Below are 70,897 nucleotides of genomic sequence, written 5' to 3' on the forward strand. Positions count from 1 at the left end.
TTTTAAGGCAAATAATATTGTGATTATTGCAACTGGAAACTGCAAATGAAGTTAATTGAAAATATGACCCCTGTTGGTCAATACATCATTTTTTAAGTAAATTGTTTGACATTTAGAGAAATTACCTGCTTGATGACAGGCCTCACACCACTCTCACGTTTGAACTGTGAATCTCAACCAACACATTTAGTGAGAGTCAATAGGAGAACACTGGGGTGGATAGAGTGAATACAACTGTCACACTGGGGTCGTGTCTCTGTTTAGGTTTAGGCGACAAATGAGCTTTGGTTGAGTTTAAGAGAGAGATTGTGATAAAGTTGAATAAACTTCACAGCCATAGGGCAGTCTTGCCCCATTTGTGTCAGGCTGCTTGACACAACTTTCAACCATTGCTTTCTACAAAGTCTGAAAACAAGTGTGAGTGAGTGACACTCACAACATGCTATTTTTTACACTTTGATTTCTGTATAACTAAAGATCACCTCCTTAAGTATCCCTATCATCCACTGCATTTGAGTATGTAATGATCATCACATAACCTGCATCTTCTTTATGTTTTCTGCTTTACATCTTTGTTTAGTCAGTGTGTATCTGTGTGTGTGTGTCTGACAACGAGTGATGTACAGCTTTTTCATATAAAGGACGATCCCAGTGAGCTGTCAGTGTGGTGGGTGGACTTGTGAAAGTCATGAAAGCTAAATATATAGAAAACACAATCCCTCATTCAGATGAGAAAAGCTATGCAATGAAATGGGTAGATACTCTCATAAAGGTGTAAAAATGTTTTAATGTGACTATACAGCACTGACATGCATGTAACCTATCACATCCCTGGGTCTCATATGGTAAAAACACACCTATAGTTTATGACGCATCCAGTTATATTTTAACTTTAAATCGACTTTCACTCGCACATACTCCTTCAGGTGTCAGTGAGACATCTGTTTGTCATTCACTTCTTGCCTGCCCTTCATCTGAGTCGCACCATTGTGAATGCATCCAGCACAGCGGCCCGTCAGCACTGGTGAACAGGTAAGAGACGGCCCGCTGAGCATTGCTCTTTTATGTCAGAGCTGCGGTGTTGAAACAAGAATAATCACAGGTTAATGTAGCAACACCGCTCATCTGTGATGGCAATCGTTCTCCCTCTCTGACCTGTTTCTCTTGGACTCAAACATAACACCAGGTTGCACAAAGCCATCACAGGTTTTTACTCACTGCTCATGTGCTAAAGTTGAGCAGATTCTCCCGGTGAGCGAGTGTAGAGAAGCATGCCAGGGATTTTCAAATGGACTTTTACACCAGGGACAAGGGCCTGGACCTGACTACACTTAACCCCAAAATTCTGTACTGTCCCCACATTAAGGAAGTGTATTCATGTACGGTTTGCATCAGGTTGCTGATGCAGTATTTTGTTGCAGCATCTAAGAATATGTTTGGACCACATACAGAATTTTAGGGTGAATGATTAAACAAAAGGTTTTATCTATAAGAAAGCAGAGACTGTCCAACTGAACTGATGCTATAAAGTCTTTGTTTTGGTGGCAAATGTAGAAGAACTTTGATGTGACGTGTGCCCTCTTGTTTCAGAGTTGGGATGTGCTCCATCTTTGAAGCAGTACTGGAATTTATATAACTCTAACCAAAGACAATGGTGAAAAAAATGTGTTTGATTTGAGCATGTGTTCGTTTTGAAGTTGACATGCAAAGTTTTGGTAACATTGTGGTGGAGAAAAAAATGTAGGAGGGTAAAATCTAATTTGACTTCATCAAGCTTAATTAGATCCTGTTAGGTTCGATTTCTAATTGTGCTGTAATTGTGAAAAATGATTGTGTTGAATTATGTTTCACAGTTTGGAAAAAAATATAACATCAAACCAAATTTTAGAACAGACCTATTTTTTTCCTCTCTGCTGGTCCTGTTGTCATCTGTTTCTGTCTGTGTGTCACTGAGGTGATGATCATAGGGACAGAAAAGCAATTGGACCATATGACATAGCTGAAGGCTGTTTTTGCTAAAGCGTCTTGAGGCAATACACCATCGGCTCGAGGAAAGCTGTTTTTAACTTCAGTGTGCTTATTTGCCTTCTTGGATAGAGTTAAACAAGGAGACCGAGGAACAGCACACCAAATGCTCAGTAATTGCATGCTACATCATGTTTGTTAAGTCTGTTCAGTGACTTCAGCATAAAAACGACAGGTTGTGGTTTTATGGGTGTAATATTGGCGAACTATTTCTTGTTTTGTTTTTTTCTTGAGGTTGCCAGATTATTAATCCGTCAGTGATTTTAAGAGGTGCCAAAGGCAGAACATTTTTATTAATATTATTTTAGTTTAATCTTATGACACAACATGGTTAGTTATTTCCCCTTCCACAAATGTTATCTTAGTCCAAGATAAACATAGAGCAAGATAAAGGGAAAAAAAAAAATAAACAATGGAAATCATTAGTAAAACTAATGAATCTATAACTATAAATGTTAATGTGATATTCATGTTGTTGATCTCATTGCTATGATGAAAGGTTTCCCTGGAATTACAAAGATGCATGTGGGTCATTATGCTTAATAACACAATGGTGTAGCGTAGCATAGTATATCATGATGATATTTACAAAAGTACATTGCAAATGCGTATTGCAAACAATACAGTAAGGGAGCATATTGATTAATAAATTGGTGAGAAACTGATCAGTCTCACAAGTTTTACGATCATCTCCAATCTGTGCTCCTAAACGGTGTAAAATGATACATAATTATCTCATAAACAGCATTAAAGCAGAAGTGAGTGATATATTTGTGTTAATATAAGTCTTAAATAGTTATATCTTCCGACAGCAATCACTTACATAGAGTGTTTGGACTGAAACACGGGTCTCTCAGTCCCTCTGCTCTGCTCTGAGCCGAAGAGAAAACATTTATCGTATCCTACAGTTTTTATCCAATGAGGAGAGAGAACGGCATTCAGGGCTGTGTGTGCAGCCAAGGAACGCCGTGAATGTGGTGACGTAGCGACGAGGACTGTTATGGTGCGTTCAAGGAAACTCGTATTTTTCCGACCGTGAAGTGGTACCAGTTCGATCTGGTACGAGTTCACCGGTCGGAGGTTACGAGTGGCCGTTATAGTAACTTTCACCGGTAAAACAGGTCGGAAAAACACGAGTGGGTTGCCTGGCCCGCTACAAAGTCGTAAGTTGTGACTTGAAGCTGTAATTTACGATTTCAAAAGCCTGCCTGGAACGCAGCATTAGCGAAAACGACCGGATCACTCACTTCTGCTTTAACAACAACTGTGGCAGCTACTTCATTGGAATATTCATCCACCATAGTGTGTTTCACTAAAATATTATTTCCTTGGGACATTGCAATGCATGAGAAATCAACCCTCCTGTTAGATTTAGCATTGCATGTACGTATAGCAAAGGGAATCTATTTCACCCCTGCTCAGGAGGTTGAATGGCATGCCTTAATATTTCTCTTAGGGTTATTCCATCTCTCACCTCAGAGAGAGGCAGATGGAGGCATTCAGTGGGTGGTCCTAAATTATAGTAATTAAAAAGACACAGACAGCCCTGCAAAGCCAGCCCAATGTGAGAGCAGGGCTGTGCCCAGACAGCCTAGCAGACTCAGAGAGACCACATCAGATACTGAAGAGCCTTTATCAATTATTTTCACCCTCTTTTCTCTCCTACTTTTTCTCTCTGAGGTCAGCCAGAGGCTACCGGTCTTTTAAAAAAAAGAAGTGCTTAATTTTTTTCCCTCTTCACACTGGAAATTTGGCCGAGGCTGATAAGACTCTGCTCCATTGACCAAGCTCATTTGAAGCCTTGACCCCCCCCCCCCCCTCCTTTTTTTCTCCTCCTTTGGTGACCAGTAATTCAGATGGATGGTGACTGGATGACATAGGGAGGGCGTCTGGAAAACTTGTACACAGTGTCCACAGCAGTATCTACCTTAGTATGCACATGAGTGCATACACATATCACACACCTGCATAAACAGGAACAGTGTTGACTCTGTGATGTCAGTGGTGTATAATAGGAAACAACCTCTAATCCAGCTGTGATTACTTATTTTCTTTTTGAAGATGTGTGTTCACCTGTGCTGTATGGAATTTATTTTTCATTATTCCCATTGTTCTCTTCTTTCTATTATTTGCTTTAGATTGCATTCCTCAGATGTAGATCAACATGGCAGAAATGCTTTACATTACAGTGTAATTATTTGCATGAGGTACCAGTGAAATTGGGTGCCAAGAGTTGCACTATGGGTCTTGGAGATTGGTTTCCTTTATTGTTGCTAGTGAACCATTACTTACCTTACTGAGAGTTTGGAGTGTTGTCAGGAATTTACATTGCATTTATGATTTAGATATGGTTTGTGTAAGAAAGAGACTGCTTGCCGGAAAACTGTCCTGACAGGAATGGCATTGGCAGCTTTTTATAAATTTACCTTGAAAACAACTCTGCGCTTGGATAGGGGCCCACTGACATTAAGAATTTGGTGCTATGCCCCTGGTTACAGGGCGGTAACCTGTGGTATCGCTGAGACAAGCGCTGGGACACCGGGTCGGCAGCACTGATCTCGCAAGGTTGGTTTTCAGCCATGGCAGAGAGCCTGCATTCTCCCAACAAGTTACAGTACAAGTCATTTATTAAACCATCACAATAACTCTGAAGCTGTTTAATTAAGGTAGAAATGTACAGTAGCATAGCTAAGGTGAAATTCCTGCATAGTTCCTCTTGTGTTAGCTGTATGTGAGGTTTTACAGTTTACAGATGTTACAACACTGTAATTACTGTGAGTAGCTCCTTTTTCTGTGTTTTCCAAGGCTGTGGTTAAAGTGATAGTTCAGGCTATGTGACTGAACTGTGTTTCTGTGTGAAGTTCTTATCTGTAGTAATTGTTTTACTTGCAGTATAGATTTCGATCAGCTCATATCCCAGTTTGGAGAAGCAGCCGGGAGCACCAGGGCAGGTGCTGAGTGATATGCTGCTGTGAACTGGGCCGTTCACAAAAAAAAAAGAAAAAGATTTAACCACTTTAAAACGTGCCCCACAGATAAAAGCTAATATCAATTTAAGTGCACGTTTTATTTTGAACATTTTCACTGCTTCGTCTTCTTCAAACAGCCTTTTCTCTCAAGTCAGGCAGAACCAAGCGTAGGTGTGCTTGTGAGTAGGAATACAGCAATTCAGCACTTGAAAAAAATGTTATTCCAAAAGGGATGTTTGATGGTGAGATAAAGATTCCTTTGTTCAACAAGAGCTATCTCCAGCAGTGTCTCTATCATTGAAGTAACCAGATAGCTATGTACTAGAGGGCGTTTTATATTCTCTTGTCTTGTTAATGCAACGATGACCTCCTCAAGCAACAATCACCACCACCTGCTCCCAGCCTGCAACAGATAGCTAAACAAATGGATACAAATAGCTCCTTGTGGTGAAGTCAATGGATTTAATTCCCTCACTGTGATGATCCCATGATATGACAGGACATGTGGAGGTTATTGCAGCATGTAATAAATATTTACAATGACTTTGACGAATGCAATCTAAAGCTTGATCAAGACGGTTTGCAGAGGTGGTGCTTATTCCCTTGGTAACACACACACAAAGCAACACTCACGCATGCTGAGGTTAGCCCGGGTCTCGCCAGACAAGGTCATTGTTGTTGACGTAGGAGTGTCTCAAGGGTCGGTGTTGGGTGTCCACAAAGGAACGCAAACCACAGGTCCACAATAACGGCTCAATCAGAGCTGCCCACCACCTAATCTCCTCTGTCGAGGCGACATTAAAGTTGCATTGTAGAGAGGGAGAGCTCATGTGCCACCCAGCCCTGGCTGTACTGGTGTAACCTGGAGGAGGTGGTGGCTCTCTGTTCGTCAGCGACATTGATACTGCTTCTATTCTCATTTCAGTAAACGCTTATTATGCTTATTCATGAGTCTAAACTTAGCTTTCATTCTGTAGCTTTGTAGCTTTCTTAGAAATTGCATAGTTATCGAATGTTTTTTCTTTGTGCAGCAAATTGCTTGACACAGCAAAACCCTGTGCTTCTGATTGTCTGAGAGCTGCAAACAATCCAGTCTTCTCTAAAAGCGAGCTCCGCAGCAGGGACCTGTAAATCCGCTGAAACAGTACAAAGTATTGGCAAATCATTATGTCAGAAAGGGGTTGTTGCTTGGGGCCAGTGGGAGACAGAGAAAAGGAAGAAGAAGAAGAGGAAAAAGAAGAGAGAGAAAAAATGAATAGCCAGGCGCGACGGCAGATAAACATTTGTTGCACATCAAAGCCCTGAAGAGAGAAGGACAGCAGAGCAGTCGATTTTTTCAGCCGGCATGGAGCGACAGTGTGCCAGGGATCAACTAGATTAAAGAAGGCTCCAAAGTGAGCCATTGATCGTGTCAGCAACGTAATTCTGCTTGATCTGTATCATTTATAGAGGTGGGAGTTAATCTCTAATTTAGCTAATACAAAAAAAAAAAATCTAGCACACAAAGAGAATGTCAGACCAGTGTTCAACTAATTAAAGCTCCTTTAAGTTTTAGTTGAGGAGCAGTGTTTAACACTGAACACAGAGCACTTTCAGATTGGGGGAGTAGAAAAAAAAAAGAATTAGAAAAGATATTAGAATAGCACCATGCAGAGGCTGATCTTTTTTTTTTTTTTTTTTTTTTTTTTAAAGTATATTTTTTTTCGGCTTTTTGCTTTTATTTGATAGTGATGACAGTAGAGATAGACAGGAAATGGGGAGGCAGAGAGAGGGGGAATGACACGCAGGAAAGGTCCGCCCGACGCGGGATTCGAACCGGGGACGCCTGCGGCGAGGACCGCAGCCTCAACATGGGACGGCCGCTCCACCCACTGCGCCACGCACCGCCAGGCTGATCTTTTTTTGCCCAGCATATGGGTGCACAATTGGGTCAGGAGATGAGCAAGCCCCGTGGACTGTGGACAGATGCAATCCATCTCCGGCTGTGTTGATGTCCGCCCTCATCTTGTCTCTCTCGCAGGCACACAGCGATCAGACAGTGACCTGTGGAAAAACAGACATGCCTTTAGGATGCAGATGAACAGAGACGAGGATGCCTGGATGATAGTGGACTCCCGTGCTCTCCTGACATCTGCTATTATTAGCTATCATTAGTAGGAATACCGTTCTGCAGAGGATGAGCTAGAAATGATCAAATCAAAGTGATGGAGGGAAAAAAATGCTTTGAAAAAAAACATTGTTTTGTGGCTTTTCCTGTTAAAGGTCATATGCCTCATTTCAGTTATTGATCTATAACCAATTTTCAATCACACACCTAATTAGAAAGTTAATTATGCATCAGCCTGTCTTTGTTTCTAATAGATTTTTTTTATGATTTTATCAATAAGACATGTATGAATGAGTTTGAAAGGTAACATGTTTGTGGGGGTGCACAGCGGAGCTTTTGTGTGTGTGTTTGTGCGTGTGTGTTAATGTGTGAATGTATCACATAAAAAATACGACTACCCTATAAACTTTGTGCAGGTCAGCAATTCAATGGTAATGATGAGCCAGGTGTCTGTCTTTTGGCCAGCTGCCTGGAAATGGCATTAGATCAGACTGTCAAGCAGTGAGGAAGGTGGAGGGGCTGTATGACGTATGGCATGGTATATACGGTGTATATATAAATATATATATGATGTCCTGTGTAACAGACGTGGTGGGACTTTCATGAAAGGAATCAATCATATCATCGGCGTATAGGTCTGACCTAGTAGCAAAATCATTTCAGTTTTAGAGCTGCATCATGACAAATGTCAGTATGAAGTATAGGAGGGAGTGTCTGTCTATTATCTACTTACCAGCTTCTTCTTTGTGTGTGTGTGTGTGTGTGTGTGTGTGTGTGTGTGTGTGTGTGTGTGTGTGTGTGTGTGTGTGTGTGTGTGTGTGTGTGTGTGTGTGTGTGTGTGTGTGTGTGTGTGTGTGTGTTTGTGTGTGTGTGCTATCTATTCTTATTTTTTCAAATGTGCAAATGTGCAAATGTGTCACTAATAAATCAAACCTTCTGTGGTGCTTTTTGGACTGTGACCTTTCAAAGTAAAAATATTAGCAATAGTTGAAATGTAACCGAACATTTGATTAATCCTTCAGTTCCCTGGAGGCGTGCTCAGGCCAGAAATCACTTTACTTGACTATACAATAAGGCAAATACATTTACCGTATACTGTATAATCAGAGCTTAGAAACAGAGTGTGATTTGATAATTCTCTGAAATGAATACTGTAAGCACCAGATAAACAGGCGGTTTTGTCCTCTGACCTTGTGAATATGAGTCTGTGCCATAAATTGAATGGAGAGTGGTGTTGGGGTGGGGGGATGGCGGGGGGTGAAAATACCTTCAGTATATTCTATAATACAAAATGCTGTGTTGGAAACAGCTGGATTTATTAGTGTATCTCTCTGGTGATTTGATGGAAGCTCATGGCACAGACCAGCCCCCATCATCCAGATTAAAACATATAAGGACTTTACACCCATCCAGGGCAGTTGCCAAGCAAATAATTCCCCAATCAGCACAATGACATGCACGCTGTATACACACACATGCACGCACACACTCGCACTCTCATACACACAAAGGTCCTGGTGAAAAAACATCTGTCACTTCAGTTGTCTGCTTATCTGGCCCAGCCATGTCAGTGCTCTCCCATGTGAGCACAAAGGCAGCAGTGGTGTTTTATGCTGTGCAGATCAGTTTGCTGATAGCCACACTGCTTTAATGTTCCCTCAGTGTTGTTCAAACACTGAGGGAGCCGGCACCGGTGATAACGAGGGTCACTGTCTCTTCTTGCTCCTCAGAAAAAAAAGACACACAAAAGACATGCCAATGGAGGTAATTAATGGTTTGTGTGACACCAGCATGCAACCGCTCAAAGACGCGGTTTGACTTGACTTGTCTGACTAAACACCATCCTCTCCACCACCATCACACACATTCCCTCCCTCCCACACTTTCCCTCCCACCCTGACACCTTCCAAAATGAAAACCCTTGAAGCCACCCAGCCACTTCCTTTTTCCCCCACCTCTCCCTTCTCTCTCTCTCTCCTTCTCTTTCTCTCTCTCACACACACACTCTGTGGTCAGGGCTGCATGCTCACTGTCCCGAAACATGATGAACCATTCAGCCCTATGGGAATTTCTCCTCCCAGCTAGCTAGCGTCAGCTACATCTGCGTCTGTCAGCCAGAGAGTAGATGAAACGGCAGAGGCAGCAGCGGCAGCAGTGTGGCAGTAGCAGTGACTTGGCTCAGGCGTCAGGCAGCTTCACTCTGACATTCTGCCTCAACTTAAGTGAGAGGCAGCACACTTCATCCAGCGCAGCTCAGACTGGGAGGAAAAAAGTTCTCCACACCTCTTTCTATGGCTCCTGAAGAGGTTCTACAGAATTTATGAATGACTGAGGAAGGATGCGTTGCAACTTGAGGATACTTTTCCCATCTGGACACACAGCGGCTGTGACGGGTGGCTGATGGAGAGGTGATGCTGTGCTCTGTGCCTCTTGAGCAGGGATGACTGAAGCCTCCTGGTGTTCACCCTCCTCCTGCTCTTCGTCCTCTTTCTCCTCTGCCTCGTTGCTCACACATTCCCCCCGAACCCCTCAGGCATGTGAGGGTCAAGTCAGCAGGATTTCTCAACCACCTCAATCCTTTCTCCAACTGTGTTGTGATCCTGTTCCTCCGTGCCACACTTGACCTGCAGGCTTCCCAGGCAAAACAAAGGGATTAACCATGAACTTTTCTCTTGCCAGGGGACCCAATCTGCCCTTACACAGCAGACTGTGACATGTGATGAAACTCAATTGTGAGTATATGTCTTCTTTTTTTTTTACTTACTTGTATCAGTAAAGAAGCATGACCTACTGAAAATCCCCTCTTTTTTTTTTATTGATGCTCAAAGGAATGACCTGGATTTAAGGGGAAATTGCATCATGTGTGCTCAAGTGCATGTCTGAGAGGTCTGAGCATGTATTTTTAATGTAGCCTTTTACCTTAATGAAAGCAACAGAAGATGTGCTCCCGGAAAGGTGTGTGTGCATCTAGAGGACTTAATGTACAGAATAAGAAAGGATACATCAGGAACATTTTAGCTTAAAAGTTATTGCTGAATAAGTTGAAGAAATGTGTGTTAAAATAAATTACAGTTTAAAGCACAATCCTATTTTCTTCCACTCCCTGTCTCCCCTTTTATCTCCCCGTCTCCTTTCAGACTTATCTGAAATTTCAGTTCATGAAATGAACTGAAATGTAATATTGTTCCTCTCAACCCCAAATAACAATCATTATCTTTCTTCAAAGGCTTAAGCACAAGTCTTTCCCCTCCTCTTTTTTTGATTAAGTAGAAATGACAAAACAGGGGAGGATCAGGCAGTGAAGCGTGATTTTAACGAGTCCACTCAGTCCCCACAAGATCTTGTGAGGTGTTACAATAAATGTAGAAAGATAGTGGAAGTCTTGAAAGAAAGACTGGAAAGAGCTGCCACAGAAAAGTCATTGTTTGCTTGATTGTAAACCAGTTTAATCTCTTTTTTGGTAGCATTTTGTCTTCGAATAAATTGCATTTTCTGGGGGGAGTTGTCCAGCTGCCCATCAGACCTGGACTCATTCTGTGTTGACATAGCTAAATTCCTACTAGTATATTGACACACTGATAGCTTGAAAGAGATGCACACAGGTATCTTTCTCTATTTCTGAGTGGCCCCCTTAACTGAGCATATGCTTCCACCTTTCACTGAAAATTATCATTTGAATTATGTTAGTCAAACAACCAGCTTTGTCTTTTCAGATAAATTTAACATCAGCCTACAGAAAACTGGTTTGCAATGAATTAGGAACAGATGACCGACAAACTAGATGCACTGGCAGCAACAAAGACTCAGAGAGCTCTTCACACAGATGAGTTTATAGTCAAATCATTATCGAATTGATGGAGCAATTAATGAAATGTGGTAGTTGCTCATAAAATGGAACTCCTTGAGGCTTCAAGTGTTATCATTTATTTCCCTTCAGCAGCTGCCAAAGCCACTGTGGTGTCGATCAGCAGATCATCATCTAATGATCATATTCATCACTTCTCATCAAAGCAGAGAGATTGAAGTTTGATTTAGAATCAGGGAGGAGAGAATGTAAGGCAATGAATAAAACACTCACTTTGCATTAATCCCACACCTGACTTTTTATACTGTACCCTACATATGTTTCTTAAGTCTGTAATGGCTGCATTCTATCTTGGACGACCAACACTAAAACGCTCATAAATATTTCAGTTTGCATTTTTTGAAGCAGCTCTTAGTGTGAACATTTGATGCCTGATACTCAGGATGATTCAAGCATTTCTTAGGACCTCTTCCAGATCACCACGTATGCAGGAATCTTAACCATGGGTCAGTGGACTGACTACAGCCTGCACGAACCATTGTGCCAAAGAGCTGTGGGCTGATTTGCACATCATACCACGCAGACACACATGGTGTCCTTTACCTTCGCTTTGACTCACCTCTCTTTTGCTCCATGCTTTCTTTCTTTCTTTCTTTCTTTCTTTCTTTCTTTCTTTCTTTCTTTCTTTCTTTCTTTCTTTCTTTCTTTCTTTCACTTTCATCTTCTTTCTCTTTCTTTCATAAATGCCATACACACAAAGACACATGCTTTATACTTTCTTGTTTTTGCTGTCCAGAGCAGTTGTGCTGCAGCCACAGGAGAGTGTAGAAAAAGGTTACGTATGACTGGGAGCATGGAGCTACAGCACAGGAGCACTGATGGCCAGGTGCCAGTATAGGACCCGCAGGAAGCCGCTGTTCAACATGTCCGCCTCTGCAATCAGTGTGGAGGCAGTATCTAGGCTTGTGTTACCTACAGTAGCGTGCCCTCACACACATACTGGGCACTGTTAATCACTGGATCAATGACCATTATTTATGCACACTGTGCTTGCACAATATTTCAGAGGACAGTCTGATACTCTTTGGATGCATATGTACTAAGGAAGACTTGGTTTCTTGGCACTGGTATAACAGTAGGGTTTCTGTACACCACTTGCACTGATTCACTCTAATGACCTCTGGGTATTATATTTTATTCTCAAACACTACGTAAAATGTAGGCTGTACCAGAAATTCAGCAGCAATATCTTTTGTTTTTCAACCCCCCTGTGTTTTTCCTCTGACCAGACAGCGTCACAAAGCTCTTCCACACTGTGCGTCACATCTGACACCAAACTGCATCCATAAAAAGGCCAAAAACAGGCCAGAACAGACCATATTCAGTATTTATAGTGATGCAGAGTCCATGTTTACCCCACTCTCTGAGCCCTGAGTGTACCATTAAAATGCTTCCTCCTTCGATTTAGAAGCTATTAGCAAGCTTGACTAGTTCTACCTCTTGAGGTCAAGAGGCAGAACAAGTCTGATGTTTGTGTGTGTGTGCACATGCGCATGCATGTCTGTAAGCAATACAACAGTCATCAATGAGTCAGGAATATCCTTGTTTCTCAAACACAGTACCCGTCATCATTAATTAATTATTTTTGGAGCATCATACATAATCACGGATGGATGAGCCAATCCACTCTATGTTCTGAAAAATTAAACAAAAAGGGGGAACAAAACACCCTTTTAAACTAACGGATGGGCTACTCCATAGAGTTCCAAAGAGTAAAAATAGCCATAACTTTATAAAGTTAGAATTAAGGCTACAGCCACATGCATATACTTGGTGACTAGGAATTAACACACTGACGAATGGCTAACACCTAAAATATTTTATTGTTATTTCCTTGCTGCTGCTGGTCTAAAGAAGACAACCACGCAGCTGATGGACATGTTAGCAGCTCTGTAAGGATGGCAGTGCTCCGGGCCAAGTGCTAAAGTCACCATGCTAACATGCTCACAATGACAGCACTAATATGCTGATGTTTACTGTGTGTACCTACTTATCCATTAGCATGTTAACATTTTCGTGGGGTCATCCCTATGTTCCCACAGCCCTATGTTCCCTCATTTCTAACTTTTGTTGTCACTGAAAATTAGGCCCTATTCCCACAGCCCTTTGGTCCCACCATTGGTTGGGTTTAGGCAATGAAGAAAGGAGTTGGTTAAGTTTAGTAAAAAGACCAGGTAGAGGCTAGACAGGCCAGATAGACAGAGTCCAGATAGGTAGAGAGAGTCCAGAGGGAACATAGGGCTGAGGGAACATAGGCACGCTCCCCATTTTGCAAATGAGGTGTAGCCTACAGCAGAGGCTGTTGGTCATTAGCTACTAGTTCAATGTAAAATGTAGGATATAAATATATAAATTATTGCAATTCAGACATGAAAATCTCAACCACATATTGACAGTCCATCCAGTATTGACATATTCAGTTAGACCAAAGTTGGTGATGCTGCAATTGAGGTTAAAATGTTATTGAGGTTTGAGTTGGTAAGAACATTATGAGGAAAATTGAATATTTCACTTTGGAGTGTGCCAACACTCAATTAAAAAGAAGAGGGTAGTACTACATTTGTAAAAAAAAAACAAGAAATAGCAGTAAATTCTGTGGACAGATTCATGGCGCCCCTTATGGTAAACAATGTACTCATGTGGGGATTTGAGTGATGTGATGCGAAATGCCGTTATATAACAAGACGAGGGACAATCCAAGTCCTGCAGGAGGACCCCCACAGTGACTGGAATTTTATTTGTGTGGGCCTCAGGCTGCCACCGGCACTCCTGCTAATCTGGCACCGTCCAAAGAATGCCAATTAAGTGAGGAAGTCATTCTCAAGTTTGACTTATTATCATGTTCAAAACATTACATGGCTTGAATTATGATACATCTCTAGCTGCAAGGGAGATCAGGATACACTTCCATTTTGAGTTAATAAGCCTACTATTAAATTTAGTAACATGACATTATTTGTTTGGTATTTCAGCCTGTCAGAAAATACCTTCTTGCATTGAGTTTTCTTTTTACTGTAAGCAAATGTAGCTACCGTAATTTCCTATTGCAGTGTTTTTACCACAGCACACCTACGCTCCTGCCCAGGATTGGTCAGATCTGACAGTCTACATACATTTTACAGTACAAAAAGTCTGTTTCCCTTGGTTTTCTGTGACCATGTTTCAAGGGATTAGACTGGCTCAATTGCTTCTACACACATGGAGGATTTTCTCTGCAGAGTTGATCTGCCCCTGAGTTCATCGATGCTCCACACTGAGTCTGTGCCTCCCTGATGGTGGATTTATGCTCGGTGGTTGCACTGGTCATTATCAATTGGAAGTAATGATTCTGGAGAATCTGACCATACCATTTTAGAGCTTGGAAGGTCATACTCAGGACACAGATGCTGGGCTGTTACATGGTGCTAAAATTCCCTAATTTTAAGCAGAGCAATTGGCGTGACTAGAAATGCAGATGCTCATTTGGCTGAGGTGTTTCCTTAGAGAGGACTGTCCTTTCTGCAAAACTGGAATGAGCAAGTAAGACATTATAAGCTCAACACACACTGTGGACAACTACTGTACAACACACTGTAACTTCACACTCAAATACTGTGATCGGTAGATCTATGTTTACCATCATTGGCATATGAAAGTGTACTGAAACTGGGGGGACTTAATGCTGCTTCAGTACATTCACGGCAAGAGCAAAACCACATGGCACAGTCATGCATTTGTAGGTCATTAAGGGAGAAGGCATCAAACCATAGAAATTTCCCATGTGCTTATTTTAAAAATACAAGTCCAGGTTGTCAAGGATCGCCCCTCACCCACTATTAGTGTCCGGCACCCAGGGATGAAATGTGCACACACACCACTGCTCCAAGTTGAGAGTGGATGTGGGTTACCAGCTTTCTCATGTGGAGGGTGTTTACTGCCCTCTACTGGTATAGGACGGGTGCTGTGCTCCGTCACTAGTGCCTCATACATGACTTATTTATTCAGAACAACAATGCATAAACTCTGTGTTGACAAGTAATTTTTTCTGACATGAAGGTCATTCACCAGTGCTGGGCCGTTTCTTTTAAGTGCTTTGGAAACATGTTAGCACGGTGAATAAAAATGTGAAATGTGAATGTCAAAACCTTCTTGAAAAATAACCTGAAATGTACAGTTGTGACCTTCTTGCTTGGTTGGCTGTGGAGACAGAAAGTTACTTGAAAGAGAGGCCCCTCTGTTTCTGTGAATGATCCCTGCACAAGTGCTGCAGAGAAGGGGGTGTACTACAGGAAACAAACCCTCCACACAGCAAATGTTCTCCTTATTTGATTATTTTAGTGCAGTTCTCTTCGAAGTGAGGTACAAACTGCGGTAATAAGTATTTGATGCATGGCTGGTCGTGAGTTTGAAAGGTAGGCAGAAGTTTGGGTGTTTCAGCAAACTCATAGCTGAGCACATTTTTTATTTGCTGTGGTATATACTTTTCACACATTTCATGATAGTATTAAATCCCTCACCTAAGATGACTTTCTCTAATTCAGGGGTTGTATCAAGGTTTCATACCCATCTTGTTTTATCATAGTATTTCATTCATGCAATTTTTGAAATTGTTGCCACATTCAAATGATAAACAACTAGTATTACTGTAATTGTTCCATTTGATTAGAAAGTGTCATTTTTATATACAATATAAGGTGGACTGGGGATGGTTGTTATGGATGAGGTGTTAACACCCCTACTTTGTTCCATCAGAAACAAGTCATGAATCAGCTAATTCAATCTGTACATGCTTAATTAGTCTTTATTCCACATTAAAAAAAATAAAAAGATATACAGTATAGCACCCTGTGGCAGATACTTTTGAAAGGAAGAGAAAATAAAGTATGTTTGTTTTATTAATTATTTTTGTAGCTCACTCACTTACACCAATAGTCCTTATGTCACAATGTTCATGTTCAAACCAGTGTATGTGGCAACTAACCCGAATGATAAGGTGAACTCTAACACATACACCATTTCATAGCAGATGTGTGTGAAAAGTTTTTATTAGATTTTGACTTGAGCGCTGACTTAAGGGACAGACAGACAGAAATGTCAAACAAAGTGTCACAACGTGCCCCAGTCCCCTGATGCAGTCTGTTGGGGGTGATGTAAACTTTAAGGTAGGCAGCAACAGGCAGCAGTACCAAAGGGCCAAATTCATTCTTAACATTTTAATGAACTGAGTTTATACACTATTAACTGCATAGATTTAGAACAAAGAGAGATAATTTTGTATTGACCTGGATTTTTGAAATGTGTCACAGATGGTTGCAGAAATTGCCTTAACTGCTCCATATGGGTATATTCATATGAGCCTGATCTTAGTCTGGAAACTGTGAAGGTTTAGGTACAACTGACAAACAACAGGAAGTAAAACAGTAAAATATATTTAAAAAAAGGGAATTTGAAACATATAGTTTGCTGAAATGTTAAATACAAGAGCTGCATAGCGTGCAAACATTTACTTTTTAAAAGCAAATCATGTCAAGCCTGTGTTTGACTCCTCAATGTGAATATGACTATTTGATGAAGTGCTGAAATTATGCCATCTAATGGCCATAAATTGAATTTGCAGAAGTGTGAGCTTTTATTTTTTGCTTTCTTCCCAGAAGATCTTCATGAAGATGACCAATCACAACACACTTGCCATGGTTGGATGCCAATAAACACAAAACCATGGACGGAGAGAACATGCTGAACACCACTGTAAATACCAGTACAATGGATATTCATCTAGTGACACACAGTCTCTGGGAGGTGATCACCATTGCAACGGTGTCAGCTATAGTAAGTCTCATCACCATCGTGGGGAATGTTCTGGTGATGCTCTCCTTTAAAGTCAACAGCCAACTAAAGACAGTGAACAATTACTACCTGCTGAGTCTGGCAGCTGCGGACCTCATCATAGGCGTCTTCTCCATGAATCTGTATACCTCTTACATACTGATGGGCTACTGGGCCTTAGGAAACCTTGCCTGTGACCTGTGGTTGGCGGTTGACTATGTGGCCAGTAATGCATCAGTCATGAACCTGTTGGTGATCAGTTTCGACAGATATTTCTCCATCACCAGGCCTCTGACCTACAGGGCCAAACGGACGCCCAAACGAGCTGGGATTATGATAGGTTTAGCCTGGCTGGTGTCACTCGTTCTGTGGGCTCCACCAATACTCTGCTGGCAATATTTTGTAGGAAAACGGACTGTCCCTGAGAGGCAATGCCAGATCCAGTTTTTCTCTGAGCCAGTAATAACCTTTGGGACAGCGATTGCAGCCTTTTATATCCCTGTGTCAGTCATGACAATCCTCTACTGTCGAATCTACAAAGAGACTGAGAAAAGGACCAAGGATCTGGCTGAGCTCCAGGGGATTAACTATGCCACAGACTCTGGGGTCGCTCAGCCTCAGAAGACCATTATCAGATCCTGTTTTAGCTGTAAACTAAGATCAGCTTCTCATGACAGGAACCAAGCCTCCTGGTCTTCTTCCAGCAGGAGTAATGCTGCCAAATCAGCAGCCACCACCAATGATGAGTGGTCCAAAGCTGGGCAGCTGACCACCTTCAATAGTTATGCCTCCTCTGAAGATGAGGAGCGTCCTGTATCCCCAGCAGGCTTCCAGCCCTCATTCAGGAACCAGGCTTGCGAGGCCACCAAGAGTGGGGTGGGCAGTGAGAACGAGCAGCTCAGCAGCTATGATGAGGACAGCTTCTTCCAGACGCCACCGAAAAGCAACTCTCAGAGGAGCAGCAAGTGTGTGTCCTACAAGTTCAAACCTATGGCCAAAGACACCCACGTGGAGCACCAGAGCAAAAACGGAGATACCAAAATGGCGTCGTCGACGTTTTCCTCGGCTGAGTCCATGAGCGTCCCGTCCACCTCCTCGACATCTAAACCCATCGACGCCACGTTGAAGAACCAGATCACCAAGAGGAAGAGGATGGTGTTGATCAAGGAGAGGAAGGCAGCTCAGACTCTCAGCGCTATCTTGCTGGCCTTCATCCTAACATGGACGCCTTATAACATCATGGTGCTGATTTCCACCTTCTGCTCAGACTGCATCCCCCTCTCCCTCTGGCACCTGGGCTACTGGCTGTGCTACGTCAACAGCACCGTCAATCCAATGTGCTATGCTCTGTGTAACAAGACTTTTCAGAAGACCTTCCGCATGCTTTTACTCTGCCAGTGGAAGAAGAAACGGATTGAGGAGAAACTATACTGGTATGGGCAGAACCCTGTGGTCAGCTCCAAACTGACATGAACTTTTTTTTTTCTGTTTTTTTTTTTTTTAAAGATCGTGTATGACGACAGCTGTAAATCATGTTTGTACTGAATCTTGGCTTTGTGAACTTGAACTCTACATAGGTGAAAAGCAAAAATGGTATATAAAAAGCTGGTACAATTTATAAAGTTGCTGATTAATCAGTAGGTCTATTATAGTGTATGTTATTAGCCTACTGCTCAAACTATGGAGATAGAAGAGCATTACAAAATTGTTCCAATATAAAATAATCAGTGGCACTGTACATATATTCAAAAATATTAAACATACCAGTATTTCCCCAAAATCGATACACAAAATGTCATTGGTCATAACACACAGATTATTTCCTATTGTCCTTAAAGTATCCAAGCTGCACTGCTGGATAATTGGAGACCATAATTACATTGTTCTAGTCTAATCACTGTTGGTTTTAAGGGCTGGAATTGCCAGTTTCCCCCTGAAGTTGAAACTTTATACACAAAATCTGTTTAATATTGTAGGTATTGTGTTTGTATTGAGGATGCACATGTTGGAGTTGCTATTTTATTTTCAAGGGCTAATACGTGTTGTTCCTGATGTCGGAGTCTGCTTGCTAAGTCAAGATTGTAACTTGATGATAATCAAAGCCTTTTCACATGTGCCATTGTCATTTGTAAGAAGTGTGAATACAGATTCAAATCCATTGTTTTCACATTACACATTCAGCATTTTCTTCCATAAATTGAATAACATAAAAACTTTTAAATAACACCAAAGGAAACCTTAGTGGTCTATCCTGTGACTTTCTAGTCATTTTACACAAACTACATGGCAAACTTGTTAAACAATGTCAGTGTTTACATAGAGAATGGTAAGGAGGATTTAAGAGCACACATTGTTTATTATAACCTGTTTATTACTTTTCATCCTCAGGATCTTTTCTTTTTTCTTTGAGCATTGAAATACAGTGTTTGTCTTCTCTGAATAACTGTAGCTAAATCAATGTCATATCCTCATATCTTCATCGTATTTCTGGCAAAATTGTAATGTACTGTGGCAAAAAGTAATAATAACAATGCAGTTTTTTGTGAAATGTTCCTTTCAGTGAGAATTGGATGGGTGATGACATGCAAAGGATATTTTACATGTGTCATAAAATAATTGTTATGAAACAGCTTAACTGTGATAAACCAGAAGTCTGCACTTAAATTTGGGGAATGACAGAGATGCTTTGCTTCATGTATTGACATGGTGTATGTTGGAAACAAAGCTAGAGCTAAAATCGTGATGCATTTTTATACTGTGTTTCAAGTTTGTGATGATTTTTATTTTTTGTTCTTTTCAGTATTTTGTGATCCATGCATTTGTTGATGTCCATGCGTTTCTGAATAAAATGTGGTGAATACAGTGTCCAGCATGATCGCTAAAAAGGAGAAAATTACTGTGTTTGTAAGAGAGAGAACCTTAAAAAGGAAAAACATTAACATTTATCACTTAGCCTTTAACAATTTCACAAATGCTATAAAAAGATGTCCTTATAGCTCGTCCCTCTGGCAGTCTCTGCTTTGGACCAGTTTGACTGTGTCTGTAGGTCTCACCATGATCCATGCGTACTTGCACAGCCGCTCCTTGTTGCAGTCCTTTTGCCAGTAGATTACATTCCTGCGATTCAGATTGGCACCAGCACAAGCGTCGTACCACCAGCCCCCTCCAGGCACCCCCTGAAACTCCAGCTTGGCACAGTTTTGGAAATAGTTGTCATTGTCTCTGTCCTTAGTGGTGAACCTCTGGTTGTCATGCAGGTAGTTCTCTGTGTCCAGGGTCAGAGCGTCCACAGCTGAGCCCTGGAACAACCCCAGCCTCAGCCTGTATGCGGATGCTTCGTTCTCCACCAGAACGGGGTCATACTCCCCCGTCTTGGTGATGGCATCAGGGTCCACTAGTTTTACTCCTAGTTTGTAGCGCCCAGGCCCGTGGGTGAGCTGATGGAGGTGTTCATTCCCAAGCCAGTGATCCCCAGTGACATCCCCGAAGCCGCGCTTGTACTCATCCCAGGTACGGTCAAAGTCCACACTGCTGTTCACTGTGATATGCTGCACAACAGTCCATCCTCCCTCCTGCATGGCACAGTAGGCCACAATGGGAGAGTCGCCCGGTTGGATCAGATACACCCCATCTCTGGCCTGGCCTGAAGAGGTCATCAACATTTCATGACAGTCTCTCGGCAGCTCTGTTTGACAAATAAACATAGGGTTGAATTTCTTCCTCTGGCCAAGAAAGTGAATAACATTTCCTTAAATGTGAAACCTATGTCTTCAAGATGTACTGATCATAACGGTATATCATGACTGTTTCTCAATGGCTCTCCCTGTGAACATGGTAAAACCTTGATCAATTGCCAAAGCATTAAAACGGTCTGGCACACTCTTACTAGGTAAACAAATCACCTCATAATGAGTCACTAAATTGTCTGGAACAACAGGCTGGAATTTGACCTACACCCACAGGAGATCTACACACAAGATAAAGTTAATTCAGCATTTCAACGCAATCACAGTTCTCTTTCACACCAAAAATACACTAATCCTCCTCAAGTTGTATGCTTTTCATGTCCCAAAAGCATGAAAAGAAAAGACAAACTGAAAGTGAAAGTTGACACAAACAAATAATACCTCTCATTCCACGGTTCAGGACCAAGTTATGCTTCTGTGGAGGGAGCAGGTTCAGGTTCTCAGCTTGGAGATGCTCCATGTTAACTCCGGCCACGCTGAGCAGCAGCAGGGCAACGGCCAGCAGCCAGCATCTCAAACTCTTCATCCTTCACTTTCCTGTGTCCTACAGGGTTTAGCTGATGGTGCTGCACAGTGAGCCTCTTATTGATTTCAGTGAACTTAATGCAGAACACACAATAAAACTGTATCAAAGAAAAGAAATTGAAGGCATCTTAAAATCTATAAAAATCAGTCTGCTTACCTTCAGTAAAGAGGTGACAGATACTGTATGTTCTACCTGAATCTTCTCCGAAGCATTTACTGTAGTGGTGCGGTCCGACTGAATGAAGAGCACTAGTATGCAAACACGGTTGTCGACTGCCGAGTACAGATTCAGAGTTCACACAGCCTCTCCTGCCCAGTCACATCTGGACTTTAGCCTCAGGTTCACATCACAATGAGAGACACTCAACCCTCCACTTATCTGTGTCAAGTGAGATAAACCTGCATGTAAATTGGGAGATATGAGCTACGTAAGCCCGTATCTCTGCCTCACAAATCACTTCAGGACTTAGTGAGGCTGAAGTCCAGGTGATGTTTGATGGATTCAACTGAAACCTGCTGCTACTGATAAACTGTACTGAAGCTTGAGGTAAAAACACAGTGTTGTGTTAAAGTGCAGCATGTACAGTCTCACAGAAGGTGTGCATTGAGGTTTCATTCATTAACAGAAACATATCAGTGCTGTGTCTGCTCAGAAAAAAAAAGACAATCACAAACTTAAAAATTTAAAACACAAAACTTTATTCATAATCACTGGGAGCAATTACTGTAAATTACACATTGATGAAGCAAGATTCTTGTATTACATCAAGGCCTCCACAACATAACTTAAACTGGATAGTAATAGAACTCATCAAATATGCCACAGGTAATTTCATATTGCACATTCTAAGTATTTGAATTAAATCTGTGCAGACAATGTATAGTGCAATCTAAAACACAGTAGCAGCTCCTACAGTTTCCTCCAAGGTGACTTTTTAAATATTTAAGGCATTGTGTCCAGAGAAGGATCTGCTATCAGGTGAGTTGAGACAGAAAAGAATCAATGACCTATGGGGAAAAAAAACATTATGGATGTACTGTAAGACCAATAGGTTTTTGTTCAGTATGTAGGCTACAGTTAAAGTCGCCAATGACAGCTGTTACCCTGTATTCATACATACAGCGCTGACCTTTGCCATGTCTCCTGCAGCTCCTGGAGCAGATTTCAGTGAAGGCTCCTGATGCCATAGCTCCAATAACTGCTGATTATAGACCTGGAAATTCCTGTACAAAGTAAAAGAAAAAAAAAAAAGATTATAATGGTTTGTGCTACACATCCTCTTAAATGCAGCATTTGTCTGTATAAAGTATTGCACATTTAACACAGAACTTACTTATCCAACAGGGGATTAGAGGATCCACTATAGCCACTTGCATTAAGTTCCTCGCACCACTTTTTCAAGACTGAGTTGATCCAGTTTAAACCAACGATAAGATACCTGTAAGTATAAATGACAACCATTATTGATTTACATTTCTGTATTTAACCTGCTGCTGCACATCCTGTGTATCCTTCTATGTGTGTTTTTAATTTCTCCAGGGATAGCCTACTCACTCTTCGTATGGATTGGTGAGGACATTTTTAACGAGAGGAAAGAGGTCAACACAACAGCCAATGGTAATCCTTGAAGAGTCCTCCTCAATGCTGTCGGCAGAATTAGATTTAGATTACATTTACTTCACTTGTAGGCTGTGTTACTATGTCATTATGCAAAACATAATGCTTACCTTTTGCTTATCAGGGGCAGAAAGTCGACAAACACACCAGTGTCCTGGATTCTGTACAAAAATAGTGATGTAACCCTTGAAATTCTATCACTTATACACCATAAAACATGTTTGCAACCAGCCAACACTACACTACGTACCTCAGGAAGTATGCCAGCAGCTCTCCAACATTTCTCTGCCACAGTGTTAAAGCTACTTTAAGTCTGAGATTTCTTCCAAAGAGGACTTCGGTCATTGTGATATGATCTCTTGTGAGCTGAAAAATATGGATTGGTTGTAAAAGATTATGCATATTACAGAAATTCATAAAATAACCAGAACAAAAGGAACAGATATGCAGTCTGAGCTGTGATGTTATTCCTGACCTCAGTGAGTGTAGAGTAGTCACTTTGTTCAGAACCTGTTCGACCAGCCTTGTGGTTATTGTAGACATTTAGAGGGAACTCCCAGGAGTCCTTGTCAAATATCTCCTGTTGGAAGTCCTGTAAGCAGTTCATCTCATTCTCTTTGTTAGCAGCATCATAATTCCTCACAGACCCGAGCTGCTTCCTCCGGGCCACCATCAGGCTATGGGTCTTCCTCTTGCAGGACACTACCCGCTTCACTCTGGCTGGGTTGTTACCAGAGCGACTCACTGGATACCTACATGAATAGATTTTAAAAAATGAGGAGGAAGAAAGAAATGTAAAAAACAAAAACAAAACAAAACATAATGCAATTGCTGTGTAAAAGACGGCACATGCATGACTTACCTCTTTTTGTTGGACTCCTCATTTTTATCATGATCCTCCTGAATAGAGAAAAACAGTTATCATGGTCAAACGGCACCAAATAACCAGTATGGTAATAGTTTGTATCTTAAAAGGAGTGACCCAGGTCACCTCTTTTTCGTTTCTCCCACGAGGATAGGTCACTCTGTACTGGGCTGTGTCATGTTGGTAGCTCTGCTCGAGACTTTGATAGTCTCCATCATCACTGTTGGAGTCCATCATACAAACACCTAAACGAAGAGAGGCTGCTTTTAATCACTTACAACATTGTGACATTTTGTTATATTTGATTATACACACAGACAAAGACACGCACACAAACAAGACATGAAATAGAAAAGAACGAACAAACAGTAACTTTCCAGTGTCACGGGAATAAAACACAATTTCCCATAATCCACCTGGGCATTGTTCTCCTTCTGCACACTGACGTAGTTATCTGTAACTGCTTCCCGAGCCAAACAGCTGAGTTGTGTTGTGAGTGTTTTAAGTTATTCATTTAACATTTTACTAACTTATTCTGGCAAGAAACTGTGTCGCCTTACGTAAAACGGTGTTTCGTGTAATTAAAATGTTAAGTGTCGTTCAAAGGCGGATTAGACGGCTTCTTCTTGTGTGTGAGTCACGCGGTTTAGCTTAAACTACTGCAATTTAGCTGCTATAAGTAGCTAATTGTAGTCAAACAGCTGGTTTAACGTTACATCCTATTGTCCAAAAAATACTTAGCGTGCAGCAGCGTGACAATACCCGTCAACGTACCGTGAAATAAATGACCTCTCCTGCGTGTGTCACTGTCGTAACGTTAACGTTACTCACCTTGTTTCCCTTTTTCTAAGCACAAATAACAAAGCTATAACTTCACTCGGAGTCTTTGAAGCGACTGCTAGCGAGCTTAGCTAACAGCCTCCTCCAACCGATCCCAGCTAAAACCGCCCAATATCAGAGAATAAAGCATCTTATTCATAATGCACTTTGTGCTGTTTGCCCCCTCTAGCGACTATGAGACACTAATGATGCAAATGTGGTCGTTAGGCGCTGTGGTGTTTTTAAATCATGCTCCCAGTCACCTGATCTCACTGACGTCTTTACTTGTAACCATCTGTAATATCACCCACATTCACTTCAAACCTGCATATGCTTGATTATCAATGGCCCTTATCTGGATTTCTGAGGCATATGATTTGAGCTGTTTGCCTTATTGATCAGAGGCAAGCTGTGGCCTGTGGGCTAACCTCTCTGCTGCACTTCAGCTCACTCACTTCCACACAACTACTTGCCTGAATGCACAATGAAAAACAACATCAGCTGCTTTTATTGACACATCATCTCTTTCTGTGCAGCCGTTCTTGCTGACTCTGCTGTTTTTGGTTCTGCAGTTTCATCATTCAGGGTGACTGCAGGTTGACTGATGTCCAGTTTCTCATCAAAGACCAAAACACAGTCTGTGTGTGTTTGTGTGTCGCTGCCGCGGAGCCCTAAGTAAACTCTCAATAACTCAGGTAAGCTACTGGAAGGCTTAAAAGAAAAATGAAAAAGTGGTTATCCATTCTTTTATGAATCTCTGCAGTATTGTATAATTTTTGTTATGAGAGCTTTAGAAATCATATGATTGCAGTGTGAAAATAGTTTTATAATCAGGGTGTGTGTTGCTGCTTTAAAAAGCCTTGATGTGTTTCTGCACTGCAGTGTCAAAATGGAGACTCTTCATGCTGTCTGTGCCTTGTTAAGTCTTGCACCCCTGTTGGTGCTCAGTGTTCCTCCCATATGGACCCAGCCGGAGCAAGTGCATCTCTCCTATCCAGGTCAGTGCATGAACTGTTTGTATCGGCTTCACGTGTTTTCAGTTAGGGGATGCTGTTTTTCCCCTCATGAATACAAGCCAGCGTCCAGGTCATATGGATTGCAGATTTGCAGATGTTTAGTGCAGACCACTCAATAATATAATGACTAAAAGCACTGGTGTTTTTACCATTGAGTGGTTCACTGGAGTTTGCTGAAAGGTCAGTTTCACTTGACATAAAAATCAAATTAAAGGCTGAAGGCCTGGCTGAATCACATTTTGATTTATCCCCAGCAGCAGCAGCAGCAGCAGCAGCAGCATGTTCTGCTGAAGTGTGCTGCTGCACTTTAACTCTACCTGTGCACTTTCTGTATGTTATTCTCTGTAGGTTAAACGCCCTGCTGCTTAAACTGCTACGCAAATAGCTGATGTTACCCTGATTCACCCGGTCAGGGCAGCAGAAATATATTTTTATCCTTTCACTATGAAGATAAAACATGTGGAAGTCATTTAATGACTTGATATGTTGATGAATTGAGCACCTGGCTGGTCATCAGTTTCACTTAGTATCTTGCCAGCAGTAAGATCAAAAGTACTACTGATGTGCAAAGTCAGCATCTCTTGGCTTTCGCAAATGCACCAGTAAATGAATCCAGTAGTTCTGTCAGATCAATCTACGTCACATTTTCAACAATTGGGAACTTTTCTCCACAGGAGTGCCAGGTTCAATGGTAGTAACGTGGACCACCTTCAATAAGACAGAGAGCAAGGTGGAGTATGGCTTTCTGGGGGGTCGGCTCTTTGAGATGACGGCCAGAGGTAATGCTACACTGTTTGTGGACTCAGGAAAGGAGAAGAGGAAGATGTACATCCATAGAGTCACTCTCACAGATCTCAAGCCTGCTACTACTTATGGTGGGTGACTGACTTTCACTTTGTCTGAGAATTTCATCATATAGCCTAACACCTAAAGATTAAAATCTCTCCTATGCTATTTCAGTGTACCACTGTGGCAGCGATGAAGGCTGGAGTGACGTGTTCTCCTTCAAAGCTCTGAATGACAGCTCCAGCTTCAATCCTCGGTTCGCTCTGTACGGTGACCTGGGCAACGAGAACCCTCAGTCCCTGGCTCGGCTGCAAAAGGAGACGCAGCTCGGCATGTACGACGCCATCCTGCACATAGGTAAAGTCCACGCGCACACTACAACATTCTGCACCGTACAATCAGTGGAACAGACATTAGGCTTTTCCAGCCAGAGCCTAAGCCATTAGTCATCCACAGATACCTGGCACAGATCACTACAGATCCATAAATCAAATCAAGTGAGCTAGCTCAGATCCCTCTCAAATGTGGGATCTGAGCTAAGGTCAAGATGTAATTGCTGTAATTAGCATAATAACACCTATTTGTCATTTGTAATTTTTGCTTTTAAGGACGTGTGTTGGATGCTGGTCCACTTGCTTGCTAGTTTCTCAGTTGAAAATATTCACTAAACAGAGTAAAGGCCAACATTTGTTTGCCAAAAAGAGTGGATGTCTGGTTCTCTAGCTTTTGGTCCTAATCTCAGTTTCATTCTAGGAAACAAAAGGGCAACAGAATTTTTCTTTTTCTTATGTTGTATTGTTGGACACACTGTGGAAAAACACTGTGTTACATCCACTTTATGAGTTTAGAGAGCATATGATTCTTTGATTGCCTCATAAAGTGGGATCAGACTTCTGTTTGGGGGCAAACTGTTGTTCTAGTCACTTATTAAAGGAATAATTTGAACTTTTGTCCGATATCACTTTCTTGCTGAGTGTTATATATGAAGATTGATGTCTTTATGCTGAATGTAAGGCCATTGCCAGCAGCACCTAGCAACACCTCCAGAAAGCTCAGTAGTTAACTACTTATCGGCAGAGACAGGCTAGCTGCTCCCGGTCTTTATACCAAGCTAATCTAACTACCTGCTGCCCTTGTTATAAATCAATCGTACATGCTCCTCCTAACTTACTCTCAGAGAGGAAGCTATCAAGAAAATCCTCTAAAATAGAAATTGATCCTTTTTAGTCTGATGAAGGCAAACTGATGAGTAAATACAACTTATACGACATCTATCTGTTTTTGTCTTACAGGGGACTTTGCCTACGACATGCATGAGGTATTTTACTCTCCTGTCTTACTTGTATCATAAACTGTGATGATACCTGAGCTCAGTTAAAATCCCAGGCAGCAAATTTCTTTCATCAGTAGTTTATACTCTTAAAGCTGCACTGATATTCCACTAATTCCACAATGACAGATGAGATAAGCCATTTTACCTTTCACCACTGTCCCTTTCCCAAGGCTCACCACTGTTTATTATCATTGCATATAAAGGCACTCAGCTGTGGTTGAGACACACAGCTTATGATTAGCATTACTGCGAAATGCCTTAAGCCTGTGGTGAAAGATGAGAGTCCGGGTCATGTCGCCCAAGTATTTCATGAATAAAAATAGTGCCATTCAAAACCTCAAATCTTAAGACCCAATAACATATTTTCTCATCTGAAAACCTCCTAGCTGTCATCTTTGATATTTAGCGGACACAACCTTGTCTTGGATGCTAATATCATTTTTCCTGAAACGAGTTCCTGCATTATTAGTGCCCTTTTTTCAATATGGAGAGAGTACTAAATGCAATCAGCAGACTTCTCAAAAATTAATAACCAAGCTGTACTTTCAGCTGGAATGTAGAAGTACATCCTGCGGCTTTACTGATATTATAAATAGGAAAGCAGAGAAAGGGAATTTTGTCTGAAAGGTCATAAATGGCTGTGGCAGGTAAAAGTCATCCGATCAGCCACGAACCACAGCTACTTCTGGTTTTAATGAGGTTTGTTTGGTAGACTGATGAAACATTCCTGCATTTTTCTGGAAAATGGACTGAGTCACCCCAGTAAAGCTAATTTGACTTAATATCAGTAAATGGAGGAACAATTGTTGTCCAACGGGAAAAGCTGTGCCGTCATGTTTAACGGCTGAATGACATTGTTCCAGGACAACGCCAGGATTGGGGATGAGTTCATGAGGCAGATCCAGTCCATAGCAGCCTACGTGCCTTACATGACCTGCCCAGGCAACCACGAAGAAGCATAGTAGGTAGAACTCAATAAATGTCTAGTTTCTCACTGTGACATTAATGCACTCTGGGTGTAACACAGACATAACATGTAAAAAAAAAAGCGTGGTGACACATTCAAAGGTCAGTGAGTCACATGAAAGCTTTCTGACTGTGTTTTGTCTTTCTGCTTTCTGTTAGTCAGTGTTTGCCTTTATGCATAAAGTTAAGTGTGAATTTGGATTTTATAGGGGTGCCTGCAACCCCCCCCCTCTCTTTTCAAAAAAAGAAAAAAAGAAAAGAAAAAGAAAACCCTTTCTGGTCAGCAGTTTTTCCGCTAGAAAACACTTTGGTCTGTTGAAAAGTCCTCACTGTACCATTAGAACAGATGGGAACTATTTTGGTCTGTAAAGGCTGGAGCAGCATCAGGAACCACCAACATCTAAACAAGGCAACCCTCTCCAAAACAAACATTTATCTGACTGGGAATGATCAGCTCGCTATCTGTTTTTCAGTTCCCAGCGCCGGGCTGCGGTGGTCGGAACTGTCTGCGTTTTGACTCATCGTCACTGAATGTGTTGTTCCCTTATAAGTCTGGGAAATTTTGTGGATGATGAGACTAAACAACACAGACCAACACAGAAGCTCAAATTTGTGAAAATGAAGTAGAGACTATTAGTCAATTCATTAGCTGATCATTGGACAATTAATTTGATGATTGATGAAGCACTTGAAGCATTTTTAAAAAAAAAAGCCATCTCCTCTAGCTTCTAGCTGCTCGTAGACATTAATAATTCTAATAATAAAATTTGCCAATTTAGCCTAATATCTTTAATTTTGTTAAATAAACTGTAATATACTGTATTGAAATATGTTAGTCATTTGTTTTTGGTAGATTTCAAGGTAAATTAGATGTTCAGTGTGAATGAATTTCACGAGGATGGTGGAAGACGTTCAGCTGCCTTCATATGCTTTTTATCCCTGCGGATCAGCAGCTTCTGTGTGTTGAATTCCAAGAACATCTGCGGGACTTGGTTGTGTGTGTTTATGCCTTTCAGAAGCCTTGGTGCCTGATCCTGTACCATAATATTTACTTGCTTTACTGTGCAGACAGTCCTCGCCTGGCCTTGCCATGTGTAATGCGACTACTGCCTGGTCTTCATTAAGGAGCTGCTAACAGTAGTCTCTTTTTCTTGGCGCTGCATCCTGACATAAGAAACTGATATCAAGAACCAGCTCACTGCATTACATAAGCAGAAATACAGTTCCTCCCTCCCTCTCCTATACCTAAATGTGTGTTTTGTTCTGCGGTGTTGTTCAACATCCAAATATTCTCAGCGGCTGGCTGCTGCCTTTCTTCCTTACCGTCTGTTGTGCTCTCCTCTCACTATACTTCTCTGTTCTTCTCTCTTTCCAACCTCAAAACCTAATGGGTAAAAGGCAATTGAAACTGTGCTGACCACAAAAGTTTTCAGTCAGCATTCCAGCAATATGAGAACAGCGGGGCCACAGAAGATGCTAAGGCCCCAATCAAGACTGTCTTTGTTCACCAAGCACAATGTATGGTTCATCAGGTCCCCGGGGGAACTGGGAAGTTATTGTCACAGTTTGAAACAATGTCCTGTGATGGGAGTTAGTGATATGCCTCTTGACGACTAGAGCTGGCTGCTTTCATTCCTCCAACTGCCTGGATTAAGCTCATCAGATGATGAGAAGGAAGATTTGATGAGGAGGGAAAATCTTGTTGGGTCAGTTTAAGAGTCAGTCTTTTCACATTGAAGTTGACATCCACCAGATTCCTATCTCGACTTTGTTTTAGTGGAAAAGCAAACACACGTGGAAACAAGCATGCTTTGGGTTACAGAGGATGACTCACATGTTACATTGGAACCTCACAGTGCAGCTTAATGACACAAATATAAGCTTATCGTATTTGTACTCGATCAGATTTTCCACAGCTGAGCCACAAAACGAAATGCTTAAAGCCTGTGGCTGCATTTATTTCTACAGGCAAAATCCTTTTCCTCGGGGTAAGCCTGTTATATCACAGTGTTTGGATTCTGGGAGACTATGTCTATTATTTCACTAAATGGAAATTGATTGTTTATTGCTACTAACTACAAATGCCTTCCCATATGCTTCTAAGATATTTATTTGTTCTCCTCCTAGCCACAAGGTGGGAGTATAAACCCATCTTCTGGCTTGTCCTGGTTCATCGCTTTGACCAAGAACTCCAGACCTTAATTGGTTTTCACAGAAGCTGATCTAACCCCAGTGACCCCTGTTTAACTTGAATGAATTGTGTCCTTCAGTTAGTGTATACAAAGTCCAAGTTAATGCATTGATGTAAACGCCCTAATACTGGCTTTAAACATGTATATGTTTAAGCAATTAACTATTGAGGTTTATGTTGATTTGGGGTAACAGATTGATAAACATTCAACAAAACAGTCAAGATGGACATAAAGAGGTGTTGAATCAAACAGGTCGCTCCTTGCAGACTGGTCACAGTTTACAAATTGACCTTTACTGGATTATCATATTGGTTTTGGCCCTTTAACCTGACGTAGGTGTCCACAGAAACCTCAGGTTTAGACTTACTCAGCATTGGTGAAGGTCTCTGTGATCCTCCTTTTGTGTCCTCCGTTCCTGGCCTTTGACCTCTGACCCCGCTGGTCTCTAGTTACCCCTAATCCAACATTAACCCAGTCAGTGGAGGGATCTGAACTGTCCCACCCTGCCCTGACTGCTGTCCAGATTATTGCCCTTTTTTTCCATCCTTATGTAAGATAAGAAAACAATCGTTCCCATCACCTCGCTTAGTTAATGGCCCGTTGAGAAGACTGGCTCCTGCTTTCATTCTGGAGTCGATTAAAAAACCGTGAAAAGAGACTGGCGGATTGGCGTCAAGGAGAGCTTTCCATGAACACGTTTTTTCCCCTTTAAGCATGGTGCACCCATTGTAATATTTTTAATATAGATGATGGTGCACTTTAAGTTTTTAAAGGATGTGTCCGTGTCTAGAAATTAGCGGTGGTGATTGTGGTAGCGCTGAAACATACAGTAAAGTGTAGTGGTGGATTGATCTAGGTAAGCACCCTACTATATCTGGATCAAGCAGGAAACACCACAACTCAATGTTAAAACCGCTGTGGAAGTGCCTTCAAATGTGACTCCTCTAATAGCTGCTGGATCTAAAATTAAAGTCTTCTCTCAACAAGATGTCATGGTTTTAAGTAGGGTGTATTTAAAAGCTTGTTTTCTTGATTGACAGGTGTAGTACACTCAGCCATGGTGGCTCCGTCATGCTCGTCCCATCTCTGCTCCACCCAGGGCTCCCCTGCGTCGCCCAGATTTTTGATTATCTGGCCTCAGAAACTGACCAAGATTTTAAACTTCAAAACATCCCCTTTAAGAACCTATAGGGTGATGTCACAGAGGCTACATCCCTGTTTTTCTACAGCCTTTAATTTTGAGGGGCAGCCATTGATAGCCTGGCTACAGCAAAGTGTATGGTTTCTCAGAATATCTAAGGATGGCTACGTTTTTGTAGAAGTTAGAAGCAGATGTCACCACCACAGTTTGATGGTCATCTTTATGCGATGATATACCGCCCTGCTTTTTCTGCCAAGTGAAAACTGAACATGGACATAAAATACAGTTATTTCAAGGGGTTGGTCTTAAAATAAAAGCGCAGTCACATTGTATAGTGAAACTTGGAATTATCCTGAATGCATCTTGAATGGATTGCAGCTCTCGCAGAGCCGTGCTGTAGGCACCGCAAAGTAAGAGAGAGCGGTGGTTTGTGGCGTTAATTGCTGTTTGTTAGATATTCAAAGAAGGTAGACTGTATGATCAGCCCATCTAATTACGTTTCTCATGGTCTTGTTTGTTTACAGCAACTTCTCCAACTACAGGAATCGCTTCAGTATGCCAGGCCATACAGAGAGCCTATGGTACAGGTAAGGGAGAAGCTACACAACATTAGGTGCTTTAGCTGAGATGGACATGTGACAGGCTGAAGCAGGTGAAAGAAGAACCACAAGCATCTGTGGTCAGGAGAAGAACATTACATTGGTCTTCCTTTGAGTGGATGCTAGCTGTACACACAAAGCTAGAAGAGGCCCCATGAAGAGTATCATGTGAAAGTGTACCAAGCCTCCCGCTCTGTTTCAGGCAAGCGGTAATGCGTTAAGCATTAATGAGCTGTAAGGGGCAGCCCAGACAAACTGAGAGCAGAGCATAGCAGCGCTCTCTTCCCTTTAGTTTAGTTTGCCTCTCCTATCTCAGGAACAAGGGAACTACACAAAGGAGCCATACATCTGAGTGGGTGACTCATAGCCCATTTCAGACCTCCTTCTCTCACACAGTAAGATAATACCCTGCTAGTCCACAGGCCAGCTGCCCACCCCTCAGTCCCTTGGCCCAGACGCAGACAGGCCTGCTGGCTCAGAGCCCTTCGCTCATGTGCACAGTTGCGAACAAGAGGAGCGCTAGAGAGAGGCAATCTGAAGTCCCACAGTAGCTACTGGAAACATACAACACATGTACAGAACACATGCCTTTCCTTTAACGTCCTGCACAAGAACTCTCGTACCCTAAGATCTTTTTGCTTCATGTCTTCCCACATTAAGTTAAAGGTACACCCCCCCCGAAATCCCACACGGGTTAAAATGATTGAGAGCCACAAATGTGTGTTAATCCAGTAAATTGAATCATCCGCGGTCAGCACCAACATGCCAGCAACAAATGGCTGTATTTTGGGAGTCTTTTTCAAACAACCCGGAGGTCAAAGTGAGGCCCACTCTTGCTGTCTTGCTTCCTCTTCTGTGTCGAGACTGTGAATGATTTTAATGATGTGTGTCCGCAGCTGGAACCTGGGGTCGGCGCACATCATCTCCATCTCCACTGAGGTTTATTTCTATCTCGAATACGGCCTGGAGCTCCTCTTCAAGCAGTATGAGTGGCTGAAGAAAGACCTGGAGGTCAATGACCACAGCAGTTACACATTCACAATGACTAAACACTTCCCTTTCTTCCCACACTTGTTCTCTGCCTCTCTCTCAGCTTCCATTTCAGCACAATATCATCAATAGTTGTTCTATTTTGCTTTTTTCTCCCATTGTAAATCCACTTTCTTGTCATTCTATCTCAACAAAAAATTACCTCTGTTACCTTTGTTTTCTTTTCTTAATCTGGCACAGTTACATATGTACATATGTCCTTCTCCTGATTTTAGGAGGCTAACAAACCAGAAAACAGAGCAGTGCGTCCATGGATCATCACCATGGGACACAGACCCATGTACTGCTCCGATGATGACCAGGATGACTGCACCAGGTTTGACTCCCATGTAAGTGCAAACCCCAGAATCCAGTTTATTTATTAATACCCTTTGCCTAATACACATAGTAATCAAAATTACTGATTTTACATTGGTATAAAGGACAAGTAGATGGTGTAGATGGAAACCAAGTCAAGAGAAGATGTACTTGGGCTGAGGGAGGATCTTGCCACTCAATCTACTCAGGTTTTGTTAGGGTGGGTGTTTTATTAGCAAAGCATAATTATCACCATTTAGGTAATAGGACTGATGTGATTTCATTCACTACGGCAAATTTAGAGGATTACATAATTTCCTTTAACCATAACATAAATTATCCTCAAAGGACTCGTTTATTTTGCACCGTGTCCTTGATGATGCAAAGAACACCATGTCCGTATTGTTTAAGATTTTATTCTATCACATAAAGGTATTTGTAAGCTGTGTTTCCTGTTGCACTCCCTGACACTTCAATTGGCCCACATAGCAGACGTGTCACGCATGTTGCACGCTGGCCAGTCCACATCACAACCCATAAGCACATTGGGTACGGTATGCTCTCATAATCACTGTAATTTTGACCAAATAGTTTCCAGTTAGAATAGCTCCTCTCAGCACTTGGCAGTGTTTCGAGAGTAGACTGGCATGGGCGTTATGGGTCTCTACCAGGTAGCGTTTCAGGTAGCGGGTAGTGTTTCGGACACTGATGCCAACTCATGCCATCGTTGTTCCTCTCTGTTATATCTCAGGTGCGGCTGGGACTGAATGACACCAAACCGCCAGCTCCGGGTCTAGAGGATCTATTTTACGACTATGGTATGCACCCTATTCAACGACCAGCTGTTTGGTGCTAATGGGTTTAAGATCACAAATTTGCATGCTCAGACAGACTAACGTCTTAACAGTTGCAGTGAGCGGAGCAATCCAAACATCCTTTAGGAAAAAAGCAGGTCTTTGGTCTGGCTGATATCCTACCAACAACTCTTTCCCAAATGTTTTTCCTGTATTACATTTCTTAGACTTTTGTTTGTTGCGTTTAATTATTTCACTTGTGGCAGAACATTGAACGTTTTGGTTGCTCTGATCTTAAGCTTTTGTTGATTCCTGAGAAATTTCAAAATTAAATGGGCACAAGATCTGAGGGACAAAAGTTGACTCAGCAAGATGTGTTTCTTTGAGCTGTTTGGGCAGTTTTTTTTTCTATGAAAGGTTACTGACTGTCATCACTTTCACAGGAGTGGATCTGGAGCTGTGGGCACATGAGCACACATACGAGAGGCTTTGGCCTGTCTTTGGTGACAAGGTCAGTGATTATATTATCTAATTTTTTTACCGCACTCTTTATGTCTTTTTGGCTTAGTTTTCAATCAGAGAACAACGTTGAATGCTTTTGTTTTAAGGTATACAACGGGAGCAAAGAGCAGCCTTATGTGAACCCCAGAGCTCCTGTTCACATTATCACAGGCTCTGCTGTAAGTATTCTCACATCACTGCATCTCTGTTAACGTTTTCCCACATAAATCAATGGATGAATCGACAGCAACATCAACAAAAAACAATGAAATGTATTATACACAGGCCTGCATGTGCGGCGGCTTGTTTGCCACAGGAGTTCAGCACCAGCTGTTCCTCCGGTTAAGTGTTTTCTGATGTGGTAGAGCAGGCATGCTTTGTCATCCAGTCACAGAGGGATTAGTCATCAGCATATCGAAAGGCAGCCAGACTCACACCGAGGCACAACCGCACTTGTAAATGTCACACAGGGTTTTGTGGACAGAGTATGAGAGAGACGTGAGGTCCTTCACGAACAGATTCAGTTTAGTCGCTGTTGATTTCTCTGCAGGGCTGCAGAGAGAGGACTGACAGGTTCAATCCAAACCCCAAAGAGTGGAGCGCTTTCCGCAGCACAGACTACGGCTACACCCGCATGCAAGTGGTCAACGCCACCCACGTTTACTTGGAGCAGGTCTCTGATGATCAGGTGGGAGCATAAACACACAAGAAAAGTAATGGTGAAATAATACGTGTTAAGCACAAAGAAAGTAACAACAAAGCTGTTTGTGTCTTCTAGTATGGGAAGGCGATTGACAGCATATGGGTGGTGAAGGAAAAGCATGGCTTCTCTGCCTGGTTCTGAAGACCGTCGTCCTAAAACGAATCTACTCAGGAAATGCACTTTGAACGTAAAACAAGCACCTTTCTTTCTGCAGCTTCACACTGATTATGCAGTGATGATAAAAAATTACAATCATTTTATCCCTGATTATTGATAAATGTGCCTATTTCAGACATGTTCCCATAGGTTTTATCCAATCAGAGGACTATTACTGTATGTGCTGAATCATCTACTGTGAATGTGTATCACTAAACTAGTCTTCTGTTTACTGAACAGTGTTTTGTAAACACAGTATCAAGTATTGTTTTAAAATTTTAATAAATTGTGCTTTTTTTAATCCAAGTCTGTATTTGGTCACTGTAGTTGCACTGCAGTTCAACTTAAGTTTTCTTTAGTTTCGATGTAAATCCCTCTCTCACCGCATGAATAATCCATTGACAGCAGACAAAGACAGCATGAGTCTGGCAAACACCAGGCCGCGTTCCCTTCAGAGCACGTTTTTCAGCTCAGAATCCTGGAAATACGCTCGGAGAGATCAGGTCTCACCTCTATCACTATATCAAGATGACAGATTCTCCTCTGGCTAATCCTATCAGGATATTAGAACCTCATTTCATTGTCCATCTGAGTGACGTTCAGGAGACAAAAAGACACATGGAAGTCTACGCCTACACAAAAAGGACTCTTATGTAACTCAGGGATGCTTGTGGCTTGGACACATGGAGAGTGAGAGACGGCGCTTTCCCTCAGGGAAGTGTCGATCGTGCCATGAGTCTCACCACTATGGTGGTATTAATTCCTAATAAGACCATGCTGCCTCAGATGAGTATTGGCAGAGAAAGAGCGCAGATCAAGATGCATCTGTGTTTTCAATAGTCAAGCTGTCTTGTTGGGGCCAGAGTGTAATTATCCCTGCATGATTTTGTTGACACAACATAGTCTAGATGTAGAAAATCAACGATTCATTAACACTACACACATGAGTTAGCATATACTGTAGCATGTTGTTCTCCAGACATTTGTATCCAATTAATATAAAAACTTCAGGCCCCCAAATGGGCAAAAAAACACAAAACTATGACAGATTTTACAAAGTCGACATGTGTCAGAACATGTTATCTACGAGAAGCTCGGAGTCCTGAAGTAGTCAGGCGTCAGGAGCCATGTCAGAGAATCCAACCACTGATTTGTTGCACTTCCCACAGCACAGTGGTGTCTGGCGGAAGAAAAAGACACAAGTGGTACAGTGATCACACCTCGCACTCACATGCTCTCGGTGTGCCTACCCGCTGCTAGCTGCCACTCACGCACGGCCTCATGATTGTAAAAGTATCTTTGAAGACACAGTCCTGCATCACTGAGTTTCTAACCTCTGACCTACTCATGCTGTACTCACTATATTGTCGTCTCCCACTGAGCAAGAGACACGAAAGAAGTGTTGCTGAGTGCAGACAGCACCGAGCAGCAGCGGGGGGCTGCAGGGGAGAGTATGTGTTGCCAGACTATAGCCCAGACTGAAACGCTGCATTTGTCTACAATTGTTAGCGAGTCGCGACCACATTTATAGTCTAATAAAAGCTGGTTGTTTTCCAGTTAGTCATCTATGTACAATGTATGATGCAAAAATGGAGGGACGGAAAGTTCTTGCCTTAAATAATGATCCTGTCACGTGATGTGCACACTCCTTATTATTTTGTTCATTTGATTTCCGAACTAAAAAAAACCCAAAAAACATTGATCGCAATCCAGGAAAAAGGAGCGAGAAGAAAATAACATGTCACTTCAGATCACATGGCTGTTACTGAAATACGATGTGCTTATTACCGCCTGTGATAGAGGCACAGCAGGTTCGTGGATTTATGGTTAAAGCCTTTTGTTGACAGAAATTGATTGCTGCCTGTTGACAGGGTGACATGAAGCCAATTTATCTCTTTCACGTAAGGGCTTGGGTGTGTCAGAGGTCAAAACTGGCTTTGATAAATTGTGTCTTTACATTTTCAGACAACAACAACAAGATTGATTGACAGATTGATATCACTCATCTGATCTGAAACACCCAACTCCATTGTCTCCTTGGTGGCTTCTTGCACACTGATGCTCCCAGCAGTTTGACGTGCAACGCTTGACTTGAATTTATCCATATTGGGCTAATTTTACATCGGAATTCATTTCCAGTTGTTGACTGACTAAAACAGGACCTGCTGTCTGGTTAGGCTTCCCAACAACCAGAGACCTTGACATGACCACATAGCTTCCCCACTTCAGATAACTTCACTGCAGCAGGCTAATTTCTAATGACACATCAACAGCTATTTATCCCTCCCAAAGCTTATGGCTCAGTAAACCCTAAAAGTAATGAACTCTCTGAAGACCACATGCCAGACTGAGAAGCAGATGTCTCTTTCTCTTTACCAAACAACCGTAAGACCTCTTTAAATTCAATTCAGTTAAACTGTGCGGCTTACCAACATTATTTATCTATTTTCAAGACTCTAACAGCTCTTACACTCAACAACAAACTCCCTTAGGAGACAAGAGTGCACTTCTGTGTGGTATTTATCTCCACGGGTGATCAAGGGGCAGTTCTTGATCACATGGTTAAACTGTAGAGACTGGGGACATGTGTAATGAATTTAAGGCCCTCAGATGCTGGATCTCAGGGATATTTCATGAATCCAGAAGCTCAGTGTTCTTCCAGAACCATAGCGCCACTATTAAGCAGCCTCAGACCACCACCTAGACAAACAGCCAAGCACAGTCTGCTCAGGCACATCACTGCACATTCTTACCCTAATTGCTCTCTCAACATCAACACCACAACGACTTACAGGGTTTCAGAGTGTGGCATCAACAGGAACACAGTGTGTGCATCATTGAGAACATACCATATTGCCTTGGTAGATCTGAGGTGAACATGATAGCGCTCATGCTGAAGGAGGGTTTTGTGAGGGAAGCCCAAAACGCATTCTCCCCATATGAAAAACTGAAATAGATCAGACAGGGCATTTAATAAAAGCAGTGTATTATTTCTGGAGATATGCGGAGCAGGCCGCCTGGGTCAGAATAACATTCAAAGTGAAGTCTCAAAATCCACACTGATAAACCACAGTAGGAAGTCACAACACACATCCTGTCTCCTCAGAGCAGAAGGGGTGTAATCATATCAGTATCACATGGAGACACATGCCCTCAAAATGTGCATAGCTGTGATAGATTGCCTTAAACGCACTGTAAATTGTTGCCATCGTAAAATCCAAAACACAGATTCTCCAAGGATACTCTGTGTTTGTCTGTAAATCTCACTACAGTTACAGTAGCCTCTGTGTTGTCAGCTTCAGCTAAAGCAATGATGTGAACTGGTAGTTTTTACTGTTAGCTAAAAGTAGTGGATAACAGTTGAGATACTTAAACATGATGGATAGTTACATTTTTAATTGTGCAATGAGCAATTTTAAGTGTTAAAATTGAAGTTTTGCTAAAATAGAACTACAATTTATCAGCTTGGTTAAAATAGTTAGCTAAAAGTAATGGACATGAACAAATTATGGGCTTACAAGACAGTTAATCATGAACTTAAAGGCAACATTATCATCACATACACTTGCAAAAGTAATACAAAGTTCAAATCTATCAATTATGTTGGATAAATGATCAAAACAAATACCTAAACGCAGCTGTTTAAACAATTAACTAAAGTAGCCTAATGGATCATGGAAATGATTACTCGAACTTCACCTCAATGATGATTGTCAACTAATCTGAATATTTTAGGTCCAATTAAATAATAATAATAAAAAACATCAACAATTTCCACTTTTCCAATCTGTTTTAATGTTAAATAATCTCTGGTTTAAAATCAGTTCCAATTGATACCCCTTATTACCAGAAATGCCAATGAAGCAGCACCTCAGCTAATCTTACAGAGCTCGGAAATGGTTCAGACAAAAACAAAAAAGGTTAGGGATGTAAATGAACAGTCTGTAGTTTGACTCAAACCTCACCACCTAAATATAATGTCCTGTGTATGATTATTTACAGATGGAAAATTTTTCATGCAGTTCTGACCACAAGCACATAAACAGGCAGCTCAAAAATGGAGCTTGCAAGCATCAGTGGCACTGCTTCTGCAATCATCCATCCAGATTAGTAATGCTGCAATTTATCAGGAAGACATTAAGTTAACTACTCTTGTTTAGCCAAGCAAGAAAAAATCTAGTTTGCATTAGGCTCATCGTCATCATCCTGCAATTTAACGGTGAAAGAGTTTAGCCCCTAATTTTTTGTCTCCACTATCCTCTTCTTTTCAAGAAACTGATCTTCCACACTGAGCAGAACTGGAGACACGAGTCACGTTGTTCTGCATACAGTACAATGCTGTTCTCGAAGGGTACAGCAGGCCAACCTGATCTCCTCTCAGTCTGTAGGAAGTACTAGTTTTGTGCCAGGGGGCAGAGATTCAACTCATTAACTTTGAGCCTCAGCACTGGAAGGGCCTTTGGAGCCGTGCGACAACAGGGTTATGCTACCACATCGGCTGCAGTTGGAAGGCAGAGCTGTGGCATGTCACTCGGTTCAAGAAGTCTGTGTTAGGGTCCGTTAAATCCCAAAACACAAATTCTTATTCAGCTGTCTGGGGAGACAAAATTCGCTAATCCCGATCTGTCGACAGTATGACGTCAGACTGCTTGCCGGTGACTGACTGTGAAGAATGAATGCCCCACTATGCTGAAAAGAGCAAGATTTGTGGTATGCACTGCAAGAAGATCTGTTTCTGTCTGTGTCCTGTTATGGGCTTCATCACCTTCACCAATGACGTGTTTGTGGTTGTACCTAGACTGTCAAGAAATGCCACAGAGACCAAGGCTGTGGATATTTACCTCTGTGTGAAAGACAGGGGGTACAACTCTTCTTTTTTTGTTTTCTTTAACCACTGCACATGCTCTCCGGGTTCCGGTCATGCCTGCTTGGTTTAGACAAATTGCACAGCAGAGCTGTCTCACAGGCTGGCACTGCAAATGCTCTCTCAGAATGCAGCATACCGTTGAGAACAATGCCAGGCTCATTATGCCTATCCTGTGTCCTACATGTTGTTTATGCCAGTCTTTCTGTCTCCTCTAACTTCAGTTTCTGTTACAGTCTCACACTTGGCTTCCAATAGCAGGCCTTTCATTTAATTTGCTAACAATGTAATGTTCTCATCGATCCTTGTCCATTGTCGGCTGTGGAGCAGAGGCTGTTAAGGTGAATAGCTCACCTTTATCACTCTGGGTACAAAGCCATCGCTTTATCAGCACTGGAGATCTGAGACCTAGCAAAGGAAAGGTCACTGTGTGGTTTACATGTCCAGATTTTTACAGGAATGGTAACACAAGAACTCCTTTAAAGCTGTTTTTAAAAAACCATTTAGATAGGAATGAGGTGATTAACAGTCATAATGGATTTTGCACTCAAAAGTCTCAACTCTTACCCCCTTAAAATGTCACAAAAAAAGAGCCCGAGGACTCTCTGAGTGTTCTCAACCTTCACAGCACGTGTACAGGCCATACTTCACACTCCTCACATTGGGAAACAAATAGAGGGGTGGAAACCACAAGTCTTTTTGCGCATTTTAAACACATGGCTGCTGCTACTATTTGACATGACAATCACCCAGCAGTAAGCAATCCCAACAGTGCCCAAAGGAAATCATTTAGCCCTGTAAGAATGTTATGACAAGGGCATAACCTGACTCTAGTCATAAGACGACATTTCAACACCTCGTTTCCCTTGAGAAGTTGATGCAGGATATCTCCATAGGACCTCTAGTGGTACTGACCATACAGGGTAGCTAAAAGTGATGGATCTTTCAAAACTCAGCAAAAAGATGGCATTGTCAAGGAAGGCAGTCAGGCTTTTTTCCCTGTAATCCACCTGAGGCTGGCAAAGAAGACTATTTTCTCACGTCAAGTTCAGTGTGAAACCTTGCCCGGTCTGGAGGGCAGTATGTTAACAGTCAGATGGACCTCAAACACTGTGGAGTGCTCTATGTGGCCCCTGGCTGTGGCTGACACTCTGGCCAAAACGGGGTCAGGAACGTGAGTGTGAGTGAGTGTGGAGGGAGGAGAGCTTGTAACCAGGCAATGGGTAAAATAGAAACAGATGAAGGGCAGCACAGTCTCTGTCCTCAAAGCCACATTTCAGGCTGTAAAGGTAATTATCTTGAGGAGACGGTATCCAGTGATTTGTGTGTGTGTGTGTGTGTGTGTGTGTGTGTGTGTGTGTGTGTGTGTGTGTGTGTGTGTGTGTGTGTGTGTGTGTGTGTGTGTGTGTGTGTGTGTGTGTGTGTGTGTGTGTGTGTGTGTGTGTGTGTGTGTGTGTGTGTGTGCGCATGTGTCGTATTGACGGTAAGGTGGTTTTTAATGTTTATGGAGAGCTCAAAGATCCAAATGAATGGGTTGTGTAGTTCTCCAGTGTACCTTGAAAATAAGAATCTTTTTCCTCCTCACCAGCTTGTTGGATGGAGAAGGACTGACTGGCTTGCAACAAAAACACAGATGTCTCACATTATGGAATACAAAGTATTCAGAGAATCTGTCCAGCAAAAGCAGTTGGATTTGTCATTAGTGGACATTGATGTCCTTGGCCTGATGACATGCTACAACTGGCTTCAGACAGACAGGTATGTCCCCTGTCTAGACCCGTGAGGATACCTTATGCCTCTATATCTGGAACATCTGGATAAATCTGGCTCAGATTTAAGAATTAAACTCGGTGACGCTTGCCATGGCTGAGTTATAATGTAACCAAAGAACAAGAAATTGCACTTCTTTTGTGCAAAAAAAAAAAAGAAAAAGAAAAAAGTCTGCTCTGTCCCAGTGTTCAGTTTAGGAATATGCAACAATTTATTGTGAAAACGTTTTTAGCCATGTGTTGTATTGGACCAGCTGCTTGAAACTGTCTCAACAATCTCAAGCTCCCCAGAAGATGAACCTCATAGACATCTGGCTCCCCTGAGTTCCCGTGTAGCACCACATGTTGGTTTGACTTTAATGTCTCAGCTGCTATTTGATTTGATTTTTGATTGAGCATTGATTTTTGTACAGACATAAGCGCCTTTAGTTGTGGTTCCTCATCATCCGGTTTGTGACAAAATACCTGTACCAGTATCACAGTTTAACTCATTATTGCTACATGCTAACAAGAAGCTTAAAGGTATTCAGAAATGGCCGTTTGTCCTGTTTGTCATGCCGAGTTTCCACGAGTTGCTGCACGAGTTTACCCGAGTAAGGAAAACAAATTTGATTGATTTGATTATCGAGCGGGCGGGATATTCAATGCTTGGGGCGAGACCGAGCTCGGTGTGTGTGTGTTGCCTCAGACGTTTGATTGACGGATGACGGATCCAATATCAGTGGCTGATGAATCGTGAGCAGGCTGAGGTATAATCCGTGCGCCTGCATTATCCAATGCGAAAAAAAACACCCCACTTTTACTTGAAAATAGAAATTTGCACAAAGTTTGGCCTACGTTGTCTTATAGATGAGTTATTACAGTAATGTTAAGACCCACAATGGGCTCAAATTCAATTTTCTTTTCTGTACAGCTTTAACCCAGTAAATATCTCCCTTATGCAGTAGAATGGTAATGTTAGCATTTAACTCAAATTACTAAGCACCCCCTCGCAGAGCTGAAAGGATTTGAATGTTTTGAGTGAAACCACACACTGACAGTACGTTACATTCTTCTTAAATGATAACAGCAACAGGTGGATGCAGTTTTTGTACTATTGCAAGCAGCCAAGGAAGCTTACAGAAACATGACTTGGAGTGTTTGTTCTACCTTACAGTAAGTATGTTTGACCACCCTTTAAATGGACCAAGGCATGAGTTTGGGCAGAGAGAAGCAAATCATCCCGTGGCTGGGAATTGGTTTTGTGTGGCCACTGGCCGCCAGAGGAGCTTGTTTAAACAGACCCAGACTGAAAGACTTAATGACCATGCTGACAGGAGTCATACGAGATGTCTAGTGAGGCTGGTGTTCTGCGGCTGAGAGGGAGAGAGAGTCCTACAGCTGCAAAGAGAAAGGGAGGGATGTTGTGGTCACCGTCTCTTTATGTAAGCTCCAGAGAAAAGAGGCGCTCAGGATTCATTTTTAAATCTGACTTCAATATTTGTTCTCCCACCAAACCTAAACCAACACAAACATAGGATATATACAGTCCCATGGCAGCCTGCTGTGTTTTTCCTGCTACCTCAAACGTGTTCTACCATTTGCTCCAACGTCATTTCAATTAAAGGTGTACAGAAATGGCCGTTTGTCCTGTTTGTCGCGCCGAGTTGTCACGAGCTGCAACACGAGTTTACCCGAGTGAGGAAAACGAATTTGATTGGTCGTTATCGAGCGGGCGGGATATTCAAAGCTTGGGGCGAGCCCGAGCTCCGTGTGTGTGTGCGTGTCTCAGACGTTTGAATGACGGATGACGGATCCAATATCAGTGGCTGGTGAATCGTGTACAGGCTGACGTATAATCCGTGCGCCTGCACTATCCAATGCGAAAAAAAAAATACACACTTTCATCCCGGATTTACTCAAAAATAGAATTTTGCACAAAGTTTGGCCTACAACGTCTGAAAGATGAGTTATCACATTAATTTTATGACCCAAAGTGGGCTCAAATTCAATTTTCTTTTCTGTACACCTTTAAGCATTAGCACGTGGACGGAGACCAGCACGGACTCTAAGAACTAGCTTTGTGTTTTTGTAAGGTATTGGTGGTTTTGAATTGCATCTTAAATATAATCGCACATATTCTGGAGAAAGTTTTGCTGAGGTGATATATTATCCAAAACCTATAAGCTGCACGTGCATGGCACGTGCTGAGCAGCAATCGGAAAAGTTTCATCCCAAAGAGTTTTGTTCAAGTAATCACAAGTAAATTAAAATATGACACTGTTGAATTCAAGGATGTTTTATATAATAAATTCGAACAAATACTTAGAATAGTTCAGTAACAGGCGGGCGCTGTACTTCACAGGTTCTGAGCTGTGCTCTAAGCGATTCTTATCGTCAGCTCCTTCATTCCCCAGGGTTTAACCCAGCAGAAGAGACCACATGTGCGTGAAATGTCCTCAGGTCTTTGGGCCTCTTTATCTGATAGAGACTTGGTCAGCTGCTACGTTATGATCTCTCTAACGTGGACCAGGCCAAAGCAAAGAAGAGGATCCAAATATCAAAAGCTATGAAGATCCTCACCGTCTGCACTCACTCTGCTCCACAGACAGGCTCACTGTAGAAAGTTACAAAACCAAACATTTCAGACATTTCTCTTTTTTCTACTCAACGTAAAGGTGCCTGCCATATATTACAGGGTTAATGGATCAATGACCAATTACGCTTGGTGCCAATATCAGAAAATAATAAATATGCCAATTGTTTACATTTCGGATAACTACCTGTGTTTTTCATCCTGTGTTTCTCAAGCATGTGGCCAAAAATATTTATTAACTGATGCACAATTATGAGCTTATAAAGATGTGGGTCCTGAAACCAAAATAGTGAGTTAGAAATAAGATAGAAAACTCTGTGTGGATCATAAAATATGTATGTCAGTAGGTTTAAGGCTTGTGACATCATAACTGCATAACAGGAGAATATAAAGCCAAAGCATGATGGGGAGAAAGAACTTGAACAAATGAGACAGAGTGGAGAAAGCATGAGTCTGCAGAATAGAAGCAAACTTCTGTTGGTGATTTAAGACTTCCCAGTCTGCATATCCATGGCTATCATCCACATTCCAGCCTATAAGCGAACAAGATTAAATAGTTTTGGAGCGGGATGCTGGCTGTCCTTCCTGCTGTGGTTAGTGCAATTGGCTTCAAAAGAAAATCACAAAGGTTATTGTGATGAAACCGTTTCCCTATGCTTGTGGAAATCTGTTTCACTTTATCTTAAAGGTCAGTGAGCGTTTGTCCAAGACCCGGCAGCCTGCACCAGTATGACCCTTGCTTTTTAAGAATGCCTACATATGAAAGGTTTGATAATATGACTCTGTCTTCACTTCTGGGTATCTGGGTATTGTGAGGAGACAGGTTGATTCTGCAGCTGCCTTTAAGCAACAAGAATATTGTGTGGGATGCACATGATATGTGACTTCTACACGCAAACAAAGCGAAAACTTCTTTGGACGGCGTGCTAAACCAATGCACACAATAGATCCTAAAAAAGCATTTTTTCCCAACCTCCGGGAAGTGGTGGGAGAAATAAACAGCGTCAGCCTCTATCTTCTTCATCTAACACAGTCATCTCCTTTCCTCTCCAAATCCATTTTTTGTTTTTTTATCACAAGCCGAAACTTAAGGTGATATGCTCCACTTGTGTTTGGATTAGTACTTCCTGTCTTTCATCTGTGCATCCACATAATCCGTCTTCTCTGTGGTATGTAAACTATCATTGACTGAGCTGGATTTTGCTCTTTCTCCCTCCACTAATCCTCATGAGGCACATAAAAGTTTATAAAATTCAACACAATTTATATATAGCCCTTACATAACCGAAGCCAAAACATTTCAAAAGGATCATCACTCGGAAAAATCACCTGTCTGATGTGCGTGCGCCTGCATATGTCTGCAAAAATTTGCATATGTGACTTTTGACTTAACAAGTGTGTGGGCTCATCAGCACACAGTCCTGTCAAGTGCACACATGTGGAGTGTCTTTCCAATCATGGCTTAGATTCCAGCTTTTCCACGACTGTGACAGATCCAAACACCAGTCGGTCAGTCACCCGGCCCTGCAGAGAGGCGTGACTCACTCAGTGCTGCGTGACTCAAGGCCCTTCTTCCCTGCCTCCTCATATCCCTGCTCTCACTCCCACTGTCCTCTGTGGAGTTGCACTCGCCATTTGACCTGCTGCCAGTTTGGATGCACTCCCCGGATGGTCAGTTGAGGGATCGTATACAGCCTGTCTACATAGCAACAGCTTGTGGAGATACGCTCTCAGGCACAGACATGCAAAAATGACAAACAGATGGCTGTGAAAGTGATTTGCATTCTTCCAAATGAAATGTTCGGTTGTCCCTTATTAATACCATATACTCTTCATCAAAATTGATCAAAGATGGGTCTTAAATCACTGTGACACAGGCACAAAGCAGTCAGCTCTGAGGAGAATCAACACGTGCAGATTGTTGCTCTTGGAAAGCAAAGAATTGACTCCTTCATGAGGTGGCAGACAAAAAAAACTCAGTGAAATTCCTTCAAATTGGTCCAACAGTGATGAAAAAAAAAAAAAAACATAAGTTGCCAGGACCTGAAGTATCACACAAACACCGAGCCCAAGCGGGCGGGTCCCTGTGCCGGGTGTTAAAGAGGACCAGATGATGGGGCGAAGGTGTTTTCAGCTATGGGGTTTCCCATAACCGTATTTTCTGAGAAGATGGGAAGAGAGGAGGACAGCAGCAGATGTTGAAGCTTGTTCTGCTGCCCTCAGGTCTTATTTGTGCTCGTCTCAATTTGGATTGAGCACTCACTGACTGTGATTATGCAAGATCAGCTCGAGAGCTCAGCCTTTATCGCCTACCTTACTCACTGATCTCTTTGCACTTGGCACTGGAGTGTACTTGAAATGGGGTGTGAAGTGAACCCCTGGACAGAACGGACCCGAGGTGAGACGAAGTTGAGAGAAAATGACCTCAGAATGCAGTGGCTTAGAGTTTGCTCTGAGAGTTTCCAGTGAGACACGTTTATTCCCAAGTATGCTGTAAAAAAGCTTTCCTTTTCCTCTCCTCGTGAGCCTTGAACTAATTTCTTCACCTTCTCATCAGAGCTGTGCAGCAAAATGTAAGAATATAATAAAAGCAGTCACCGAAGTTAAATGAGAGGGAAAGTTCGCCTGGCCGGAGTACAGACGCATGGTGTCATGTAGACTTGAGAGCCAAGCACCACAGAGCAGCTCACACACAGGGAGGGGTGTCCAGCCTCAGCATCCCACAAGAACCAGAAAAGTCCCCTTAAACATTTCTAATAGTCCACATCAGGCCATACTGTGTAACGCCAGCCAACATCCAACAATAATATCTTGATTATTTGTAACTGTTGCTAATGGAGAGCTCAACACAATTAACCGACCGGAGTCATACATTACACTTAAGTGATAATTTGTGTTAATGGGTGAGCAATTACAATTCAGAACAATCAGCATTCACTCAGAGCGTGGCAAAGCTTTGGAGTTTCATCTGAAATCAATCAGGACATCTTTACTAAATCACATCAAGGAGATTGTTGTCCTCGCTATTAACTCTCAGCACAGTTTCTCCTGGGCTTGGTCGGTCTCCAACCCCACCCCTTAACCCCCCAAAAAACATTAACAATGAAAGAGTTTCTGGCATCACTCTGTAAACTTTATAATCAAGGAATGATATGTTTCCTTTGTGATAAGATGCACTGTATATTCTTCTCTGGCACATAATCAACATCTCTATGCATTTGATAAATAGTTCAGCATTTTGGAAATAATCCTTTTACCTTCTTTGATGAAAAAACCCTATTGTGTACAGTATGTGTTGCATTATGCTGCCTCAACTCACATTTTATAATGAGCATCGTAAAGTTTTGGCCTGCTGACTTTTCTGCCTTGCACTCAGCCACTGTTTGAAGAAAAGGCAGAAAATGTGTTTCCAGGATATGCAGACCAGATAAAAGGTGTATCCATCGAGCAAGACATCAGTAAGAAACATTCAAGTCACTGGAACATACAAATCTCCTGTTAGCAGCATGAGCATTGTTATCTAAGCTCCTGCCATTTAGTAAAGTGCCTTTGGATAGTCTGGAGCAGTCTGAAGTAATAACACTGCACTGGCCAATGGGAAACTGTAATAATGTGCAATATGCTTTTAAATAAGGAGAAGAACTTTCTGGACTCTCTGTTTGTTGCACATGTTGTCTCCACAACAGCCAGGCACAGTGTATCGCCTGGAGAAGTTGGTGGTGCTCAGCCTGTCACCTTTCCAAATTGTGAATTTCCCCTATGTAATTTGTACAAATTTGAGTGCTGAATTGTTTGCACAGTTTGTCCTAAAGGGCTAAAGAGACACATGCTTGCTTTCTGTCTGATACGTTCTGTGGTCTGAGCACACGGCAACAACTCACTGCAGCTGGTGTTTCTTGTTCCATTCCTCCCCGTAGCATTTCAAACTGATCTGCTGCCAACACTTGTTGTTTTGTAGGCGCAGTTTTGATGAGCAGTCGCAGACATTGCAAATCTCTATGACAAACATTGCGTATTTCCCGTGGCTGCAACACAATAGGATGTCCTCCCCCGCAGCAGGAACTATACAGTACACTGTGCACAGAAGCAAATTAACACAGCTCTGAGTTGGTGTTCGAAAGAGTGAAGAGTTAGCAGTGGGTCTCTAGACTAGACTAGACTAGAGTCACATTGTTTCCTGTCGATCTCTCATGTGGTGGCAATTTGAATTCAGGGCACACTGTCAACTATTAGAGACACAGAATTACTTGGCCATCAAATATTTCTGTTGCATAAATAACATCAAAGATGTAGTTTTAATTTTAATCATATTAAGTACAATAAAAACAATGATTTTAATTCTGCAAAGCTTTTAGTCATTAGAGACCGTGTCCCCTGAGGACAGGAATGATCTGTTGTACAAAACTGGCCGCTCATCCTCAAACTTAATGTTTTGGATCAATGAGAGTCTTTGCTTCAGGCAACATCACCCACTAGTGAGCTGAAAAACAATAGTGCCCTGTGCTCTAATCCTAAAACGTCTCGGTCTTGCCAAAGTCAATGAAGCTGGAAGGTCGAACAAGTGGCTCCAAGCAACAATTAATGCGTAATGTGGAGATTTTTATCTTCCCTTTCTCCAGAAGGTAAAACACATTTAGTTCTTTCCACTGGCTTTGTTTTTACTTTAGAAACTGAGGACAGATGAGGTGTAGTGATAAACTGTACAAGAAGTGGAGAGGGGGCTCCGGGTAGGTCCAGCACTACTCCACCTGGAAAACAAAACAGGTGAAACGATGTCTCCAAGAGCCCATGGGCTGTATTTTCCACAAAGTCCCGTGGATAAACATCAAGCACAATGGTCCGTCTGACAGTGAGCCGTCAGTGGGCGGTGACAGATCCAGCTCTCATCTCCACCATAATGGCTGCACGGTCAAAACAGAAGGGACAGGCAGATTCCATAGCGACTCCTCAAATAAGCAGCACACGGCATAACACCTCTCCCTCACAGGAAGACGGGAAGGAAGATGAGATGGAGCGAGACAGAGACCTGCCTGTCCTTTCAGCCACTGGAATGGGAAAACTAAACACCTCGGTTTAAACATTGAATAATAGAAGCCACTCATCCGTATGCAACAGCTCAGACAAAAACGGATTCCTCTCTTTTGTTTTTGTGATTCATCTTTGCTCTATGCAATAAAAAAGAAAAGGAAAGTACAAGAATTCGCTGGAGTAATCGTTCTAAATACCAAAACAAAGTGGACCAATCACAGATTCATATTCTCCTTTGTGAGACACACTACAGCTGCTTGGTGAAGGTTAATTTGGTCGAGCCATGCTAGCAGCCATATCTCTGGGAGATCTGTCCATCACTTTGGTCCAAACTGAAATATTAAATGAACTATTGGATGGATTACTGTGACATTAAATTCTGCGCAGAGTGAATCATACTTGGTGATCCCCTGACTTTTCCTCTAGTGCTACTGGAAGGTTGACGTTTTTAGTCTTTATCCTCACATCTTGACAACGTTTGGATGGATTGGCTTTAAATTTGAAAATTGCAAGGTCATTTCAGTCATGTAGATGGGGGAATATAAGTTGACCCCGTGTTTCCATAGGCTTTTATGCTTTTTTTAGGCTTTTATGTCAACTAAGAAATATACTGGGCTCTAAATATAACACATAGCAGCTAACGAGAAGCCAAGTAACTGTAAAAATATTGCATGGAGGTCCTCAAGGAGCCACAGAGGCTTTTGCTTCTGAGGAGTGACTGTTATTGTAAACCCCTGGCCTGCTGTCGGGGCCTGTTTCCTGCTGATGTAGGTGGCCTCAGAGAAAAACAGCGCTGATCTCTAAGATGTACACCTTCAGTAGCTGCTATTGGGAAAATAAAGGAGGCAGTAAAATGAATTTGCAGTGGGTGGAAAACACAAGGTTTGTTTAAATTTAAAGCCATTAAAACATGTAAATTACAGATCGACTCACATAGATCTAATCTTTGTAGATCTTATCATTACAGGCCTTTATGCCAGCAGTGAATATGTCTATAAAAGGGCAAAGGGGAAGTGATGTTGTCAGAGAGTAACGATTCGGCAGCTGGTCTCCTGTGGAATCCTGGGCGATATTGGGGATGACGGAGACCAGCTGCTGCTGCTGACTCAGTGACTCATTTTTACCTCAGCAGGGAGAAGGAGGGAAGGAGAGAGGGAAATGGCAGAGCATCTCGCGCCCAGACAAAGAACAGACACATCCAGCTCCAGCAGGGAGAGTGGCCAACATAACACTTCACCAAACAATTTTAAATCTGCTATATCAGTTTGTGCCGACCTTTCCTTTTCCTCTGACACTGGACTTTGATCATGCTGCAATGCAATCATTTGGTTTATAAACAATATGATGGAAAAAAGTCATCATAGAACTATTCATTTTTTCGGTTATTTCAGTAATTAGTGTGGGATAAGGGGAATGTGAAAGAGTTTTTGCATGTAGGTTTCAGCCGCCTTTGTGGCCAAATGACAGCGACCCAAATATTTGTTTCTCTTTCTTTCCCCTTCTCTGCCCCTGTTTTGTTCCACATACTACATGTGCAAGCATGTGTTGTGTCTGGATATTGGCTTTAGCAATAATTTCATGTCCTGCCAGTAGAAAATGGATCAGTGGCTCACAGGCCCGTCTCTCAGGCTTCAGAAACAGCTGAAAAAGGAAGTGGTACAGCTTAGCTATGAAAACCTGTTTTGAAGCTGCTTAGCTCAGTAGATGTGCAACACAACAGCTTAGATTACATAAATCCACAGGTTGAAATTTTATGTTATGTTAAGTGTCATAAAGTTGGAGATGCTCCAATCAATACCTTTATATAGATATGTCTTCTTAAAGTCGCCAGAGACATGACAAAGTGGCCAAAAAACAACTTCTACACCTTCAGCCAGTCTGTGTTGCAGCTCCTTTAGCTGATGCTGGTAAACTTTTTCCTGGCCAACTTCCCTAAGAGGTCAAATTGTTTACAGTGGTCCTAACAATGAAGCGACACACAGGGCAGACAGTTTGACCTGTCGTAAGAGGAAAAGCACTGTTGCTCCTCCAGTGACGCAGCATGTAAATACCAGGAAACATGGAGGTGGATCATCTACATGGAATGCAGCCACTGTCAGAATTATTAATTACACCTATGCCTCTCCTGCTTCAACATGTCAAAGGTCTCTGAATGAATGAAAACACTATAAACCTATCTTCAAAAACAAGAAATCATAAAAAAGAGATAGTCCAACCAGTGAAGGCAAACAGCTCAGTTTAGTCAGTTTAACTGTGCTTTGAGTTGGATAGTGTGAAAGAAACCTGGTGGTGGGTAAGCACTGTTCACAGCAGCTGAAGCAAATCAAACACATGAACTCTGGCACACCTCGGAGAGCGCACACACACATGCACACGCAAACACACAAAAAAATTCATCCACAAATATGATACAGAGCTCTTTCCCTGTTGAATCCGGGAAAAGAGCATCTTCCCCCGTAAGCGTTTCTGAATATTAAAGTATTAAAGTATCAAATGGCTTTTTAGATCTGATGATGTTGTCCCAGATGTTTTACTTCACGCCTCTAAAGTGGTAAATCCTCACCACAGAGAGTCTGGGAGTGCGTGCATGGCTATCTTTGAAGATAAATCCAAATGATAATAGTCTTGAATTGGTTGCCCCCCTGCACTGTTTGCCTGGAATAAATAAAGACTGATCGGAGATGCATCGTTTTGATTAAGCTCTTCCCACAACTTGGGGCGTATCGCCCTGAAACACCTTCTTTATCATTATTAGACAATACAATAAAATGTTGCGGTGTCTCAGTAGCACAATTCCCGCTACTACAATGAATATGACTCTCTTTGAGCAACAATCAATGAATCAATGTGCATTCAGTGGGCAAAAATCCCATTACATCATCTGTGACTGCATTGGAAGAAAACTCTCAATATAAACAAATTTGAGGCTCCAGCCATCACAGTCTCACAGACAGAAACAACTGAACATGCTCGTAACTGCGCCTCAAAAAAACTAATGTGAAAGAATGAACACAAAAAGACCAAACAGCACACAGACACACGCCAACAAAGATAAAAGACAGCTGAAAAGTGGAAATCCTCATTTTCCCAAAGTACATACCATTCCTGTCTGGAGGATTATGGGAAATTTTGCGATGACACAGTAGCCTTGCCCTTATATGGTTGCCGCTGTCCTCAAATTGTGTCCTGCCGAGAGGGACAGGCACTGTAAAATTCTCGAGAACAGCAGATTTTAATTACATAACAGACTTGGCAGTGACTAACTATGCATGCTAAGGACTTAGGACATAAGCCACACACACAGGATTTGTCAATGGAGGTGGCTGGAATGTCTGGTATGGCTGCTGGTACCAGTACACAAACCAGAGAAATCTGCTGTTTGTTAATCCTGCAAAGAACAAACAAGCCTCCATTATTGGCCAAAGGGGATTATATAAGTTATGTAACTCAAATCAAGGAAAAATAGAAACAGTACGAATGAACATCCCAAACTGTGGGTCCTGAAAGTGATGCCAATAATCATTCTGTGGAGACATGACATCTGTAGTGGAGAATCAGTGGATTGCCTTCTTTAAATTAAGTCAAATCAAGCTTTTCCACTGTGCCGATAAAGTCTGAAGAGGCCCTCTCGCTCTTTGATTTTCTGATGATGCTTTTACCGAAATCGCCATGAGTCAGTTTTTTTTTTCTTCCAAGAATGAACAAAAAACTCTGTTTGGACTTAGTCTTATTTTTTTTGGTCTGCACCTGCTTGGTACACCACTTGAAACAACATGTCCAGAGTGACAATGTGATTTGTCATTTGATGATAAAATGGTACAAGAAAAGAACAACGCTGACGCTGATTCCAGAAATGAGAAGTGATGGCACTACATTTTTGTTAGTTTATTGGAAGTTTTATTGTGTAGTACCAGGGAAAAAATGTGTTAAAAATGTTCTTTTTTTTCTACCCAAATTGCATTTGTTATCATACATCTGCAACAAGTTAGCCATATAAGTACACAGCCAAAAAGAATACTGATTTCTTGTAGCAGTGTGCAACGGCCTCTGGGACTCTTTGTTGAGAGGCCTGAGTAAACATTGTTGCTATGCAATGCAAGAAAATAAAGAAAATTCTCCAAACCTCTGCTGCTCTGGCTATTCAGATGTACGCTATAGACCTATTTATATGATTCAGCTTGTTTACGTCAGACCGACCACTGCTTTACTATGAAATTTGCAGTATATAACTGTGAAATATGAGTGTGATAATACAATTACACAAACAAATTCTTACTTTATGGTTCGGATGAAAAGCAATGGCGTTCTGGTTAAGAAGAAAATTGTATTTTATTGAGGTCATTAAATGACAAAAGAGGTGCTATTGTTTTATGGACTTTTTTATTTGAGAAATCACACCAAGCTGAAACTACCACAGAGCGGAAACCCTCAGGCATTCTGGTTATCCATTACTGGCAGACAACTTAACTTTCAATGATCCCGTTGCTCTTTAATTTGCAATCTGTTGACATTTGCATGTCTGGAGGACTCCATCCAGATATGGACACATGATATTAAAGCGACAGAGAAAATATGGAAAGTAAGCATCAGATTTTTTCCCTGGTAAGGACACAGTGTTACACAACAGCGTGTTTCACTAAGAACATGTTTCATCTTTTTATTGGACAAGTCACTGTTTTGGAATTTGGAAAAGGAAGTGCAAATGTTTGATGAGAGGGAGAGTGGAGCAGGCCTTTTGTCTTTATTTTAGTGATTACTGGAACTGATTCGTCTAGTCTAGTCACTTACTAAAACTTCACAAAAGTTCATGGTGTTCCCCGTCTGGAGCGTTAATGTGATCGTTATCGCTCTATCGGAGTGGGCATTGAGTTTCAAATGGAGAAAAAGAGTGAGAGAAAACAGCTTGAAATATCTAATTTTATCCCCAAACACTACCAGGGAAGAAAAGTCATTTTCAAAGTGGCTAAAATCTAGCCTCGTAAACCAGCCTCTCGCGGAAATGCATTTCATTTCATTTCTCGGGAGAGTCTGGCCTCATTCCCCCTGTAAGCGTTTGGGGTGGGCGGGAGCTGGGTGGGAGTAGTAGCGTTGACAGACAACCCCATTCAGCCAATCAGCAAGTTGGTGTAGTCACGGGGCTTTGCACCAGTCGGTCCCTGATTGGCCAACCTGCTGTGTCAATCACAGCGGCGATGCTGATTGGCTCGGCCTTCTGAGGGTTTCAGGCCAAACGCTTACAACCATAGACATATAAAGAGTAGACGCTGCATCGACAGTGTTGCCAACTTGGCGACTTTGTCGCTAAATCTGGTGACTTTCCAACCCCTCTTGGTGACTTTTTTGTCAAAAGCGACTAGCGACAAATCTAGCGACTTTTTCCCGTGATATTACAAACGTTTCTGGACCTGAAATCATGTTATCACAGCTGTTTTCAACGAGCAGCACCGCCCGCGGCATCAGCGACACGGTAACGGGGGTTGGGACCGACCGCGACGAGGACGATGTTGTTATTGTATTTTCAGAGTGTTTTCCATTAGTTCGTAACTTTAACATGACAGGCTTTGTCATACTGTGCAGTATTGTGCAGAGTGAGAGAAGTGTGGCGCTGACTGTCTGTAGATTGCCTGAACAGGTTCACTCACAGAAGCATATGGCTGCAGTAACATGTGAACTGCGGCTTGATTTGTGAATTTGTGACAAATCTGCGGACGGAAGTGCAGCACAGCTGTTGTTCAGTACGGTAATCAGTTAAATCAGACACCAGTTGGGCCATAACACCGGTATTTTTGAAGCAGCAGGGAGCAGTGTGTGTTTTTCTGCCTTGTCCTAAGCCGCAGACAGCGGGGAAGTGGATTGTTTTGTCCGCCAGGGGGGCGTTCCATACGGACCGTGACGTCACATGAAAGCTATCAATAGGCCCAGCGTTCGATGCGGCGTCTACTCTTTATATGTCTATGCTTACAACGGGGATGAGGCAGACTCTCCCTCAGAAATGAAATGAACTGCATTTCCGGGAGCGGCTGGTTTACGAGGCTAGCTAAAATCAGTCTTTTTTCTCTTTTTTTAAATAAAAAAAAATGGATGCATCTTTTTCTGAAGACACACTAACAGGAAACAGCAAACACGCCCACACACACACACACACACACACACACACACACACACACACACACACACACACACACACACACACACACACACACAGTTACACTTACAGGTACTTACTTACTTACTTAGGTATAGGAACTCAGGAGCATGGCGCACAAGCAGAGAATGAGCACAGCAAACAGATGAACCGATGAAGGACAACAGAACAAGACACAGGTGGTGCAATCAACATAGGTGATAAACATTAGGTAATCACAAGCAGGGAGCACACAGGAAGACAGGACACTGAACTTCAAAATAAAACAGGAAACAGGAACACAACAGGGAACGAAACACGCAGACCATAGTCTCTGCCTCCAAGTGGCAAAAATACTAAAAATTATTTTTTTTTTCTTTTTTTTTAAAGTTTCTGGTGCAGTGGTGAAACTAGCTTCCCAGAGACATGTGTTAAATGGATATTCCGGCGTAAGTTTAACCCATGTGTGGCAATGCTACGAGGGAAAAACTTTGAGAAGGAGCCAACAACGCCACCTAGGGGAATTCCACCCCCAGGAATTCTAAACCTATAGCTACAATTCTATAACACCAAAAGACACACAGGTTTAACAGACACTGGCTCAGACGTGATTCCAAAAAATTACAAGTTTTTATTATTAACTATTGTTTTTCTTTTTCTTTTTGCAGAGTACAGGTTCACAATAAAATCAATGGACACAACAACATTGTACAATATATAATAGGGCCATATAAAAGCGTTGCTTAGGTTGTCAATAAAGTGCTAGGGTACAGGGCTGGGGGCTCACCGGGCGAAGATGACTGCTGAGGGAGAGGGGAAGGGTCCTTATGCTACACCACACGTGAAAACCACACAAATTGTCCACCACAAAGTGCACTACTGTAAAGGAAAGTGAAGGGAACCGCCACCACCGGGATCAGCCAGTCTCTTGCACCAGTGGCTCCGCCAGCACCTGTCCAAAAGAGAGAGACAACTATTAGGCCAGGCAGTAAAAGATGGGGAACCTGCACAATACAATATACACACACACACAAGCTCTTTAGGCTCCACTCACACCAACACACTCACACAACCCCTGATTTGATTAATTCAGAAATTAAACAAAAGAAACAAACTTTACAGATCCAGAAACGGGGTTCACTGCAGGCAAAAGGCCTGCACACACACACACAAAAACAAAAAGAAAACAATACAATAAAATACTAAATAACAAAAGAAACTTTGGAAAATAATGAATAATCAAAATAACCCAGACAGAACAGCAGTAGGACGCCCATACGAGGCGTAGGGGCCCGCGTCAGCTGATAGTTGGCGGGGCGTGGAGGCTTCAGGGCTCCGACACAGGAGGACACACACAGCAACAGACAGCTTTAACTGTTAACAATCAGAGGTGCAAGGTCATGGTTAATAGCAGCTAGAAAAAGGCACATGTACCACAAGCACAAAAAGACAAATGAGACGGCCTACCGTAGGAACTGAATGCTGTGTACAAAGCCAACTTCAAGGCCACGCCTGGCTCACCTCCGACTTCGGCCGACAAAACCACTGCAAAGTCAATAATTTATCAGCCATGCTACTACACAAATGCGCCGTGCAATGCAACCAACAAACATACCTCAATTTAACCAAGGAAGCGAACGCCGTGCTGCTCACAGAACGCTGTGTGGCTCACGGGGCTGCACGCACACACACACACTGCCAGGACAACTCTCCCCTCACTCAATCTCCAGCCAGAAGACAGGCCGACCGCTGCAAACAGAGCCTGTCAGCTACCATACAATTGCACGCCAAGAACCAATGCTGTTGCAAAACTTACCTGAGGGTATGAAAATGCACTGGCCTGTTGTCTTGCTACACGAACGCCACCACAGCCACACCACCGACGCCAAGTCTACTACTGAGAGCGAAGGAGTCCGCACACCTGCATCCAATGTTCCAATTGTCCCCCCGGCGCCGCCCCGTAATCAACGTAAAGGAGGACGGCGACGCACGGTGAGCAGAAAGCAGGAGGAGGGGGTACTACACCCCAAATACAAAACGGGGGTACTACACCCCAAATACAAAAAAAGAAAAATATAAATAAGCAACCTGCTCTACCACATCTACCCCCAGCTTTTGCATCGCCGCCCCGGCGATGAACCTCAAGAAAAGGTCAGGACGGTTAACACCATGGCCGGTGGAAAGCAGACTGGACATTGGACATTGCCCCCGGTGGCTCCACAACCTCTTTGCCAGTACGATCAACAGGCCGTGGAAGATGATGGGCATTAGAATGGTGGCCAGCGGTGGCGCGAGCTGTTCGACGAGGGACTGGCTGTCCAGCATTATTGGGATCAACTGGAGGTGGAGGATCAGCTGAGACGCTAGGTTGTTCCTGTACCCGAAGTGTCTCAAGGACAGGTAAGTCTCTTGCGGGAGATGTAGAACCAGGCCTTGCGGGCCTCAGGTCTCCGGCCGCAACTGCAGCAGGCGGCAACAGGGTTTCAGGAACCAACACCCATAGATCATCATCATCACTGGACGAGTGACCCTCTGGCACTGCTGGTGGCGGAGATGGTGGAAGGACTGGATGAGGGGCAACCATAACAGGCCCCACTTGGACTTTCAACATGTTGCGATGTACGTTCTTCACCTTCTCCAAATTGTCAACTGGAGCGATGGTGTAGACTGCACCCTCGCCACGGGGCACTCTGAGCACCTGATAAACCACAGAACTCCAAATGTCATGGATTTTATGACGCCCTCTAGCACTGTGGTCTCGAAGGTAAACCAGCTGCCCCACAGTCAAAGGGTCACTTTGGACCCGCTGATCATACCGCTCCTTACGGCGACCAGCAGCTGCCAACAAGCGATCATGTGCCCCCTCAAAAGCCAACCTAAGTCTGACCTGATGCTCTGCGACCCAATCCTGTACCTTCCCCGGTACAGGGTCATGAACTCGACCCAGCAAGAAGTCCACAGGAAGCCCAGGTTCACGTCCGAACATAAGAAAGAATGGAGACTCTCCTGTGACCTGGTGAGGCGTGGTGTTGTAACAGAAAAGGACCTGTGGGAGGCTGGCAGCCCAGTCCTGTTTTCGTGAGACTGGCAAGGTGCGCAGGAGGTTGTGTAGGGTTCGATTGAACCTCTCACACTGCCCGTTCCCTGCAGGGTGGTATGGGGTGGTGCGAGACTTCTCCACCCCATACAAGCAACAGAGCTGCCGAATCAAGGCACTCTCAAAACTGCGACCTTGGTCGGAGTGGATGCGGCTTGGTACACCAAACTTAAAGAACCATTCATTAAGTAAGACCTGGGCCACCGTGGATGCACGCTGGTCCCGAGTCGGGATAGCCACAGTGTACTTGCTAAACACATCTGTCATAATGAGAACATTCTCCAAACCGGTGCTGGAAGGCTCCAAGACAGTGAAATCAATGGCCACAATCTGGTTGGGCTGAGAAGCCAGCAAGTGCCCCATAAAGCTGTGCGCAACCGGTCTGGAGTCCTTTGCGACCTGACATCGGTCACATTCCCGTACCCACTGCTTTATGTCTGAGCACATCCCCGGCCAGTAACATCGTTCCCGTACCAGCTCCGTCGTCCGGTCAACCCCCTGGTGACCGTGTGCTTGGTGGAGCTGCCTCAACGTTTCCTTTTTCAAACAAGCTGGCAAGATTAGCTGGAGGTTCTCCTCCCCACCATCTGGACGAAAAACTCTGCGGTAAAGGATGTTATCTTTTTCCACCAAGCGGTCCCACTGTCGCAACAAGGCCAAGGCCGGTTTGGACAGTTTTCGTTTTTCCACTGAGGTCGGCCGATCTTGCCGCCTCCAAAAGACCCAGACTTCCTGTAAAAGGGGATCAGACTCCTGCAGTGACCGAATGTCTGAAGGAGAGTGGGACGGAAGGGCAGATATTACAGACTGGATCGCCGGAACCACTCCTGGGTTCGGATGTGCAGCTTGTTGAAGTACAGCTGGAACTGAGGTACCTGGAAGGACCTGTTCAACCAAGCTAGAGCCTGAGACATACTGCCGAGAAAGTGCATCCGCATTCCTATTACTGCGGCCAGATCGATATTTGAGTTCGAAATCGAAAGCAGCAAGTTGCGCAGCCCACCGATGCTCAGTGGCTCCCAGTTTGGCAGATTGCAGATGGCTCAACGGGTTGTTATCAGTGAAAATGACACATTTATGACCCAACAGATATTCACGAAACTTTTCTGTCATGGCCCATTTAAGGGCAAGAAACTCCAGTTTCATAGAACTGTAGTTAGACATGTTCCGCTCGGTTGGACGGAGACCTCGGCTGGCATAGGCTATTGGCCTAATGCTACCCTCTTGGTCTTGGGACAAGACAGCTCCTAGACCACTGTGGCTAGCGTCAATCTCCAGGATGAAGGGGCGGGAGAAGTCTGCATAAGCTAAGACCGGGGCCGACACCAGCTTCGCCCTCAAAGCATCAAAGCTCTCCTCACACTGAGGTGTCCATACAGAACAAAGATCTTGCTTCTGTCCCCTCTTGCACCGTGTTCCGGCTACCTCGGCCACTAGCTTATGCAGCGGGGCTGCCAACTTCGCAAAACCCTCAACGAAGCGCCTGTAGTAGCTTGCAAAGCCCAAAAACGAACGCAGCTCTGATGCATGGCGGGGACGCTGCCACTTGGCGACCGCCTCAATCTTTGCAGGGTCAGTAGAAACACCGTTCCCAGAGATGACATGCCCAAGATAGCCGACCTCTTTCTGAAAGAAAGCACACTTCCCGAGTTTGGCCTTTAAGCCTTCATTCTGCAGGCGACTCAAGACGACTTCCAAGCGCTGCAGATGTTGGGCAATGGAGGATGAAAACACAACAATGTCGTCAAGATATAGAAGAAGAGACTGACACTGTTGGTCTCCAAACATTCTTTGCATTACTCGCTGGAAAGTACTTGGGGCATTACACAACCCGAATGGCATCCGATTCCATTCAAAGAGGCCAAAGGGTGTGCAAAAGGCTGTTTTCGGTTTGTCCTGCTCCGTTACCGGGACTTGATTATACCCACTGGCCAAATCCATGGTCGAAAACCAACAAGCACCAGAGAGGGCATCAAGACTTTCCTCTATACGAGGGAGGGGAAAAGCATCTTTCCTCGTTTTGCTGTTAAGGAGGCGATAGTCCACACACATGCGTAGGCTGTTGTCTTTTTTTCTGACCAAGACAATTGGAGAAGCGTAGGGACTACTGCTCTCCCTGATCACGTTGGCCTCCAACAGCTGATTAATGTGGGCCTTGGCCTCCTCGTACTCTGATGGCGGAATGCGTCTGTATCTCTGTCGCACAGGAATGTTATCAAGCACTGGTATGTCGTGAGAAATGAGCGTGGTGCAGCCCAGATCACCATCATGTGCCGAAAAGACAGAGCTGTACTTGTGCAAGAGAGACCGCACCTCGGCTTGGTCCTGTTCCGTCAAAGCTGACAAATCCACCTCCTCTAACCCACTCTGCACAGGGCCACCAGCCGTACAAGAAGAAACTGTGGCCGTGGTCGACCTCACCTCTGTGACCCCAGTGGGTAAACTCACGACTTGGGTACGGCTGAGAGTACCCAGGCTAGTGCGTGGGTAGAGGAGAACTGCAGTAGTCCCTACATTGACTACAGGGATGTAAGCGGTACCACTGACAACTTGGACAAGACAAGGAGAAGCAAGAAGCCCCGCTGGAAGTCCAGACGCCTGGGGTTCAAAAAGCACAGCTGAACTAGACGGCTGTTCAGGACAAGTGCTGGCAATGAACTGAAGGACCCCACCAGGCAAGCGCACTGCCTGTGGGCCTCGGACCTTGGCTGTACCAAGGACGTCTGTTGACCGTGAAGTAGTGGATTGGTGACATTGTTGCAGGGCCTCAAGAACTGAACCAGGGGCCTGGTTAACTACAGGCAAGCTGAACAGTCTAGCACCATGTGCCCCAAAGAGCTCCCGGTAACACCGCTGGATGACATTCATCCCCAAGATCCCAGGGACAGAAGCCGACGCACCAGGCGGATCTCGTACCACCAATATCCCACACCCATGAAATACCTTGTCACACAGTGTCACGTCCAGCTCAAGGTAACCAATGTATGGGATTGCCAAGCCGTTAGCCGCTCGAAGTTGGAGCCAATGACAAGACTGAAGGCGGTCATTGCCCCAAGGGGCAAAATGCTCTGAAAAGAAGCTCTCCGTTATAGTGGACACCATGGATCCAGTGTCTATCAAGCATGGGACCGTAATGCCACCCATCAAGAGGTCCAGGTGAGGACAAGTTGACATTAATTTACCCACAGTCCCTCCTTTTGAGCCCATCGGTTCCCCACCTGAGCTGTGGCTCAGCAACTCAGTGGGTTTCAGTTTTCCGACCCAGAAGAAGGAGAAGGTCTGGTCACATGACCTCGGCCGAAGGCAGAACTAGCACGAGCATGAGGATGAGCTTGCCGGCTATGACACTGGCTAACATGGTGTCCTGGTTGATGACACCTACGACATACTACTGGACCCGCATGACCCTGGCGAGGTGGCAACGAAGAGGTCTGCAGTGAGACCACCGTCTGAGTGAGCTGATTGAGCTGCTCCTGCTGTCGTTTTAGCAGTTCCTTCAGCTCACCCAGTTCGGAGTTCTGTGAAGTGGCCAAAGGTGGATGGGGGCTGCCCTGTACGCCATACTGCAGACCGTACATGGCTGGGAGTGAATGGCTACGCTCCCTGACGCCGCCTGGGAGTCCCTCTCTTTCCCAGCGGATAGCTTCTGCACGCACGTCTATCAGAGTGGCTTGAGGTTGACGACGGACCAACTGTTTCAGCTCCCTACGAAGGGCACCATCAAGAACGTGTTCCACAAATTGGTCACGAAGCAGAACTGCTGAGTTAAGAAGACCATCAGGGGCCCGCTGCTTTACCTGCTCCATAAGGGCCATCAGAGCCAAGGAAAATTCTTGCAAGGTCTCGCCTTCCTGCTGAGTCCTAGCAAAGAAAGCCTGCTGCAAAGCTATATATGAACGGGTGCAACCATACAACTCTTTCAATATGGCAAGGATCTGTTCAGGGTCTGCTTGCTCAGCGCTGGTGCGATATTTAATCTCATCTCTGGCCTCTCCCTCTAGATGATCAAAGATAAAGAGGGCCTGATCAGCAGTTGCCAACCGTCGAGAACGCATGCAGGCTTGAACTTCTTCCGCCCAATCCGTTACATTTATGCCAGTCTTTCCATTAAAGGTTGGGCACCTACGGTCACGAGGCACTACCACTAATCGCTCTGTTATTGTAGTGCTGGCATTGGCCAATGGAGTGGTACTCACCGGAGCAGGAGGAGTCGGAGCAGTACTCGGGCCGGCCTGTGAAGCATCCCTTTCCCTGCAGAGCCGCTCATTGTCTGCCTTCAGCTGCATGACCAGTTCTTTAAGCTGTTGCAGTTCCTCCTCCATGGCACCGGAGGGTGAGCTGCAGGAAAACCTGCTAGAGAAATTTAGAAATCTGGGGTTTAGAGCTGGGCTACCTACTGCTGTTCTGTCTCTATAACCAACTAAACACACACAAAAAAAGAAACACAAGCTCTACAAAAAAAAAGAACACTAAAGCTCTCACTGGATGCTACAAATGCAGCAAACCCTCAAGAAAAAAAAAGGAAAAAGAAAGAACAAAGAAAAAAAAAAGGAATTCACGTCTGGCTTCAAAATGTCATCCTGCCAACAACGCCAGAATGTGGCAAGGTGAAGAGGGCCCGGGCGGGGATTGAACCCACACCTCCCGGGTAAGAGTCATGCGCGCTTGCCAGTCACCCAAAGGGACATCCCCTTGGCCAAGTAGCCAGGGCACATGATCAATTGGAGGCATAGTGACAGGACCACCACTGTCACATCTCTCCCCCTCTTTTCACAAGCACGTCCTCGTGCTTCCGCGCAGGCTGCCACACATTAGGAATCCATGGACCCACCCCTAGTGCTACATGGATCCTGCCAACAACGCCAAGTTGTGGCAATGCTACGAGGGAAAAACTTTGAGAAGGAGCCAACAACGCCACCTAGGGGAATTCCACCCCCAGGAATTCTAAACCTATAGCTACAATTCTATAACACCAAAAGACACACAGGTTTAACAGACACTGGCTCAGACGTGATTCCAAAAAATTACAAGTTTTTATTATTAACTATTGTTTTTCTTTTTCTTTTTGCAGAGTACAGGTTCACAATAAAATCAATGGACACAACAACATTGTACAATATATAATAGGGCCATATAAAAGCGTTGCTTAGGTTGTCAATAAAGTGCTAGGGTACAGGGCTGGGGGCTCACCGGGCGAAGATGACTGCTGAGGGAGAGGGGAAGGGTCCTTATGCTACACCACACGTGAAAACCACACAAATTGTCCACCACAAAGTGCACTACTGTAAAGGAAAGTGAAGGGAACCGCCACCACCGGGATCAGCCAGTCTCTTGCACCAGTGGCTCCGCCAGCACCTGTCCAAAAGAGAGAGACAACTATTAGGCCAGGCAGTAAAAGATGGGGAACCTGCACAATACAATATACACACACACACAAGCTCTTTAGGCTCCACTCACACCAACACACTCACACAACCCCTGATTTGATTAATTCAGAAATTAAACAAAAGAAACAAACTTTACAGATCCAGAAACGGGGTTCACTGCAGGCAAAAGGCCTGCACACACACACACACACACAGAAAAACAAAAAAGAAAACAATACAATAAAATACTAAATAACAAAAGAAACTTTGGAAAATAATGAATAATCAAAATAACCCAGACAGAACAGCAGTAGGACGCCCATACGAGGCGTAGGGGCCCGCGTCAGCTGATAGTTGGCGGGGCGTGGAGGCTTCAGGGCTCCGACACAGGAGGACACACACAGCAACAGACAGCTTTAACTGTTAACAATCAGAGGTGCAAGGTCATGGTTAATAGCAGCTAGAAAAAGGCACATGTACCACAAGCACAAAAAGACAAATGAGACGGCCTACCGTAGGAACTGAATGCTGTGTACAAAGCCAACTTCAAGGCCACGCTTGGCTCACCTCCGACTTCGGCCGACAAAACCACTGCAAAGTCAATAATTTATCAGCCATGCTACTACACAAATGCGCCGTGCAATGCAACCAACAAACATACCTCAATTTAACCAAGGAAGCGAACGCCGTGCTGCTCACAGAACGCTGTGTGGCTCACGGGGCTGCGCGCACACACACACACTGCCAGGACAACTCTCCCCTCACTCAATCTCCAGCCAGAAGACAGGCCGACCGCTGCAAACAGAGCCTGTCAGCTACCATACAATTGCACGCCAAGAACCAATGCTGTTGCAAAACTTACCTGAGGGTATGAAAATGCACTGGCCTGTTGTCTTGCTACACGAACGCCACCACAGCCACACCACCGACGCCAAGTCTACTACTGAGAGCGAAGGAGTCCGCACACCTGCATCCAATGTTCCAATTGTCCCCCCGGCGCCGCCCCGTAATCAACGTAAAGGAGGACGGCGACGCACGGTGAGCAGAAAGCAGGAGGAGGGGGTACTACACCCCAAATACAAAACGGGGGTACTACACCCCAAATACAAAAAAAAGAAAAATATAAATAAGCAACCTGCTCTACCACATCTACCCCCAGCTTTTGCATCGCCGCCCCGGCGATGAACCTCAAGAAAAGGTCAGGACGGTTAACACCATGGCCGGTGGAAAGCAGACTGGACATTGGACATTGCCCCCGGTGGCTCCACAACCTCTTTGCCAGTACGATCAACAGGCCGTGGAAGATGATGGGCATTAGAATGGTGGCCAGCGGTGGCGCGAGCTGTTCGACGAGGGACTGGCTGTCCAGCATTATTGGGATCAACTGGAGGTGGAGGATCAGCTGAGACGCTAGGTTGTTCCTGTACCCGAAGTGTCTCAAGGACAGGTAAGTCTCTTGCGGGAGATGTAGAACCAGGCCTTGCGGGCCTCAGGTCTCCGGCCGCAACTGCAGCAGGCGGCAACAGGGTTTCAGGAACCAACACCCATAGATCATCATCATCACTGGACGAGTGACCCTTGCCACATTCTGGCGTTGTTGGCAGGATCCATGTAGCACTAGGGGTGGGTCCATGGATTCCTAATGTGTGGCAGCCTGCGCGGAAGCACGAGGACGTGCTTGTGAAAAGAGGGGGAGAGATGTGACAGTGGTGGTCCTGTCACTATGCCTCCAATTGATCATGTGCCCTGGCTACTTGGCCAAGGGGATGTCCCTTTGGGTGACTGGCAAGCGCGCATGACTCTTACCCGGGAGGTGTGGGTTCAATCCCCGCCCGGGCCCTCTTCACCTTGCCACATTCTGGCGTTGTTGGCAGGATGACATTTTGAAGCCAGACGTGAATTCCTTTTTTTTCTTTGTTCTTTCTTTTTCCTTTTTTTTTTTTTCTTGAGGGTTTGCTGCATTTGTAGCATCCAGTGAGAGCTTTAGTGTTCTTTTTTTTGTAGAGCTTGTGTTTCTTTTTTTTGTGTGTGTTTAGTTGGTTATAGAGACAGAACAGCAGTAGGTAGCCCAGCTCTAAACCCCAGATTTCTAAATTTCTCTAGCAGGTTTTCCTGCAGCTCACCCTCCGGTGCCATGGCGGAGGAACTGCAACAGCTTAAAGAACTGGTCATGCAGCTGAAGGCAGACAATGAGCGGCTCTGCAGGGAAAGGGATGCTGCACAGGCCGGCCCGAGTACTGCTCCGACTCCTCCTGCTCCGGTGAGTACCACTCCATTGGCCAATGCCAGCACTACAATAACAGAGCGATTAGTGGTAGTGCCTCGTGACCGTAGGTGCCCAACCTTTAATGGAAAGACTGGCATAAATGTAACGGATTGGGCGGAAGAAGTTCAAGCCTGCATGCGTTCTCGACGGTTGGCAACTGCTGATCAGGCCCTCTTTATCTTTGATCATCTAGAGGGAGAGGCCAGAGATGAGATTAAATATCGCACTAGCGCTGAGCAAGCAGACCCTGAACAGATCCTTGCCATATTGAAAGAGTTGTATGGTTGCACCCGTTCATATATAGCTTTGCAGCAGGCTTTCTTTGCTAGGACTCAGCAGGAAGGCGAGACCTTGCAAGAATTTTCCTTGGCTCTGATGGCCCTTATGGAGCAGGTAAAGCAGCGGGCCCCTGATGGTCTTCTTAACTCCGCAGTTCTGCTTCGTGACCAATTTGTGGAACACGTTCTTGATGGTGCCCTTCGTAGGGAGCTGAAACAGTTGGTCCGTCGTCAACCTCAAGCCACTCTGATAGACGTGCGTGCAGAAGCTATCCGCTGGGAAAGAGAGGGACTCCCAGGCGGCGTCAGGGAGCGTAGCCATTCACTCCCAGCCATGTACGGTCTGCAGTATGGCGTACAGGGCAGCCCCCATCCACCTTTGGCCACTTCACAGAACTCCGAACTGGGTGAGCTGAAGGAACTGCTAAAACGACAGCAGGAGCAGCTCAATCAGCTCACTCAGACGGTGGTCTCACTGCAGACCTCTTCGTTGCCACCTCGCCAGGGTCATGCGGGTCCAGTAGTATGTCGTAGGTGTCATCAACCGGGACACCATGTTAGCCAGTGTCATAGCCGGCAAGCTCATCCTCATGCTCGTGCTAGTTCTGCCTTCGGCCGAGGTCATGTGACCAGACCTTCTCCTTCTTCTGGGTCGGAAAACTGAAACCCACTGAGTTGCTGAGCCACAGCTCAGGTGGGGAACCGATGGGCTCAAAAGGAGGGACTGTGGGTAAATTAATGTCAACTTGTCCTCACCTGGACCTCTTGATGGGTGGCATTACGGTCCCATGCTTGATAGACACTGGATCCATGGTGTCCACTATAACGGAGAGCTTCTTTTCAGAGCATTTTGCCCCTTGGGGCAATGACCGCCTTCAGTCTTGTCATTGGCTCCAACTTCGAGCGGCTAACGGCTTGGCAATCCCATACATTGGTTACCTTGAGCTGGACGTGACACTGTGTGACAAGGTATTTCATGGGTGTGGGATATTGGTGGTACGAGATCCGCCTGGTGCGTCGGCTTCTGTCCCTGGGATCTTGGGGATGAATGTCATCCAGCGGTGTTACCGGGAGCTCTTTGGGGCACATGGTGCTAGACTGTTCAGCTTGCCTGTAGTTAACCAGGCCCCTGGTTCAGTTCTTGAGGCCCTGCAACAATGTCACCAATCCACTACTTCACGGTCAACAGACGTCCTTGGTACAGCCAAGGTCCGAGGCCCACAGGCAGTGCGCTTGCCTGGTGGGGTCCTTCAGTTCATTGCCAGCACTTGTCCTGAACAGCCGTCTAGTTCAGCTGTGCTTTTTGAACCCCAGGCGTCTGGACTTCCAGCGGGGCTTCTTGCTTCTCCTTGTCTTGTCCAAGTTGTCAGTGGTACCGCTTACATCCCTGTAGTCAATGTAGGGACTACTGCAGTTCTCCTCTACCCACGCACTAGCCTGGGTACTCTCAGCCGTACCCAAGTCGTGAGTTTACCCACTGGGGTCACAGAGGTGAGGTCGACCACGGCCACAGTTTCTTCTTGTACGGCTGGTGGCCCTGTGCAGAGTGGGTTAGAGGAGGTGGATTTGTCAGCTTTGACGGAACAGGACCAAGCCGAGGTGCGGTCTCTCTTGCACAAGTACAGCTCTGTCTTTTCGGCACATGATGGTGATCTGGGCTGCACCACGCTCATTTCTCACGACATACCAGTGCTTGATAACATTCCTGTGCGACAGAGATACAGACGCATTCCGCCATCAGAGTACGAGGAGGCCAAGGCCCACATTAATCAGCTGTTGGAGGCCAACGTGATCAGGGAGAGCAGTAGTCCCTACGCTTCTCCAATTGTCTTGGTCAGAAAAAAAGACAACAGCCTACGCATGTGTGTGGACTATCGCCTCCTTAACAGCAAAACGAGGAAAGATGCTTTTCCCCTCCCTCGTATAGAGGAAAGTCTTGATGCCCTCTCTGGTGCTTGTTGGTTTTCGACCATGGATTTGGCCAGTGGGTATAATCAAGTCCCGGTAACGGAGCAGGACAAACCGAAAACAGCCTTTTGCACACCCTTTGGCCTCTTTGAATGGAATCGGATGCCATTCGGGTTGTGTAATGCCCCAAGTACTTTCCAGCGAGTAATGCAAAGAATGTTTGGAGACCAACAGTGTCAGTCTCTTCTTCTATATCTTGACGACATTGTTGTGTTTTCATCCTCCATTGCCCAACATCTGCAGCGCTTGGAAGTCGTCTTGAGTCGCCTGCAGAATGAAGGCTTAAAGGCCAAACTCGGGAAGTGTGCTTTCTTTCAGAAAGAGGTCGGCTATCTTGGGCATGTCATCTCTGGGAACGGTGTTTCTACTGACCCTGCAAAGATTGAGGCGGTCGCCAAGTGGCAGCGTCCCCGCCATGCATCAGAGCTGCGTTCGTTTTTGGGCTTTGCAAGCTACTACAGGCGCTTCGTTGAGGGTTTTGCGAAGTTGGCAGCCCCGCTGCATAAGCTAGTGGCCGAGGTAGCCGGAACACGGTGCAAGAGGGGACAGAAGCAAGATCTTTGTTCTGTATGGACACCTCAGTGTGAGGAGAGCTTTGATGCTTTGAGGGCGAAGCTGGTGTCGGCCCCGGTCTTAGCTTATGCAGACTTCTCCCGCCCCTTCATCCTGGAGATTGACGCTAGCCACAGTGGTCTAGGAGCTGTCTTGTCCCAAGACCAAGAGGGTAGCATTAGGCCAATAGCCTATGCCAGCCGAGGTCTCCGTCCAACCGAGCGGAACATGTCTAACTACAGTTCTATGAAACTGGAGTTTCTTGCCCTTAAATGGGCCATGACAGAAAAGTTTCGTGAATATCTGTTGGGTCATAAATGTGTCATTTTCACTGATAACAACCCGTTGAGCCATCTGCAATCTGCCAAACTGGGAGCCACTGAGCATCGGTGGGCTGCGCAACTTGCTGCTTTCGATTTCGAACTCAAATATCGATCTGGCCGCAGTAATAGGAATGCGGATGCACTTTCTCGGCAGTATGTCTCAGGCTCTAGCTTGGTTGAACAGGTCCTTCCAGGTACCTCAGTTCCAGCTGTACTTCAACAAGCTGCACATCCGAACCCAGGAGTGGTTCCGGCGATCCAGTCTGTAATATCTGCCCTTCCGTCCCACTCTCCTTCAGACATTCGGTCACTGCAGGAGTCTGATCCCCTTTTACAGGAAGTCTGGGTCTTTTGGAGGCGGCAAGATCGGCCGACCTCAGTGGAAAAACGAAAACTGTCCAAACCGGCCTTGGCCTTGTTGCGACAGTGGGACCGCTTGGTGGAAAAAGATAACATCCTTTACCGCAGAGTTTTTCGTCCAGATGGTGGGGAGGAGAACCTCCAGCTAATCTTGCCAGCTTGTTTGAAAAAGGAAACGTTGAGGCAGCTCCACCAAGCACACGGTCACCAGGGGGTTGACCGGACGACGGAGCTGGTACGGGAACGATGTTACTGGCCGGGGATGTGCTCAGACATAAAGCAGTGGGTACGGGAATGTGACCGATGTCAGGTCGCAAAGGACTCCAGACCGGTTGCGCACAGCTTTATGGGGCACTTGCTGGCTTCTCAGCCCAACCAGATTGTGGCCATTGATTTCACTGTCTTGGAGCCTTCCAGCACCGGTTTGGAGAATGTTCTCATTATGACAG

The 70,897-nt window shown here is 44.0% G+C and overlaps 4 protein-coding genes and 1 long non-coding RNA gene across 13 annotated transcripts; 2 read left to right on the plus strand and 3 right to left on the minus strand.

Annotated features, from left to right (window-relative positions):
* Window positions 1-16,657: 16,657 nt before the first annotated feature.
* Window positions 16,658-18,244, plus strand: chrm5a (cholinergic receptor, muscarinic 5a; the record flags this gene model as incomplete). The annotated part of the gene is made up of 1 exon (XM_083997522.1): window positions 16,658-18,244. Exon 1 carries the CDS (start codon window positions 16,664-16,666, stop codon window positions 18,242-18,244), a length of 1,581 nt encoding a protein of 526 aa, XP_083853648.1. The 5' UTR covers window positions 16,658-16,663.
* Window positions 18,245-19,130: 886 nt separating this feature from the next.
* On the minus strand, window positions 19,131-21,542 carry LOC311006036 (fibrinogen-like protein 1-like protein). 3 transcript variants are annotated; one of them, XM_083998658.1, is made up of 3 exons: window positions 21,200-21,542; window positions 20,899-21,074; window positions 19,131-20,456 (listed from the first exon to the last, which is right to left on the minus strand). In XM_083998658.1, the coding sequence occupies exons 2-3, from the start codon at window positions 21,041-21,043 to the stop codon at window positions 19,762-19,764; spliced, it is 840 nt and encodes a 279-aa protein (XP_083854784.1). In that variant the 5' UTR covers window positions 21,044-21,074; window positions 21,200-21,542; the 3' UTR covers window positions 19,131-19,761. The 3 variants fall into 3 exon arrangements, with proteins under 3 accessions (XP_083854784.1, XP_083854783.1, XP_083854782.1); XM_083998657.1 differs by having other exon boundaries at window positions 20,899-21,083; XM_083998656.1 differs by having other exon boundaries at window positions 20,899-21,116.
* Window positions 21,543-21,737: 195 nt separating this feature from the next.
* LOC311005307 (KATNB1-like protein 1) lies at window positions 21,738-24,772 on the minus strand. Of its 7 annotated transcripts, none has more exons than XM_083997682.1 (10): window positions 24,669-24,772; window positions 23,652-23,770; window positions 23,523-23,560; window positions 23,136-23,412; window positions 22,911-23,026; window positions 22,771-22,821; window positions 22,598-22,687; window positions 22,377-22,481; window positions 22,164-22,266; window positions 21,738-22,050 (listed from the first exon to the last, which is right to left on the minus strand). In XM_083997682.1, exons 2-10 carry the CDS (start codon window positions 23,760-23,762, stop codon window positions 22,018-22,020), a joined length of 924 nt encoding a protein of 307 aa, XP_083853808.1. In that variant the 5' UTR covers window positions 23,763-23,770; window positions 24,669-24,772; the 3' UTR covers window positions 21,738-22,017. The 7 variants fall into 7 exon arrangements, with proteins under 7 accessions (XP_083853808.1, XP_083853807.1, XP_083853803.1 ...); XM_083997681.1 differs by lacking the exon at window positions 24,669-24,772 and adding an exon at window positions 24,608-24,650; XM_083997677.1 differs by lacking the exon at window positions 24,669-24,772 and adding an exon at window positions 24,357-24,591.
* acp7 (acid phosphatase 7, tartrate resistant (putative)) lies at window positions 23,952-36,174 on the plus strand. Its single transcript, XM_083997676.1, has 15 exons — window positions 23,952-24,017; window positions 24,917-25,039; window positions 25,227-25,342; window positions 26,035-26,235; window positions 26,321-26,503; window positions 27,439-27,464; window positions 28,343-28,440; window positions 32,303-32,365; window positions 33,274-33,388; window positions 33,643-33,756; window positions 34,476-34,542; window positions 34,962-35,029; window positions 35,127-35,198; window positions 35,570-35,707; window positions 35,798-36,174. Exons 3-15 carry the CDS (start codon window positions 25,234-25,236, stop codon window positions 35,861-35,863), a joined length of 1,320 nt encoding a protein of 439 aa, XP_083853802.1. The 5' UTR covers window positions 23,952-24,017; window positions 24,917-25,039; window positions 25,227-25,233; the 3' UTR covers window positions 35,864-36,174.
* A 28,811-nt stretch (window positions 36,175-64,985) lies between these two features.
* On the minus strand, window positions 64,986-65,441 carry LOC311005227. Its single transcript, XR_014596337.1, has 3 exons — window positions 65,363-65,441; window positions 65,215-65,292; window positions 64,986-65,121 (listed from the first exon to the last, which is right to left on the minus strand). It is a non-coding gene; the product is annotated as an uncharacterized lncRNA (long non-coding RNA).
* Between the last annotated feature and the right edge of the window lie 5,456 nt (window positions 65,442-70,897).

Source organism: Trachurus trachurus (assembly GCF_905171665.1).
Source record: "Trachurus trachurus genome assembly, chromosome: 22".
Classification (NCBI taxonomy): Eukaryota; Metazoa; Chordata; class Actinopteri; order Carangiformes; family Carangidae; genus Trachurus; species Trachurus trachurus.

Bases quoted from the DNA above. Each gene is read 5' to 3' on its own strand.
- LOC311006036 (XM_083998658.1), bottom strand. From the start codon at position 21,043: ATGAAGAGTTTGAGATGCTGGCTGCTGGCCGTTGCCCTGCTGCTGCTC. The intron at 20,457-20,898 runs GTATTATTTGTT...TTTGTCAAACAG, and splicing joins CCTGAACCGTGGAATGAGAG to AGCTGCCGAGAGACTGTCAT.
- LOC311005307 (XM_083997682.1), bottom strand. From the start codon at position 23,762: ATGATGGACTCCAACAGTGATGATGGAGACTATCAAAGTCTCGAGCAG. The intron at 23,561-23,651 runs GTGACCTGGGTC...TTCTCTATTCAG, and splicing joins GTGGGAGAAACGAAAAAGAG to GAGGATCATGATAAAAATGA. The intron at 22,267-22,376 runs GTAAGTTCTGTG...TACTTTGTACAG, and splicing joins TCTAATCCCCTGTTGGATAA to GAATTTCCAGGTCTATAATC.
- acp7 (XM_083997676.1), top strand. From the start codon at position 25,234: ATGGAGACTCTTCATGCTGTCTGTGCCTTGTTAAGTCTTGCACCCCTG. The intron at 32,366-33,273 runs GTAAGGGAGAAG...GTGTGTCCGCAG, and splicing joins ACAGAGAGCCTATGGTACAG to CTGGAACCTGGGGTCGGCGC. The intron at 34,543-34,961 runs GTATGCACCCTA...TCACTTTCACAG, and splicing joins GGATCTATTTTACGACTATG to GAGTGGATCTGGAGCTGTGG.